This window comes from Wasmannia auropunctata, unplaced genomic scaffold, assembly GCF_000956235.1.
Source record: "Wasmannia auropunctata unplaced genomic scaffold, wasmannia.A_1.0 LD335976.1, whole genome shotgun sequence".
NCBI lineage: Eukaryota > Metazoa > Arthropoda > Insecta > Hymenoptera > Formicidae > Wasmannia > Wasmannia auropunctata.
The window spans coordinates 179326-250942 of record NW_012026914.1 but is presented as its reverse complement, the minus strand read 5'-3'; the positions used below and the strand labels follow the sequence as shown (position 1 = coordinate 250942).

At 37.7% G+C, this 71617-nt stretch overlaps 6 protein-coding genes and 1 long non-coding RNA gene across 8 annotated transcripts in view; 3 read left to right on the top strand and 4 right to left on the bottom strand.

Moving 5' to 3' along the window:
• Window positions 1-1316, top strand: part of LOC105454776 — a 6628-nt gene extending 5312 nt beyond the window's left edge. Inside the window, exon 2 of the mRNA XM_011697653.1 lies at window positions 1-1316. This exon is cut by the window's left edge and continues 76 nt beyond it. Coding sequence (XP_011695955.1) covers window positions 1-1316 — 1316 coding nt within the window.
• A 24778-nt stretch (window positions 1317-26094) lies between these two features.
• Window positions 26095-36175, top strand: LOC105454685. The gene is made up of 3 exons (XR_975016.1): window positions 26095-26421; window positions 28747-28823; window positions 36087-36175. It is a non-coding gene; the product is annotated as an uncharacterized LOC105454685 (long non-coding RNA).
• LOC105454686 (dynein beta chain, ciliary-like) lies at window positions 31576-59413 on the bottom strand. Its single transcript, XM_011697496.1, has 65 exons — window positions 59204-59413; window positions 58676-58909; window positions 58461-58568; window positions 58047-58266; window positions 57599-57751; window positions 57158-57369; window positions 56521-56754; window positions 55991-56194; window positions 55693-55884; window positions 55402-55611; window positions 54777-55051; window positions 54593-54711; window positions 54128-54445; window positions 53923-54034; window positions 53573-53773; window positions 53064-53292; window positions 52652-52747; window positions 52044-52384; window positions 51758-51914; window positions 51353-51585; window positions 50878-51167; window positions 50545-50693; window positions 50153-50398; window positions 49864-50088; window positions 49499-49700; window positions 49257-49423; window positions 48603-49015; window positions 47902-48172; window positions 47087-47349; window positions 46712-47022; window positions 46227-46342; window positions 45921-46132; window positions 45597-45800; window positions 45164-45235; window positions 44754-44969; window positions 44401-44638; window positions 44082-44274; window positions 43428-43605; window positions 43058-43186; window positions 42746-42965; window positions 42502-42663; window positions 42199-42348; window positions 41779-41940; window positions 41266-41502; window positions 40813-41034; window positions 40202-40453; window positions 39975-40101; window positions 39772-39905; window positions 39290-39527; window positions 38953-39140; window positions 38687-38856; window positions 38179-38399; window positions 37719-37995; window positions 37364-37639; window positions 36628-37033; window positions 35896-36212; window positions 35616-35748; window positions 35155-35436; window positions 34669-34875; window positions 33992-34325; window positions 33715-33890; window positions 33170-33280; window positions 32923-33096; window positions 32527-32675; window positions 31576-32290 (listed from the first exon to the last, which is right to left on the bottom strand). Exons 1-65 carry the CDS (start codon window positions 59342-59344, stop codon window positions 31996-31998), a joined length of 13704 nt encoding a protein of 4567 aa, XP_011695798.1. The 5' UTR covers window positions 59345-59413; the 3' UTR covers window positions 31576-31995.
• A 39-nt stretch (window positions 59414-59452) lies between these two features.
• LOC105454687 (serine protease snake-like) lies at window positions 59453-64755 on the bottom strand. The gene is made up of 6 exons (XM_011697497.1): window positions 64230-64755; window positions 63779-63909; window positions 62258-62458; window positions 61036-61322; window positions 60459-60754; window positions 59453-60053 (listed from the first exon to the last, which is right to left on the bottom strand). The coding sequence occupies exons 2-6, from the start codon at window positions 63873-63875 to the stop codon at window positions 59756-59758; spliced, it is 1179 nt and encodes a 392-aa protein (XP_011695799.1). The 5' UTR covers window positions 63876-63909; window positions 64230-64755; the 3' UTR covers window positions 59453-59755.
• A 271-nt stretch (window positions 64756-65026) lies between these two features.
• Window positions 65027-66408, bottom strand: LOC105454688 (MIP18 family protein CG30152). Of its 2 annotated transcripts, XM_011697500.1 has the most exons (4): window positions 66260-66408; window positions 66062-66188; window positions 65596-65859; window positions 65027-65501 (listed from the first exon to the last, which is right to left on the bottom strand). In XM_011697500.1, the coding sequence occupies exons 2-4, from the start codon at window positions 66138-66140 to the stop codon at window positions 65401-65403; spliced, it is 444 nt and encodes a 147-aa protein (XP_011695802.1). In that variant the 5' UTR covers window positions 66141-66188; window positions 66260-66408; the 3' UTR covers window positions 65027-65400. The 2 variants fall into 2 exon arrangements, with proteins under 2 accessions (XP_011695802.1, XP_011695801.1); XM_011697499.1 differs by having other exon boundaries at window positions 66062-66408.
• A 104-nt stretch (window positions 66409-66512) lies between these two features.
• On the top strand, window positions 66513-69348 carry LOC105454689 (2-oxoglutarate and iron-dependent oxygenase domain-containing protein 3-like). The gene is made up of 5 exons (XM_011697501.1): window positions 66513-66788; window positions 67038-67475; window positions 67741-67894; window positions 67987-68113; window positions 68189-69348. Exons 1-5 carry the CDS (start codon window positions 66685-66687, stop codon window positions 68335-68337), a joined length of 972 nt encoding a protein of 323 aa, XP_011695803.1. The 5' UTR covers window positions 66513-66684; the 3' UTR covers window positions 68338-69348.
• A 604-nt stretch (window positions 69349-69952) lies between these two features.
• The window catches only part of LOC105454684 (fatty acid synthase), a 16822-nt gene continuing 15157 nt past the window's right edge, over window positions 69953-71617 (bottom strand). Inside the window, exons 8-10 of the mRNA XM_011697495.1 lie at window positions 71240-71617; window positions 70595-70831; window positions 69953-70288 (exon numbers count right to left, since the gene is read on the bottom strand). The exon at window positions 71240-71617 is cut by the window's right edge and continues 557 nt beyond it. Of these exons, the coding sequence (XP_011695797.1) occupies window positions 70187-70288; window positions 70595-70831; window positions 71240-71617 (717 nt within the window). The 3' untranslated portion in view covers window positions 69953-70186. The remainder of the gene's footprint in view (window positions 70289-70594; window positions 70832-71239) is intronic.

Below are 71617 nucleotides of genomic sequence, written 5' to 3'. Positions count from 1 at the left end.
ACGGTTCGCTCCTCCGCCGACGGAAGCGCTTCAAACTGCACAAGCCGGACAAGGAGCTGCTCAAGTCCGAGCTGCAGGCACTCGCCTCGGCGATGCCGCCGCCGTTACCACCTCCGCCACCGCCGCCACCGCCGCAGCCGCAGCCGCAGCCGCAGCCGCACCCGGACCCGGTCACATCGACCGGCGGGATCGTCGACGCGAGCGCGACATGCCCTGGCAATGGTCTCAGCCTGGCGAATCTCCATCGTCTGCGAGACGACTTGCTCCGATGGGAAATACAGGAGAGGCGAATGATGGTTGCCACCGTTTCGAATCACGGCGATTTCACCGGTGCAGCCGGCTTTGGCCGATTCGACAGTGCCACTGGCCTGCCGGCTGGACCGACTGCGCCGGAAGCTGTCACCGCCGGCTACTATCTACTGTCACCCGAAGTGAGACAGAGACTCGCAGGCGGTGCTACCGCCGACGCGGGTGGTAACGAAATTTTGAGGACATACGAGGCCGCCGCGTTGTTGCATTCCGCCGCTTCCTGGAACTTTCCTGGGTTTCCGGCAATCTCGCCGTCGTACGCGGTGTCGCAGCTGCCGTATATCCAGCAGACCACCGCTAGCAGGCAGGCCATCCATCCGACGCGGGAGATGCGGGACGAACGCCGTCTGTCGAGCGATCGCGCTCTGGAGAACGGAACGGTGATCAACGCTACCGCCGGCAGAGAAAGCGAGACGGTTTTCACGGGTGAGAATTCTTACGAGATCACGGGCTATAATCGCGACAAACTCGCCGAGGAGGAACCGCTCTCGTCGTCCTCATCCTCGTCCTCGTCGTCTAGAATAAATCTCTATCGAAACGCCGCCTTGATCACCACCTCGTCACCACCAACGTCGCCCACCTCGCCGAATTCGCTCGTGTCCTGCAAGTCGTCCTATCGCCACTTGTCGCCAATCTCGAACTTGGCAGTGGAAGTCGAGCGAACTCAGTTGCCCTCCAATCGCGAAGACCAGGTCATTTTGACCGCGACGAATATGGAGAAGAGGGTTAAAAAACCGTTCACTATCGAGAACATCATCGCGCCTGACGACTGCAATAACGAGGGTAGTGCTGGCGATGGTGCTGGTGCTGGTGGTGGTGCTGGTGGTGGTAGTGGTGGTAGTGGCAGTGTCGGTGTTGGTACTAGTGATGAGGAAGCCTCGAGGTTGACCGACGAACCGATCGCGAAAAAATCCTCGCTTCTCGTGCCGAGACCGCTCTACGCCGGGTACTCGATGTCGATCGCAACCACGGGTGTTCAGAGGCCGTCTTACGGCACCGCCACTTGAACTCGATCTTCGTTGTCTCGATCAATTCGTTATCGAAGGAGTAAGCAAACGACGCGACAATTCATGATTCGCGTCTCGAAGATGTTTAAAGGATGTTGTCTTAAAGATACCGAGCGTGCTTTCGACACCTCTATCACGTCCCCTGGATATATTTGTGCCGTTTGCGTAAACATTTTCATTTATCAGATATCCTTCGGGAAATGAGAAAAACAAAAATAGTCCGTGTCACCATTACCCAAGCTATACCCAAATCGGAGTACAGCATTTGTATAAACGCACAAAGTAGAAAGATTCCCCGCGGTTAACGTTAGAAACGAAGAATTTCGATCAGATTCTGTTAGATAAGCGAAGGTGTAACGTATTTACGAGAATGCGTCCGCAAAAAGAGATCCTACTTACCACTAACGTCTCAAAATCGACACTCTTATTCGATCGACAACGCGAAAATTTAACGAAATTCAAACGAGATGATTGCAGGCGCATTTTGAGTTCAACTGCGACGCGATTGATTGAACATAATTGCTGCAGCAATCTCTTGTCCAATTCACCGCGAATCGACACGTGACGCAAACATATACATAGGGAGACATCGTATAGATAATCGATAATTAGTTCCTCGTTTCGTAAAGACTGTCCTTTTATCGAGAGATCTTTACTTGCCGATATTGGTTTTCGTCTCGTGCGCCGCGAGAGTCGCTTGGTCTTTAAACTTATGAAGTAAACTGTCCGCGAGCAGTCTAGTTAGCTAGAGTCATTCGTAATTTACGGCTATCGTCCGAGCGTAAATGTGATCGATTATTGTCACTTGCGGTACCCTGAATCGGCGACAGCACGCGGCGCGCGGTGCGCGGCGTTGTGCAAGACACAAAGACAACAATTATCGCTCGAACGAAGTCGCATCGCGACTTTCATCCATGTAATTAACTAATTAGACGATCTCTAAACGATTAGGCGCAGGCGCAGGCGCGAGCACAGCTACACTGATGTTAGATTTAGCACATAAAATTAACAATACAAAGCTATGTTTGAAATTTATATATAAATATGAATTTCAAAGTTGGTTTTGTGCTGTGCTATTTAATTGGAATATTTTATACAAAAGGAAGAAAAGGTGCCGATTTTAATTATTATCACCAATTCAAGAAATCTTACAAAGTTCTTGCATATTTTGAGAATATTTATATGGAAAACACTACGTACATTACTTATTTTTTATAATAAACCAAGAAGCCACGACAAATAACAAATATTCATTGCTATATATTTATTTATTCATCTATCTTTTTGTAAAAATGTAAATATATTTATAGGTTAATATAACTAACTTATTAATAATTAAATTTTAAGCAAATCAACCGTTGCCGGTTTGAAAAGTAGATTAAGATTTTCATTGTAAATTATTTTTATAACATGAAACTCTATCAAAAATATTCTCTTCTCTTTAAACAAAATTCTTAAAAAATTTATATATATTTTACTTTCATGAAATTGACACGGTAAGGTACTTGATTCCTTTTCTATAGAAAATGTCCAATTAATAGTTTCGATATTAAATCTGTAAAATTTGAAATTGCATCGTTATCCAGATTTTCGTGGAATGCCACCAAATGCGTTCCCTTGCGTAATGTACCGTCGACTAAATTATAAGCATGCATTTCTTAAAACAAGAAGCTGCTCGTTGCATTCGTGCATTGTCGCATCCACCTATATTCTGTACTCGTACTCGCTCGAGCAAAAGCGATTTGTAAATGTAGAAACGATTCGTAGCGAAATAAATTATTGTATATACGTAGAATAACGAGATACGAGAGTGTTTTTCATTCTTACCCTCTATATTTTACCCTTTGCTTTATTGATGAAGAGTTGTCGCTTTTATTCAATATCATTCATATGATCGGAGTATGAACTTTAATCTAGCTTAAATGAATTTCATTTATAATATATTATTCTCAATTTCTCAACTCATAATTTTCCCATGTTACTTACTTAAATGTATTAATTTCTTTTTTAAATATTATTATTTCAGGAAACTTATATTTTGAGAGAAACAAAATTGGTTTATACCTATCTCTCCGGAAATGTTGCAAATTTGGCGAACTTCTTAAGATTCTTTAGAACTTCAAAACTTCTTGTATCGCAACATATTTCAAACTGTGTGTGTATCTAAAACTAAAAGAAAGATTTTTCCCTATTGCAAAATGTGATCGTTTCGGCTTGGAATGACTCAGTTGGAAGTAACATTGTGTGTTATATTACTCGTTATATACTTGAAATATGTTACCGATATAAGTCATGTTTGGTGGGCGCTCGCCGGGAACACATGGACGGAGAGGCGTGTGTTTGTCAATTAAGTGGAAAAACGTGTTGATTTCACGCATGGCTCGGGATTACGGGCACAATGGAGATTGTTTAAAAGCGCTTTGTTGTCGGGAATGGGAAGCGCGGACCACCATGCCGCGTCGAACCGTGGCCGCGACCCATCCCGACTTTTTTTTTCTTTAATGTACCGGTTGCCTTTCTGCGCTCTCTTTCCATGGGAGTCCGTGTAGCGTGCGTAATAAAAAGGATTATCCGTAATTTCTGCCTCTAATGGAGACGGGGAAGATTTAATAAGGACTACCTCAGCGAGTCACGCTCGTTGGTGGGTCTCGTTGCGTCCTGCGATACATTTAACAATAATGGAAGACCAAAAAAGTACCAAAGAGCGAAATTCTTGGCATATCAGTGCATTCTTCTACCGTGTCGCAAATGATTACTAAATATAGAAATGTTTTACATATTTATATTTATGTTTTTTGTGTACGTCTCTTAGATGGATGAATTCAATTGAATAAAATTTCGAAACTTTTGTCAAAGATTTGACATAAATTTTCGTTGATATAGGTAAACACATACATATACATATAATTGTATACTTATATCATTCTTTGCATGTAATATAAAGAATGATATAAATAAATATATAATTGATAATAAATTCATCAATATTGTAGGTGCGCTATTTTCCATATATTATACTTTGAGTTGACAAATATCTAAATAGCTTAAATATTCTAGAAAAATTCTCAAACGATTAACTTTTAGATCAAATTGCAACGAAACTTATCCTGACATGAGAAGAATCGGGTATAATATCCATCTCGTGTTTCGATTCCAAAATACCTAACCAGACTGAAAGTAAAATAAGCCGATATCGAAAATGTACGACTATACGAGGGAGATCGCGACTGGCGACCGTTATAAGCGGCTAAATAATGGAGACTCGATAGAGCGCCATTATTACTTTCCATTGAGAACGATTTATGGATAAAGCAGTCGCGATAATATTCAACGGCAGCGCATCGACCTCGTATGATCAATCGTTACGCTCTACAAGTACGCGAATCGATTATCGTTAATAAAGCTCGTTAAAGGCAGTACTCGGCAAACAAGTCGATAGGTATAGCCTCTCGCCTAGAGGTCACCTGGACTAGCGGTAGTTCGGTTTACGTCAACTAGCAGTTCGATATTTAGCGTGCACTGACCGTGTACACGCTGTAAAATATTTAGATAAGAACATCGTGCGATAGTGTGAACATGACATCTACTTCTTCAACCTGCTTTTCAGGCAAGATTAAATTATAGGAATAATAAAAAAGTTCAAGTTTTAACTGTTTTAACTCTCTCATTCAATAGTTATAAATATTAATTATTGAATATATACCTATATATATATATATATATATATGCATATACATATATATGTGTGTGTATGTTTGAAGGTTTCTTCAATGCTTGCTTCTCTTATTCACAGAGAGATGAAAATATGTTAGATAGATTGAAAAAAAATCGTATATACATCGAAACGCATGCCGCGGGAGAATCGAAAAATGACTGAAAGTCAATCAATTATCCGATTAGATTAGTAGTAGACCCGCGTTCACGTTCGAGTCATTATTTGTGCCATTATAATGTGGCCCAAAAGCAAGGACTTAACAAGGCTTCGAGCAAATTCATACGAAGAAAAACAACGAAGCAGTACGGCAGCGTATGTGCCGACCGCAAAACAGAAAGAGACAAACGGAATTATCTTTCTACCTTTAATTCTCTCGATCGTTGGCTTCATTCTTTTTCATTTCTTACTCCTCCTACCTTGCAACCTGTTCGTCTTTTATTGAAAGCAACGTATTACGTGTGATTCAGTGATAATACTTGATATAATGTGATAATACAATACATTGTGCACAAATTGGCGAAGTCTATTCTACTTGCCTAAATTAGACAAATATTCCAGTCGAGAATGAGAAGTAAAATAAAGGCTGTTTCAAACGACATTTTAGTAATGGTTTTTTAGTCAATATTTCACAATCGGATAAAATCAGATGCAAACGCTCGTTGGAAGATATCGATTTTTCGAATTTCTTGTATGTAATTGCTAATATAACCACAAATAGTTAATAATATTGCAAGAGATTTGCAAAAAAAAAATATATATGTATATATTTTCAAGGACATACATTGATATCGGATTGATATTTTCGCAATCTTTTCGCGCGCGCTGATATTGACCTCAAAATTATTTGATATCGTCTGAAACAGCCTTAAACTGCTGCGTGCCCAAATTCCATGACCGATGTACACATATATTGGATCCGCATTGTACGCGAAGAGTTCGTTGCGCTTTCGTTTGCGAATAAACAAAAGGCGCAACGGAAGCGACAGAAACCTCAAATGATTCGACGAAGAAGGAGAATTTGGCTAATTTCGCCGCGGCACGCCACGGCCACCTTCTTCATCTTTTGTACAGTATAACGCGAGTATCCTCGCGAGTACATTCTCTCGCGGGGTTTCTTCCACCTCGAACGCACAAGAAAATTTCCCTCGTAAACCATGACACGTTTATTTCTATTCAGATTTGACGTACTTGATTCGACTCATTTTTACGTTTCAAATATTATTATAATAATTTTCAAATGCCTCTCAAATTTTTTAATTTACCATTTTTCTATATCGTTGCGTGATGAAGGGAGAAGCAAAAATGTTAAAATTTTTCAATAATAAGTATATGACAAGTGATAAATAATTTAGAATGAAATTGATGCCGATTGAATCGCATATTATAAAAAACTTTAGAACATATATATACCTTCAATATTTTTCATTGGTTAACATAACATCTTAAATAGTAACTTTGTATTTTATTATGTACGTGAGTCACGTTGGGATACGTTAAATCACATCGAGGCTCCGGTAGGCGACCACCACGTTCGATGCGATAAAATTGGCTTCCGGAGTCTCCTCGTTTGATGATTCCCCCGTCAGACGGTTTGCCAAAGTCGACGTCTGGGAAATGAGTAGGAAACAGCGAGGAGAGCTCCCGCTGCGGGGTTTTCGGTGAGGTGTGCATCGAGGCATTGGGCGAGGAAGCCGCCTCTAGGCCGCGCTTCGGCCGGAAAGATGTGCGAGAGAGCCTCGGAGGTAGAAGACAAAGATGAAAAGATGAAAGGCATCCCGCCTTCAGCCACCGCCAGCGCGGCGCGTTGCTTCTGCCGCCTTCTTCGTTGCTGCTTCTCGCGCTGACGCGGTGTCTGGTCATCAACACCTGAATCCCAAGAGCGTTTCTCCTCTCTCGGTTTCTCGCGCGCTATTCCCCTCCTTCTCTCTCTCTCTCTCTCTCTCTCGCTCGCTCGCTCTCTCTCTTTCTCCTCTTTCGCTTCTCTTTGTTCCTCGGCTTCACGTTCGCGCCCATTTCGTTCCCTCGGCCGCCGCGCCGCCGCGTCTAGCCTTAAGGTACTCCAGGGCCAGTTTCTCTCTACCTCTATTCGGGCCTCCTTCGCCCCCTCGACATCCTCGAAACACTCCATCTCTCACATACACACACCTACATATTCGATGTATACACGCACGTCCCGCTCTCCTTCTCTCTCCCCCTCACTCTTTCTTTCTCTCTCTTTCTTTCTGTAACTAACGCGGCGTAATCTAGGCCCGACTGATGGATGGAATTCCTCACCGAGAGGTGCCTCCGCCGCAAAATCGAACCAGAAAAAATTGCCGACGGACCGAATGCTTTAACGCCGCTTTTGTTGTCCGCTCCGCTCCGCGCCGCGTTCCGATCCAAGCTAAAAGGGCTAACCGCTTCGGCGCTCGCGGCCAAATTTCGCGACGAATTCGAAACGGTGCGATGCGGTGCGATGTGGTGCGGGGTGTAAAGAGGGACGGGCGAGAGATCGTGGTAAAAGTCGAAGTAAAAATCGATACCGAGCCGCGCGATCGTGTCGCGTCAATGAAAACTAAGATGAAGAAAGACACCCGTTGAATGGTAACGTTGAAGAAGTAATGGCTTTTTTGATACACGCATATTCGGGGGTGCGCAAGTATGTGTGTATACGTGAGAGAGAGAGAGAGAGAGAGAGAGAGAGAGAGAGAGAGAGAGCTCGCAACGCCGAAGCAAACGCGCCCGAAGGCACACCTGTGACCATGCAGAGCCACGCTGTCTGGAAGTCTCGGTCGCCCATTCTCGTTTCAGCGTGGCCCCTTTTACCGAAGCTCACCCGAAAAAAGGACCGACAGATAGGCGAGAGAACCTCGGAGCGGCTCGAAGGAGAGAGGGTTTATTAATATTGTGGGATCGCCGCTCTCGCTCCGGCCCCCGTGGAGAGTGTCTACACGAGAGTAGCATATTTTATATCGCCGAAACACGTCGAGTGTTGACTCGGCTCGACTATGTGAATAATATCAGCGCGTCGTATCTGCGTTAACTACTGCACAGTTCACAATGAGAGTTAGATCGTTTGTGTTGAAGTATGGTGGACTCGAAATATTTGTGACCTTTGACGCGACGTAAGAATGTAACATATCAATATTATATTATGAAATTTTATATATTTATAAAATTTAAAATACAAATATAATAAACTATTGTTACTGCAGTTGATGCAGTTATTTATATCGCGTAATGTATCTTTTCTCTTTCTATTGTAGTTTTACTTGTATTTTTTATTTTAATTTTGCTACTTAAATTTTATAATTCATTTTTATCGTTAATTGTCCATGTTTAACAAAAATTCTTATTTGCTCTCACATTAGATTCCTTGCTATTTCTTTTAATTTTAATTAACTTTCGAACAAATATTATATTGTGGTTTTTAAATTTAATTCGAGATAAAATTTCAGTTAATTAATTATTACTCGTACGTCAGTGAAGTTTCATTGAATTGTGTAAATGATTCGTATTTTAAGTTGCAATCTCGTAATATTTTGAGAAATAAAGTATAAGTATATTTAAATATAAACATATTTTGCACATCATTCATATGCTTCCATTCATAATGTTTTATTTAAACAAGAAAACTATAGGTTCGTCACTTGCGTAATACTTACATTTCATCTAGGGCACAGGTCTTTAATCTTTAATGCGATTCACCCTTCGATCCTTTCTCTATTCACACTTGCTTCACACATGCTTACACGACGTTTTGTATGTATAGAGCAAGCTTTATTGTACGTATACATATAGATAGAATGTCATGCTACCAGAACAATTTCAAAAAGCAACTTTGTTTATCATGAATCTACTACGCTGTCATGTGTATCTAACAATAAGTACTTGTGCAATCGATTATAAGAATAAAATTTTGCAATACCTATATATATACATGTCTCACACGCAAAACTCGTAATTTTACTTTTAATAATTAAACAATTTTTCTAACAAAGACTAGTATTTGATTCTTCTTTAGCGAAATTATTAAAGAATATTTTAAAATATCATAAATTTTTATTATGCTATATATTAAATATTTTTTAACATGTGATTAAAATTTCAAAATGGTATTAATTAAAGAGTAAGTTTTATACCTATAATCTATTGGCTTTAAAATTTAATTTTGAAAATTAAAAAGATCTTTCTATATAAATATGTATGTGTGTGTGTGTGTGTGTGTGTGTGTGTGTGTGTAAAGATTTTTCTTCAATAATTTGTAAATCTCCAATTACCAGTAAGTGTGGCTGTGTGACAGTTTGTATTAAAAGATCACAATATGACTATAATTTTCCCAATTATTTATATTCATACGTCATAAATATGAATGCCGTGTTACAGTTATTAAATTAATAACCATACAGAAAAAATTTCTTCAAGAAACTATGTTGAAAATTTTTTTATAGTTAAAATTTACCGGTACTTAAATCTATATACATTACACATGGGTACTTATTACCGGGTTGGAAATAGATTTTATTTTTCTTTGGTTGGCTCACGCGTTATTGCCATCCAAACTTGCGGCTCGCTACTAGTTTCTTTCATCATCCTGCGAGATTGAACTGCTTTTGGCTTGATTTCTGTGGTGTATATCGCGAATGCGTCATTCGTAGAGCGCAGTAAGCGCACCGAGCGAAAGGTCAGGATAGGTAGATAGGACATCGAAGCGTATACGGAGGCGGGAGCACGAGAGCCGCTCGCGGTTTGGTTGGCTGAATGCGAATTGCGAATCGTGCCAGATGTCGGAAGGAAGAAAGGCGGCGCGCGCTCGCACTCGCACTCGCGAACGCGGTTGGATTATCTAGGAAAAGTCTCGCTTGCTCACTCTTTCACTTGTCGTCGTAAAGTCGACAATGTTGCTCTCGTACCGATTGTTATCGGCTTACCCAGAGGAGCATTGAGCGCCACACGCGCGCGCGTTTGTTTGGGGTTTGCGGAATCACTCTGGTCCCTACTTGCTCCCGCACCCCCTTCTCGCGACGGTCCGTAGAAGGGCTGCTCGGGGTTGAAACGATTACGCCCTACACATGTTCGGGGTTAATGGTACGCGAATATTACATTCGCATTTGAAACACTCCCGACAATAAGGGTGAAGAGAGAGAGAGAGAGAGAGAGAGAGAGAGAGAGAGAGAGAGCACCGTAGTGGTTTGGCACTGGTATGGGAAATCTCGGCCGGCGACGGGGAATAGAAGATGGGGGATGAGGGATGAGAGATGAGGAAACGACGGAGTCGACTATGTGATCTATCGCGCGCGCTGGAACCGCTGGAACTTAACGAGCCGATACATTACGTCGTACAATATCTTATAATAGGGACGAGAAGATGGCAACCCCACTGCGTCGCTTCGCGTCGCGTCGCGTCGCGTCGCGTCGACGTCCTCGGTTTATCTTGTCGTGTCCCGCGATACATTGCAACGTGATAACGAAGGAAAACTTGATCGCATGACGTTCGTACAGGTAACTGACACATTTGTATCGAACGGAAAATGACGTTTTCTGGACGTTCCTCGGATAAAGTGCGTTGTATGGGAATTTAGAAATGTTTTTCTCAGTCATATATTTAAAATTATAAATATAAAAAGATGAAAAAAGAATCGATTGAACAAGAAATTTAAAAAATCTAACAAAATTCGTATATAGAACAAATTGATTATCGCCTTAGTCAGCGATGTACAACCTTGTTACAGCCATCGCGGTGTCGATTCCGCTAAGAACGTAACTGAGAGCGGCGGAATAATTACGAGGTAGCAGCGCGAGAACCCGGAACGGAACGCGTCCTCGCGGTATTTCCGCGGCATTTCCTTACGTATATTATATATAGGTAGCGCAGCAGCGAGCGTAACGATCCCGATAACAGCGCTCGTTAATCGTCCCATCCATCGTGCTTTAATTATACATCCGTGACGGATGTTCCTTCGCAAGTAGGCCCGCCGGGCTCGGCCGAGGCTATAAACTCCAATGCTATAAACTAATATTTCGCAGCGCCGCGCATCGTTTCCTGGACGATTTCCTGTGCCTTTCCCTTGCCAATGAGCGTACTCCGCGAAAGAGCGCTCTTCCTGGCCGTCGTGGAACGAAATTACCGTAACAACGTGGTCGACGTAGGCGGAGACGATCTCGGTAAGCGAATAGTAGCCTACTTTAACCGCTTATTTTTTTTCCGTTCCACTCGTACGCGAGCGAACGGCGAGACGAATTCGACGAATCTGCAGCTTACGACAAAGCAGTTTCGAATCAAATTTTAGAGAACTGACAATTTTAGAATGTATACGTTAACGCGAGGATTCATGAAAGAATCGCTGTATTACATGTTTTAGATATTAATCCCGAAAAGGAATTGAACTTATTATTGGACTTGGCTTTTTGTCCTAAATCAATAATCATGTGTTTCCAGAGGAAATTCACTTTATATTATAATTATTCAGAGAAAACGGTCGTATACGGATAATTGTCGAGAATTTAAGATTGTCTAATGCAATTTGTGTAATTTAAAAAACTTCCTTAAGATATTCTTTCCGCTCGGTTCGAAATACACAGGATCCTTTTGTCTGGCGGCATCTTGGCGAGCGCGAGACGCGATTCGAGACGCGAGACGCGAGGCGCTAGACACGAGGGTGCGAGAGTACGATATGTTTTGCCAGCGCGTTCACCATCGTGTCGAATCAGCAGCGAGGGCTGGAATCGACAATACAACAGCATGCAGGGCGATATATACGGCGCGCGTGTATTACGGTAGGGAGAAACGGAGTCCATTATATTCGAATTACGAGCGCGCTTCGGGGTGACATTGTACGGATTGCACTTCGCGTCTGTCTCTCCCCTTTCAACGTAAGGGAAACAAGGGGGCACGTACACCTCTCGCGTCGCCCTCGGAACGCCCGTAACAAATCGGCCAATGAATCGAGCGGTTATATTTAAAATAAATCGTCCGTAGCCCGCTATTCGTCATCGATCGCCCGCAACGGTTTACGTCGCGTCGGCGAAAATGATCGAGGGACGTTTCGTCGTTCTGGCGTTTGTTAACATTTGTTAACGTATCGAGGAACGAGAGGAGCACAATTTGTGATTCAGAAATCGGCTCTTATTGTTAGATGTAGTGTAAATAATGACAAAATAACGATACACGGGATACACCAAATGTAATATTGTTTTTATTACAAACCTATTCAAAATCCGCGGACAGCGAAATTATTTTCCAATTAGTTTGTTTCTGATGGCAATATCACCGGGTGCAGTCAATCGCAAATTCCTTTCAAAATTAATTTAGTATCACATTACGCAATATGAAACAAGCGATAAGGACATCTTCTTCGATCGCGATCGCACACACGGTCGTATTTCGATTGAAACTGACATTTCGCTTATCGCTTGACGATATATTTATAGAAATACTATATGTGAAGAATCAATACAGAATAAGAGTTAACTGAAAAGTTGGAGCGTCTCAATTAATACTTTTCCAATCATTAAACATCATGAATGTTTAAAGCCTGCACAGCTGTCTTCTTTTTTATGTTTATGCTTGCATGCATTTTGCACTCAAATTGTTTTAATTATTTTCATTGTCCTTTCAGTGTTCCGCAATTGTCCACAATTAATTTGTGTGTGAATCAACAATATTTAAGATAATCTTTAAAAAAGGGAATAAATATAGAAAGTAAATTTTAAACTGATTTGTTTCGATGCATCTCGGATAGAAATAGATAGATTTATCGTGATATTTCTAGAACTTATTACGTACCCCTTGATTATTAATTTATTGATTATATAATTTATTTGGATCTTTCATGCATGCAGAAGATCACATTTATTGCATCTAGTAAGTAATTCGCTATATTGAAGGACTTGCACGTACACCCTGCATATGCGACGGCGACGGCGGTGGTGGTGGTGGTGGTGGCGGTGGTGGCGGTGGCGGCGGCGGCATTAGCGAAACGTACATACGAGCTTGCAAACCGCGACGGAAACCTACAGCGTACACAAAGAGCGCATTAGCCCTGGCCATAAAATAAAATAGCTAGCACCCATTCCTCTATTCTCTCCGTTCACGGGGCTATGGGGAATCCAGCGTGAAGCGCGCGCGAGCGCGCGCACGCTCGCTCGCGTTCACGCTCGTTCCCTAATGCGCCGACTTATTTACGCACACGCGTACACGCACACACATCGTATCGAAATCTATGAGCACGAGCACGAGCAACCGTAAACGAGTTATGTAACGTGTGTTCTCCTGCCGTGCGCGCGTTGCGCGTTGCACGTTGCACGGCAATGTACATACGTATGTACAACCGAGAGCCGGCCATTATTACCAGGCCGCGTCGGGCCGCTCCGCAACCGCTCCGCTCCGCTCCGCCGTACCGCGAAAGATGACGACGGCCATTTTGCGCGGGCAATGTCCGTGACGACGCGTACTCGGCCGCGTCGGTTGGTTAAAAGAGAAACAATTAACTTCCCACCCGGGCTTCGTATTCTTTCAATTTCCCGTCGGGTTGCCCGCCACCGCTACCGCCACCGCCACCGCCACCGCCGCCGTACCGTCGTCGTCGTCGTCGTCGTCGTCGTTCATCTTTCGTCTTTTGAGTTCGAAATCGAACGAGCGAGTGAGAGATCTCGTGGTTCGCACCGTACAAGGGAGCGATACGCGTCGCGGCGCTTCTATATCGCGCGCGTACTACTTTTCTTTTTTATTCCGGGGTTTCGTGAAAAAAGCGCGGACACACCGCGCGACGACGCGGCAACGAGAACGATGACGAAGGCGCAGAGAGAGGAAAGAAAAATCTTGAGTCATCGTAACCCCGAGAGAGGAACCGGTCTCTCGCTCCGGCACCGGCATCTTTTATTATTATATTTCTTCGGGCATTGTTATTAATTCTTCACGGCGGGGGCGCGGCTAAGAGCGTAAGCTTGTCACGTTCGAGGACCCGTGACCCACCCCCGGTCGGCCGAGAAAGCGCTGTGTTTGCAGAATTCATTGAATCATTGCCATTCCGCGTGGCACGCGCGCCGCGCGGTCACCGCGCTTCGCTCCGTCCCTCGGTCGAGGGGGAGAGCAATTTTTCAACGGGTAATCCCTCGTTCCGCGGAGCGATCGCGAGTTCTCAAAAACTGTCGGAGGAGGGGCGTGGATCCAAAGTAATTGCCGCGCGCTGCTGCCTTTCGATAATTCATTCCTATAGTAATTACGATAAATCAGCTCGGATACGCCTGGTAAAATGGGAGACGAGGCCCGAACGAAATCTCGGTCGCGCCGCGCGTTACCGACGCGAGACTGGAACGAAAGATAGTTTGTCGTGACTTCCCACGCGATTACGTCCGGTCGACACGCTACTCCGTTTTTTTTTCTTTTTTTTCAAAGGATTTCATGAACCTACCGCGAGCGCGCGCGCGCGTTATACCATTTCGCGTCTTTAATCGTCATTCATAGAAAAATCCGAAGTTTTAGTACGTGCGTTTTATATCGCGAGAAAACAATTATCACGTTTGATAACTGTTTCATCGAGATGCCACAGTATAATATCTTGATATATCCGTGGAAAGTGTTACTATTCGTATAGATATTTTCGGACGCCTTTTGAGAAATAATTTGCTTGTTGTTTCAACGAGATTATTCAATTAATGTACAGATTTTTCTTTTTCAATCTAATTTATGTTATTAATAATACTTTAACTTTTCATATTGATTTCAATCTTATTCTTCACTGTAAATACCTATATAATTCCAACGTATCGTTAATTGAGTAAAAGCTTTCAAGATGTATTTGCGAAAACACAATTGACATTTTCTCAACATATGATTAGTGAAATACATTGATAAAATTTGACTGATCCTTACACGTGTTAGAAAACGTATCCCGTATACCTAATGTAGAAATCCAAAATGTAGATATCCGTGTTGACATGCATAAATGACACAACTCTTGTAGATGGCGAGTCGCTTAAAATTTTACTTGGTATTACTTTATAAGATGACTCGGAAACAAATGTCCTCGCTTCGCTCTTAGTCGCACGATTCAATGTTATTGTATTGTATCAACGACGGCAGCATATAATACTATGAAATTATATGACCATCTAATAGCAAAGCGTCTCAAGACGACTGAGTCGAGAGTCGCGTTGAGAGGCTCGTTCTTCGAAAGAACGCATGGAAAAGAAGTAATCATAGACGCGACGGGAGAATCGGGTAAAGTGCGTGCGCAAGGAACAATGGCCGCCGAGATGGAGGTACTCTCCAAGCACGTTAATTTGTGCGTTTTATATGCGTGGTGAATGACATATCTCGCGGTGAAACAAGCGGATCGTGGCATCCTGCATTCGAATAATTGCAACTTAAGCTCGACCTAAGCGCGCGCACGCGAGATTGTCGCCATTTGTCCTTTCGTCGAGTTCTTCCGTCGTGAAAGAGCCGACTTGTAATAAAGAAGCTTCGTATATATCTATTTGTTGCTTCTGTTGAATGTTGTACTACAAAGTCCGAGTTTTTGAAGCGTAATTTATATTCAAAGGCGCAGTAACGGACGGATGCGCGAGCTTACACTTTGTCACGTCATATTTTACAGAGTGTTACTAAAATATTGAGACAAATTCAAGTAAGTTGTCCACGTCAAACTAATTGTAAGACAAAATTGATTCGAGTCAACATATTTCATCATGGATGCATCGTAGCTTTCGCGAGAATGTGTAAGTAAAAAGTAAGTGCAGGAATATGAAATTTGAAAGGTACAAAACTAATTTTTGATGTAATCGGATATATGTATATATGAGATAAATTTTGCATTACATCCGCACATTGATATTTTGAATTGTTAATTGCAGAAAATAATGTCGTCTATATCTCGATATATTTTAGAAAAATGTAATCTTTTGTATTATATTCTAATGTACTCTCTCATCAAATTTGTAAAATGTAACTCGTATGAAAGTGTTTGTGATCAATTACCGATCGTTGTTCGTTATTTTCGTTACTATAGTCAAGTTTATAGTACTGCATGGTAGCAATACGATAACGCAATTCGTTTTTGGAAGAGGCGCTGTTGAAATGACAAAGGCGGAAAGGTAGAAAGGCAAAAAGGCAGACGGACAGACGGGCAGGAAGGAAGGAAGGAAGGAATAAAGAGAAAGAGGCTTCAAGGGCCGCGCTTACGAGGATCAAAGATTACTCCGGTCGGATCGACATTGTTGCGAGCGAGAACGCCCGACTCGGTATAAAAAAGAAAGGGAGAAGAGAAAACACCTAGAGTCCGGCATTATAACGAGGCTTATTATTTACGCTGATCATTATTTTGACGGCGCTGATCGGCCACCGTCCATCACTTTCGTTCCTCCTCTCGTTCTCCCCGCCATTCTCTTTTCTTTCAAGATCCCGCTTCACCGCAGATCCCTCTTCTCGTCTTCTACCACCACAGCCGCTCTTTTATTATCCTAAAACTCTTCGTAAGTGTCACGGCCAAGACCGATATCATAAATTCGCTGCCGCTCGAAAGAATCACCGTAAAACGAGCCTCTCTCGACTAGGCAGAGTACCGAGTTATTAATTAATTGCAAGTCCGCTCAAGGAACGTTCATTTTCGCTGCTCACCCTCGTGGAATCGTCAGCCCGCGCCGATGAGATTGTTAGGCCTTTCATAGATTATGATCGCTAAATTGACTACCGCGCGCGTAGAAGCCAACGTTAAACTTGTTATATGTATAATTGTTGTCTCATTCTTACATATTATTTCAAGTCAAATTTTGAAATAGTGATTATCCATTTATCCGATCAAACGGTAAAAAACGGTTTCTACTTCTCACATACAGGATGTTGAGAAAAAGTTTAACGTAGGAATTTTGCAATACATGTGCACCATTTTATGAAACGGGAACGTGAAATGAAAACAGGAAGAAGAGCACTCGTCTTTAGCAAACAGCAAGATAGGAATGAATGCTAGGTGCAACTAAAGAACCGCGTCTTACTGTCCTTTATATTATCAAAAAGAGTAAAGAAACTTGCATGCAAAATACGAAAATGCGACTAGTTTGCGACAAGTTTTCTGTCTCTCACAAAATGCCGCGAAAGCTATATATGAAAATGTAAAAAGGTGAAAACATGAAGAATCTGTATATAGGTGCCTTTAGGGCTCGTCGACAAGAAGTAAAAACGCGCGAGCAGTTTTTTATTCTCCGAGGCGTGGTCGCCGTGATTGCGCGTTCATTTGTCAGAACATAAACGGTAAATCGGGTTAGCAGCCGCTCTTTTGATTCGGGCTCCGCGTTTTTCACGTTATGCCGTCGCGTCTTGCCGACAAAATTAACGAGTCGCGTTTCAAAATATGTGAACAAATACATATGTGCAAACGCAGGCATGATTTGTCTCGATATCACTTTGTAACATGAAATATGAGATGGAACGATAAGGAAAAAATAGTATTACTAAAATGGAATTTGTTTTATCGCGAAATATAAGTATCGATTAAAGATGACGATAACGATTGTGACGTATGAGGTAGAAACTAAGAAAAAAATACTATTAATAGTAACGATAATAACGGAGGTAATTACCATTACGCGGGATCCATTACGAACCCTTAGGATCAGCGGATCGCGTGCGTCCCAGCGCTATCTGATCGTTACAAATACAAATAACGGCGTAATAGGTATTGCGTGTGTGCATTGATAACGTTCCTATATAAACGAGTACTTGTTAGTACAGCCGAGCGAGCTGTAATACGACAAGTGAGGAAAAATTCGCGCGCGAGCTATCTTCTTTATATACTTCTCTTTCACTCCATCCAAATTGTGAAAAAATCCAAGGGAAAGAAATCGTCGGAGATTACGAAAATTTTTCACACACATTCAAACACAAAAAGAGCAGAATTTTATATAATTATCATGTGTGAAAGGAAGGAGGTGTCTAAGCAATAAGAGCAAATTGCCGATTATTCTTTCGTTGATCATATTCGGGGCAATAAAGACTCGTCTATAATATGCTTTATCCGGCTATATTTGTCGGCCTGCAGTATAAACATAATTAAAGTGTTAGGCTTTTCCATTCGTACCTCTTATTATTACAAACAAGGATAGCGAATAATAAAATAAATAATCCATGAATTTGATTTCTGTCTATGATGCGGTTTCGGTATACGCTTTTCCGCATAGTGTTCGCATCGAACATTAATATAAGATTACAAATAATGTATTTGACAGCCCAGCCGAAACGTCATTCTATGATGTATGATTATATGTATAATAGGTATACGTATGAGCAATGCAATAAACAACGAATTCTAATTTGGCTGTGAATAAGATAAGCCGCGTTCGTAAAACATAAAATTCATCGGAATCATTTTGCTATTGGAATCGAAAATATCGACGAAATTATATAGATTTTTATCGAAAAGACACGTCGCATCTAATATCGCACCTAATATCGCATGGAAAAAGGCAGAAGATAAAACGTGATGATCCTCAAATGGGTTTCTGCGGGCTAGATGGATTCGTCGTAATAGATATCTCGTAAATAAAGTTCTCGAACGGGGCACTATTAGACGTATATAGCACGTAATCGCGGCGCGATCGGAACCAGGTCTCATTATACGCACGGGTATTGAGTCGGGCTACTTAAGTGAGGGAAGGAAGGAGAAGAGGATAGGTGGTGGTGGTGGTGCGATCATTGGCCACGGGGTGAAGGCGAGCAGAGAGGATCGAAGGGTATACGTTTACGACATGCGTTGCCACAGCCCGTGCCGAGGAGGATGAATCCTAAGCAATTTCTCGCTGGTCGGAGCTCTTTGATGCTTTGAACTCTCACCGCGCTGACCGATCCTCGCGCTGTAATCACGCGGAGCTTTGCCACGCCCCGAAAAACACCTCGGACCCCGTGTTTCTCTCTCCTTTTCTTCTTCGCACCCCTCGGCCCCTCGGCTCTCGCGCGCCCGCGCCGCGCTCACGCGCTACCACCTTCCCCCTCTCTTTTCACCGTTTCTCTCTCCTGCACCATACCACTCTGCTCTGCCTACCTCTTCTATCACCTTGACTCATCCCTCTCCTACCTTGCCCCCCTTGTGTCCGCTCACCGGCGTCCTCGCTCTCTTACGGACTCGTAATCTTAGCCGAAGAATCTGATTATTCTAAACTCTCGATCGGCAGGATTTACCGTCTCGATCCTATCGCGATGTTGCGAGAAACGTGCCGCTGCCTCTCGCGGATACGGATATTATCGTCGTTTCTATCGCATCGAACAAAATTCTGCAGTCACTTTTGCAACCGATGCTTTACGAATTTTCGACCAATTTTCATTTTACAGATGTATCGGCAACTAATGCGCGAACGTGAAAGTGAAAACGACGAAATAACGTTATATAGAAGGTAATTTGAGGAATATACATATATAGAAGATCCAATCACAGGTAATTGTGTTCATCAATTATTAGTATAAACGTTACAACGCGATATTTTCCAGTAATATAATTTATATATTGTTACGCTTCCACCAAAATTTTCTGACATCTCTATTTAACGATAGTAAGAATTAATAAATTTATAACTTATATATTCTGAAACTCAATTGTTGAATATTTCAAAAGATGTTAGAAATGCAGATAGATTTAATTAGTAACATTGACGATTTCAATTATGTAGATAATATCCATGTTGCTCGTAGCTATATCGACAGAACATTAATATTATTGAGGTTTGAAAGATTTGAAAGATAATTAGCAAGGATGTAACAATATATATAATAGTTGATGTACAGAATATTAAAATTATATATCTATGACGGATGTATCAATATGCTATAGAGTTTATACAGCAGAATATTTATACAGAGATATATAAATTTCGATTGATTTATTAATAACAATATACTATACACATATCTAACAATTCATCTCGTTCAATCATTCAATCGTTTTACTGCAGCAATTGTAAAAAATATCGATATATAGAAACAGATATATTGAAATTTTACTGCAATATATCAGATGCCTACGTTGATATATCAATTTATACCGAGATTATGTCATCGATTTGCATGAACTCAACCGCTATAGGGGACGGCGAAAAAATGGTATTACGAACAAGGGCACATTACCGACAAACGCAGCGCTTCCCTTGCGCACCGAACTATATCCGGTGGTATCGAGAAGTCTCACCATTACACCCTATTACGTACGCCACTGATCGTGCCACGGGATCGTTGATCCACCACTCCTCTTCTTCGCACTCGTCCCCGATGATCGGAGCTTGCCTCGCAGTTGCGCGGCGGTTGCTAAGAAGAGGAGCCACAGAGGAGGAGAGAAAAGAGCCCCTTGGAGAGAAACCGCGGTATTCTGGCCCCGGCCAGGCGTGAGGTTGCGCTCTCTCTTTAAACCGCACTATATAATACATCGGAAGAATGGCGAGCGCGAGCAAGAGCGAGAGCGAGAGGAACTCGTGCAACGGACGGAGGTTTCTAACGTCTCGTCTCATCTCGCTCGATCGTACGCGGTGCGCGGCGAGCGACGGCGCGGCTAGCTCGTTTCACGCCTTTGCCTTTGCCTTTGCCTCGCCTCCGCCGCGCCATCCTTCCCCATTCCTGGCCGAGCGCGATGCCCCGAGGGAGGTGGATGTTGCCGAAGGTGGTATTAATTGGCAAGGAGCTCGGTCGCTTATGATTAGCCCGCGCAGCCGCCGCAGCCGTCGATCGTCGATCCACCCTCGGGAACCGACCTAGTGTCTACTTACGTCCATATATACATACATATCGGTTAACCACTTACTACCGTCGCGGAAATAACGCGCATCGCGGCCAACGTAGCGGTATTAGCGGCATTAGCAATGTGCGAGTTGAGACTCGGGATATCATCGAGAGATATAGCGGCTGCTTCGGGATCGGACGCTAATACAGCTGGGCAGGTAGTACATGCCAAGGCGAGATAATTACAGAGCGCGTCTCGACCGCCAAGTCAAACAACCTAAAACATCAACCTGCTCCGGGCCATAGGCGCCCGAATCCGTGGACGCAATATTTTCTGTTTGGGGCGATATATGCGTTATACGTTTACATATGTACGTATGATGAGAAAAAGAGAAAACATATATAGCCGCGCGCGCGCGCGCGCGTTAACGTAAAAAGGCATTCGTAAAGCAGGTAACCGCGCGGACTCTCTTGGCGGGATAGCAGCCGGAGCCTTTCATTCCAAGTCCGAGATCCGAGGGCGAGCTAATCGATTTGAAATTGGGCCCGTGACGGTCTTCTTTGGCGTACCTCGTGCTCGTTCAATTTATTTGGTGGCTCCGACCACCCCGGCGTAGCTGGGGCCTCCGCATTGTTCGTAACGGACACCGAACAACAGTGCCCCGCACTTTTTTTACACGGCATCGAAGACGAATCACCGCCGTCACGGTACTCGCGCGTACCGAAATATCTTTTGTCGTTCGCAAAATTGAAAACGTCCGTAAACTGACGTAAGCGACGTCGACTGCGCAACACTCTTTCTCTTTCTCTCTCCCTCTCTGTCTCCACCCTCTGCTCCCCCATCCCGCTCTCCTTTCCCTCAGCAAACTACATTTTATGAAATTAATCGCAGTTTGTCTTTTCCCTTTTTTTCTTCGTGTTTCGGAAGAAAGATATTTTTTTTGTCTCTCTCTCTTTTTTTTATGTGGAAAAGAGAAAGAGATACAAAAAGGAGGAGAAAGAGTGGCGGAGGGAAGAAGGGGAGAGAGAGGTCGTTCCTCGGGTCGACCACAATCGGCCAAATTAGTCGGGTTTCCACGGGGTGTGGCTTGGGTTAGTTACGCTTTAGGTGTCGGATGGGTTGGAGAAACAATTTGTTTGTTCTGTTAGCGGCGCGCCACGCTAATGACACGTTACGTCAGCAACGCGATCGAGAGGGACAAAGTACGGACCCGAGTATCCCGAGTAATCCGAGTAGCCCTGAGAGTCGTTCTCGGGAACAAGAATTAATTGCGTTAATCTCGTGTTTTACGAGCGACCTGGTACGTATCACCGTCGGTCGTGTATAGATATCGTATACGGACGGACGATGGAGAAGATGCGCGCGCGAGCGCGCCTGAAATTCTCAAAGATATTTTAAGGATTCCGAGAGCGTCGTAAAACTCTTCGCTCCACCGCCGGCAAAAGATCGAACGTTGGCGAAGAAGAAGAAGGAGAAGACGAAGAAGAAGAAGAAGAAGAAGAAGAAGAAGAAGAAGAAGAAGAAGAAGAAGAAAGGCGCCCGCGAAAGTGATGGCCGGTCGTTAAAGATCGGCTCTCTCGCGCGTGATGCCGCTTCGCCCGGTTGCGAGAGTGGACGGAACGGACGGCTGTCTTACATTTATATCTTGTAATCGGGGTTTACACACATGTCACGTCGAGCTCACCACACAAATCCATATAATATCAATGTCACAACGAAACAACCCGCATTGTCGTTCGAGCGTTATTTTTTTTTTTTGCGTTTAATCAGTGTAACGCAATTATACGCGCATGGAGTCTCGCTCCGTTATACTTGTACAATTAGTTTCTTATTGTGTGTGATGACGTAGGCTGTTGCGTTAAAAAAATGAAAGGAGCAGGTGAAGGACACCCCTATGAAGGATGACATAAAACTGTTACGTTTTAGTTTAGATAGTCCTAGATGTAAGAAAGCCCTGACGTGACATCGATATCACCGCGTAACGCGAATCGATCTTATATATACATTTGTTCGTCACGATCGACATTCATAGGCGGGAAACGAGAAACAACTGCGTATTTCGCTACCGAACGTAAAACGATAACGTTACGTTGCACCTGCGGTGTTTCCACGGAGGGATGTCCCTCCTCCGTGTCGCAAAAGTTTTTAGCTAACATCCAAGTGATCCGCGCGAGTTTGTACTATATGTACGCGAAATTCCGTATGCGGTAACTTTATTTATACAGGGAATGCGCCGCGTGCGTTCGTATTCACTGGACGCTAACAATAAATAGAAGCGTAGTCCGAATGCCAGAAGAAGAGGCGGTAACCTACCATTATCGTGTGCTCCGACGTCCTCGCGTCGTAGCGTTTAGTCACGCGAACCTTCGCTCCCTTGCAGCCCCTCGGAGGGGTGAAGCGGCTGGGAGGGCGCAGGGAAAAAGCGAAAACGACGTACGAAAGTAATAACGCGCGCCAATTAGTTACGAGAGAAGTAGACAAAAACGCGATGTTCGTTTCGTCGCTCGTTCGATTCGTTCCTCCCTCGTTGTCCCTCTGTCCCTCGAGCTCGCTCGGCCGACTTGCACGGCGGAATGGTACTCGCGCGACGGACGTTTCACTTTTCGAGAGCGATTGATTTCCAGCAAAATTAGCAAAGACCAAGGGCGCGAGATCGAAGTGGACGAGAGCTCGATGGCGAGGGAGAGGGAAGGGGGAGAGAAAGAGAAAGAGAGGGAGAAAAGGATAAAGCAAGCGAGGGGAGAGAGAGAGAGAGAGAGAGAGAGAGAAGGGAGAGAGGAAGGTGGAAAAAGACGGAGCTAACTCGTAGGTTCGGGGCGGAGCACGTCCCTCGCCGGAGCACAAAGCGGCCTGAGGTATAAATTGGTTTGTTTGCCGCGGAGATGAAAGGGGCCGCTAAATGCTATCTTTAAGGTGTCGGATCAACGCAAATGTGGCTGAGTTACTCGTAATTATAGGATACTCGGAGCTCGGACCTACGCTCGGAGCTCGTCCGTTCGCTCTCCGCCGCGCCGCTCGCTCGGCCGCCTGCCTGCCTGTCCGCCTGCTCCCCCCTGCATCCCCCGCCTGTTCACCCTGGGTTCGCTAGCTCGCCTGTCTGGTCTTTCCCCAGGCTGCCTCGTTGCCGCGGCTCACACTGGCGCGCTTCTCGGTGGACCGCTCCGATTCACTCTCCTCGCATCGCTTTCGATTCACACGATCCGAACCGCGCGATTAGGCACCAATTAGAACAAATCTTCGGCTGCTTGTGTTCGCGATCGAGAACGCATATTTGATCTTATAATAACGCCTGCAGAGCGGCACGTACACATTTCTCGCCTTCCGTACTATTCACATTTAACTTTTTAAGTTTGTAATTCGTCGTGCAAATATGCATTTTTCAATACATTTTCGAATACAATGTAAAAAACGAAAATGTTCTTTACAAGCCAAATGGAGACGGGGAGTGAAGAAAAGGGGAGGAAAAGAAAGAGAACGTTGTTAGTTTAAAAGTCTGCAGGTTTCACGATCGGCCTTCTCAGAAGGGTGACCTAATTATCCTCTCGCGCGCGCGTCGCGCTTTTGAAATTTTTTAAAAATAAATAAATTGTCTTTTATCGTACAATCGTACTATCGGAATTGTTCGAAAAAACGATAGATGTCGGATCATCCGAGTGTAATATGCATCAGGTTTATCGTAAAACCTCGCACGGAACTTTGGCACTCTAGGTAGTTATTAGCCAATGAGAAACGGACCGTTCGTTGCGGTAGCGCGTCGCGTCTCTCTGGAGCTAGAAAATACTGCTCTCACGCAGCGGTTCTCTTTTTCTCTCGACTCACTCACGTTACATTATCGTTATTTCCGCGAAGGTAACAGCGCGAGAACCCTACGCCATTGACGATGCTCTTTATCTCACTGTTTCCGACGAGAGAGATGCTTCTCTCCTGCACGGAGAATCTCGAAGGAGACGAGCGCCGAGCGTATACCGTGCGCGGGGCTGCGCGAGGAGAGAGAAGCGGCCGACATATTATAGTACAAAATAATAATTCATAAATTATACGCGCCACGTCCGTTTAGTGCGGTGGCTCTCCGCGGCTTAAGTATACAGCTCACTGCACGCGAACGAGACGGGGACGAGACGGGGGCTGCAGAGAGTGGCAGACGAGAAGGGAGCGGGCGCGGCGGGACGGAATGGGGTGAGATGGGACGCATACGGGACGAAATGGGACGAAGGCTGGAAAATAGGCGCAAGAACTAATCTGCGTTCGAGCGGTAGATAGCAGTCAATCAGAGCCGCGAATCAATTGTATCGGAGCGCGGCGCGGCGCGGCGCGGCGCGGCGGTACGATAATCGGAGCGACACATCGACATGCAAGAGCAACGACTTACATGACGTGCGAGCGGCCGCGCGCGCGCACGGCGGCTTTCATCCCGTGTAACGCCGTAACCGGTAGCGTGCCCGTTGCCCATGTGTAATTTGCATTAATTATCTTCAAACCTCTCCGCACGCCGTTTGCCGTGAGCACACGATGAGGCTCCGAGATACGGAAAACGATGTATCGCGTATGCAAATAAAGAGGAGAGGAGATGAAATACGAGTCGAAATGCGAGATGCGTTTCGAGAGGCGAAAAGTGAAAACGCGGAACATCGAGATAGAGACGACAATGGAAATAATTTCCTGAAATATTGAATATTTTACGTTCCTGTCTCTGTATCGCCGCCGCGCGGTTTCCTTCGCAAGACTCTTGTAATATATTTACTATATACTAAAACTGTAATTATCTGGGATATTTTAACGATCGAGAGAATTATTATTCGAAAGATTTACTTGATTCCAAATATTCGAATAATCTAAATCTCAAACATCTATAAAGTAAACATTGAAAAATCGAGGCTGCGAATTCAAATCGGAGATTGTTTTAATTTGAATATGAGTTTACACGTAAGTAAATGGTTCAATATTTATAGTAGATCGTTTGTGATATATGTAATATGTAATAATTATCTAGCTATTATTTATTCACATATTGTCCTACACAGTAATATTCATCTTTTGTATAGTGAGATCAATGAGAAAAGAGAGATATGTTTTATGTTTCCCGATCTCGTGGATTAAATTTCAGTATTACGAGCATAAGTGCACGAGAAACCGCATGCCTCTTTCGCGTCGGGGCTCCGCGTTCTTACGTATATATAAAACGCGTTAAACTACGTGTCCGTCTGGATACACGTTAAGGACATAAACGTGTATCGATTATCGTTCCAACGTACATATACACGCGGTTCTTCGTCCCGCGATCGTCCATGTTGCTTCGAATGTTACGTACCTATCGTGCGCGCGTTACGTGCGCTCTATGGTAAGATGAAGAAGAAGCACAAAGGAGAAAGAGAGAGAAGAGGTTAACTCACCCGCGTGCTGTTGGTTGTGTAGTAGCGTCGAGTCGAGTTAGGTTGTGAGTGAGACGAGACGAGACGAGACGAGACGAGACGGGACGTGGCGAGGCGAGACGAGACGAGGCGAGGCGAGGCGACTCATCACGCTTGTTTTCCGCCTGCCCGCGATTAGCGAGAGTCATCCTGGGAGGCCCGTTCGTCTTTCGCACCTTTCGCGTATCCTTTCGAAACGGTTTCTTCGCACCTCCGCGTCAGCGAACAAGGCGCGGAAGGGGTGGGGAGGCGAACTTGGACGAGAAGGAAAATTTGCGAGCGACCGACAAGAACGGAAAAATCATTCGGTAAGTCAGCGCCCGCGGGCGGCACCGTTCGTGTATTTGTGCGAATTTTCGTTTCCTTTAAAGAAATATACATAAACGACGCGGTTTATTTCGTTTTGAGATACACATACAGCCGCACGCTTTACCCGTCCGATTTCGATTCTTTTAATTGTGTTTTAATAGTACTACTGCAAGGATGTAGTACATACGTACGCACTATTCGATGTAAAGTACCTAGCAATAACTTGAAATCGAGAAAAATCGACATTCTTCGTACTTGATCGTCACATTTCGTGTATATTCGGAAGAATCGGAAGCTAGTTTGAATATTGCCGGAGCAAAATACGCGGCGCGCGGGCGGCGAAAGTGATGCGTAGACTCCCTAGAATCTAGAATATATTCTAGGGAATCTAGTGGTGCGTGGGGGTGTGATAATGGTGTGGGAAAAGTGTTTATGTCGCGAGTTCGCGACAGTCGCGCGAGGCTTTGTTTACAAATATTTCAATCCAAATATAGTCGAGTGACGCGACAACACGCGTCAGCGATAGCCATTCAAGAAACGTATTCGCGTAAATATTTAGTGTTCGCGACGCTCCATGCTCCGACGAGACATGACAAAAGTGGAAATCGCGATTTCGCGCATTTACATTTTAAGTATATTAACCTCTATAGTCATATATGTATGTGCTCAAGGTGAGTTGATCTCGATGGACGTAAGTCATATCGAACAAATTTGAAAGTCGGCAACCTTTAATTCACAATGCGCATTTTATTGTTAGTACAATAAATGCATTGTAAAGTGCACCGATCTTGTATTTAATTTTATTTGGATAAGGAGAGTCGGACATTAGAATCACCTGTGATGACGAATCCTCCTTCGAAAGTTGTGTGTGACTTTCTTGCGATTAAAAGACAATCAAATGATGAAACAACTTTAGTTGAGAGATTAAAAGCAACATTCGCGTCGTTCTAATTGCTCTCTTTCAGGTCGACATTACGTCCATCCTTACGTTCGATTCGTCGTGCACGTGCGTTAATTGGCTGTCTACCGGCGAACTAATAACACTTCTTAAGGAAAAAGAAACGATTCGTCATGCCTTGAGAAATTTTTTGACACATGTAATATCGCTCGTAATAACGGAGTTCGTAATTAGAATAGCGCGTTACTTTCCATTCTTGATTGAAAGTGTAATTAATTATATATTAATATTCATGGATCCCATGCACGCTTCGTATATCTTTGTTTTACATATCGCTCAATCTTTATTTGATTCTGCGTTAAGCACGTTAATTACAACTGCTTAATATAATGAGCAAACTGCAATAAAATTAAATGACAGGCACGAGCAAAATAATTAGCGGTGAACACACATGCGACACAGAAACGCGTGCGCGAAACTTGTCTGTATATCCTTTTGTTGTACGTGTCCACATCCATAAATTACGAGTAACTGTTTAAAATTTATTTATTGTTTGGACGAATAACTGTTACATCCTTCAGATTCTTAACTCTGATATTTGTTCAACTATTTTGACGAGAGAATTTGCATTAAGCTAAAAATATCTTGTTTACACGTGAACGTTTCTGTTGTAACTATTTTTACTTGTATTTCTATTTTTTCAAATAATTATTGAGGTTATTTTAAACTATGTTATTTTATTTTATACTACTTGTTAGATTAGACTAGATTAGAACTTGCTTTCAACATTTATTAAATTACTAATTTTAAACTGAATTTTTACCTATAGGTATATATTTTTTAAATATATATTCATACTCATAGATTTTTGTAACATATTGGTTGTTCATAAAATAATAATCGTGATTATGAACATTGCTTAAGATACATCCTTGTTCTATTTCCATAACTTTAAAGAACGAGAAACAAAAATTATTACGTTGTTTCTTGTAAATAATACTCTACTAATTATACGTATTTCTCACTTAAGAAGCATGAATTTATTTTCATATTTCTTCCTTTTCGCAGTGCTTTTACATTAACATTCGTACTTGCATTCACACATTTATCTTTTAATTCTTTATTACATGCTATGTACTTAATTTCAACGTGATTTATTGTAGAAAGAAATTTATGTGAAAAATAAGAGATACACATCACGAATATCTACAAATTACCTACCATCTAAAACTAAAATGAGAAAAAAAAACGCGTTTTTTCAACTATAAAATTCAACGTGTGTTCTTTTAAATGATACGAAACGAATATCTCCCGAAAATGTTTAGGTATCAGTAGTAAAGCGTGATTTAATTGTTTATTATGTTTGTTAAAGGCAGCATAATGCAATAAACGGTTAAATAATGATACAATCGATTATGTTTTTCAGCGCCAATGATCGTCGGGTGTGACGTATAGCAATGTATAGGCATCGTTCCGACGGACACAGCCGACCGACGGAGGAACGTAAGTTACTTTGTTTTCACTTGTGCAGTAATTCTGCTGTTGTTCATAATTTGAATTTTGACGATATCTATGTTTATAAAAAAAAATTAAGTCTGTTTTATGCGTCATTATTTTATGCTTTTTAACGTAGATTATATTTTTGTGAATTATTTTTAATAATTTAGATAAGTTACATTAAAATCGGTTGATTAATACTTATTGAATTATTTTTTACCGCTGATTTTTGTAATATTTTCTATATATTATTACAAAACGAAAACGACACATTTTATTTGTCGTTTATCTTACAGTTACATATTTGCATATGCAAAGTTAAATTTCTTATAATCTTATGATACAAATTTCTATGGAAAAAGGCAATTATTGTGTACTAATGCGTAAAGATATCTTTCTACTGAATTACGCTTTTCTGACATATTGATATCGCTTCATGTCACAATACGCAAGTTTCTCATTATGTAAAACTTTCCGTGCTGTGACTTTAATTTTGATGGGTAGAATGGTCTTTATTTCGCTGGAAAGTTTCTATTTCACAACTTGATTAGTCTTTATTCTTGACTCCTTAATTACAAGCCGTATATTTATGGGCCCATCTTATTGCATGTAAATCCCATTTTAAATGATCTGTAATTTACGAATAAAATTCACAATATCTACAATTTTCTGTCTATTATTATATATGTCAAATCGTTGTGAATAATTGCGAAAAGATTCTTTACTAAATTTATACCAAATTTTTAATTTATATTATATTTTATTAATAATAACATATATATATATATATATATATACACATGTGTAACTAAATATTTTACCTGATTTTTTTATTTCTCAATTTTTTTCTCATTGTCTTTAAATTATAATTTTAAATCATATGCATTTATACATGGCAATTTAATAAAAATGTATTACAAGTAATATACATGTAGTTACTTAATCACCGCGGTTGATTATGATAATATCAACTTGCGATTATTTATTATCAGTTATTGATAATCAATGAATTTGGATGCTTTTATAGTTTGCTTATATATTCTGTTAAAAATGATATTTTTCTTTCTCAAGACTGAGGCATTATTATATTTCGAATTTAACAAAAATATTTATACTTTATGATATGTATAAGGCTATATGATTGCTTTGAATTTTATTGCGAAATCATAGATCATTTAAAGTTTAAAGTAGACTTAACGTTGGCGAGAAATGATGCATTCAAATGTATCCGAGTAACAATCGCGCGATGTTTGATTCGTTCGGCGCGACTCAAATGCGGTTTTTTCGAAGCCTCGTGTTCACTTTGCCTTCGCCGGTAGGTCCCCTATAAATACCAGAAACGCGCGTTTGCCCCGAAGGCGTTTTCGGCTGAAGAGTCCGAACAGAGCAACCGTAAAGGTCCTGGAACGTTAATTTATGGTCGACCGCCGCAATACTGGTAATCTAATTAGTTTAATGACCAAAAAATATTTCCCGAGTCTTTCTTAATCCGAGACAGGTAGCACCGACTCAGCGAACGCGTTCAATGTCAAAGCTTATCCGCGAAAGTATGTGCCTCGTGAAAGTTCTTTCGGCTTAATTTTAAACGGGCGACAAGGAAACTCAGTTTGATACGATTCATGTATCATTTCGACAGCTTGTTAACGACAATATTTTGCAATACGCCAGTAAAGAAAGTTTTTAACCCTAGAGTATTTTTTAGATAATTTTATCGAATGTTAATGACGATTCTGTTCTAGGAAAGTATCGCGGTATTTCAATATTTCAGCAAAGCATTCTTTCCAACTTTCATACTATATGTATACAGTGTGCTATTTCTGACAGTGTTCAAATTAAAAAAAAAAGAATATTAAAAATTATTGACACAAATTTTTAATTTAATAGCATTTTACATGATACTCGGTAATAATATTTTATTTTTAAATTTTACAAGTTGATTATATATAAACATTATAACTAAAGGTAGAAAAGTTTCTCACAGACAAATAAAGCTCTACGCTTTGAGCTTTGAAGCCATAAACCACGTAAATGCGTGGAGAATTCTAGGAAGATTGATGTAAAAGTGACGTATATAAATTTTGCTTATACTTATCACTAACAATTAATCGTTGGAATAAATAATAGATACGCCGTGGCGCGGCGCGGCGCGGCGCGGTGCAGCGTCGTTAGGCGGATACAGTTGAGCGGATCGTTTGAAAGAGCATACATACACGATCGTGAGTCAAGTGCGGTAACAATGTCGCGCGACAGTAAGGCCTCCCTTGATGCTTTACCGGTTGTTTCGTTATTGTCATTTAACCGGCTTACTCGCGCGGGTTGTTTCGCAAGGCGTTTTTGCTCGCGTGTCCGAAATTCCGCGCACCCTGCAACGTCGCGAAGACCGAGCGGCACGCGAAACCAGATGCGTCATCGCGAAACGGATAATTACGTCGCATTCGATAAAGGGTGACCACTTCCTCGAAACCTCCAATCATATTGTCGTCGCGTATCGTGGACTTGTCAAACCGACCGGCTGATGTAATACGCGCCACCACGAGAGTCGTCGTACGTGTCGGTGCGCGCGTAAAGAAAGCACCGGATGTGCGAGAGCACGTCCCCGACGTTCTTCCTACTGTCGTCGATACGCACTCGCCACGTTGTCACATTTTGTCGATCCTCTCAATTGGCGACTCCTTTTGGAGTAGCAGCGCACCTGCGAAGAGGCCTGCGAGCCGCGCGTCAAGTTCCTTCCGTTGCGAGCCGGCGCGGCGCGGCGTGCGACACACGAGCTACTTCCACTTGCAGGGACGCTTGAGACCGTTTTACTCTTTGGCAGCGCGATTACAAAGAGAACGCGTTACAATGGCGCCATATATGCCAATCGTGTTCAATTCATACCGAATACGCGTGTTATAATTATCACCGCTTCGACTCGCCCGCACAGAAGGAGAGATGGCCTGACGTAATTGCGAAGGCTATTAACGACCGGCCGGGAAACCGTGCGCACGTTGCGCGCGTGTTGCTATTACGACTCGCCGAGAGAGAGAGAGAGAGAGAGAGAGAGAGAGAGGCATAAAAAAAAGGTAAAAAAGAAACTATTACGAGAGCGCGAATAAATTGCGTGTGAAGGTGCGCCGTCGCTTCGCGCGTCGCTTCGGACGTCGTGAACGACGTGGACGTCGTCGTGAGGAGAGCTCAATTAAATCTGTAGGAGAATCGCGACGCCGGCTAAGGTCCACTTGGTCGGCTTGTCACGGGTCTTCAAATTGAACGTCCAGATGTACGTAGGGCCGCGCGTTCTCGTCCTGTAGATCGGACATTCGTACACGTTCTTCGTCTCCTGCTTGTCCTGCGTGATCGCCTTCACGAACACGACCGGCATCAGAAAGAGTAGCTCCTTCAGTCGCGAATCCGCGATGATACCGCTCGCGACCTCCCATCGCGCACCCTCCATGTATAAACCGTTGACGTAGGCGCCCTCGCGCGGCGGCACCCTAATCAGTAAAGCTCGTGTTATCGCCTTTATCTTCGCAGTTAACCCTTTGAGAGGACACATCGAATTTTCCCACGAAAATTTATTACATTAGCAACATATTGGCAACCTGTTGTTCCGATCACTTTTATATTACGTGAAAACAATTTACGTTTTTATATGTGATTTTGTACATTCGAAAAATGCCTGTCCCTAAAGGGTTAATTTCATGTCACCAAGTGCCGCCGAGTATCTTACGTAAGTTCCTCCTTCTGCTTTCTGGTTACGTCGCAATGCAGGCACATTTTGTCCAGGGGCCACTCGTTTTTACGAGCGGTTTGCTGCATGATGGCAGTAAGTAAGGACTGCGGATTGAAAAAACCACCCAGCCAGATCGACGATGGTAACTGCCGAAAGATGTGCACCGCGCAGAAATTAGATTGACCACAGTCGAAAGAAGGGAAGTCACATTTTAACGCAAAGTAAATGACAAACGTTTGCCAAGTCACTTTCTTCGATACTTGAAGCGTGACAAAATTTAAATTCTCTTTCCCACGCTTGCGAGCAAAATATATAACGCTGACTTAATCTAATTTCTTTTTGTAATATTTTATCTTCTCGCATATCGCGAATTGTCATTTTTCCTTTACTTACATTAAAATCTGCCGTCCAATTTGATAGTTCGGTAATTCGATTGAGCAGATCCGCGACCCAACTCGACAATCCGAGGGTGGAGGGATAGGCGCATTTGGTCCAGGATGGTGGCACAGAATCCATGAACAAGTGATTTTGCAGATCCTCCATATCCGCGCTAATCGTGAGCTCGCCCTAAAATGGATTTGAGATTAGATTTACCGCATTTTACAAATTCGGCAAATTTTCATCACGGTACTCTCTGCACCTTTAAACCAAGATCTAGTTCTTCCAGAGATCTTTTCAGTTCCTTGCACAGCACGTTCATGTGTTCGCATTCTTGGAGAGCAACTATTACGAAAGGAGTACGATCTTCCGTCTATAGGGAGAATCAAGTTGTCTATTGGTTATTTTATTTATTACCGTAAAAAATTAAGTTTAATGTCAACGTTGTGTCTTGTGATGATATAAAGATAAAGAAAACGGAATTAAAATTCGTGCGTTTAAAGTGGCAATAAACCAAGTCGAGGATATGAAACGTTACGACTGATATCACAAAGATCACAAACAGAATTATATACATGGGAATAATCGCGATATATTTCAATGATATATAATCGATAGATATAATTTCTTTGCGTAATTTTATAATAGTTTGAGTATGTAATTGTTAACAATTGCTGCTTAGGTTTGTTATTCGAAGAATATTTTAATATCATGCTTACTCCAAAAGTTCTTTTTCTCAGCTTTAAAATTTAGTAATTTAGATAATTTTCATAACGGTTATCTGAATATTTAATAATAGCCATTAACCTTGCTCATCAACTCTTGTATATCAAACTCTTCAGGAAGCTTGTCCAATGTATCCTCTATTATAGTTTTCACCTTGTCCTCTTTCGATAATATTCCGGCTGCGGCGTCGATGCTATCCCGTGGTTGCATCCCCCAGATTGTTTTAAATAAGTTCTCCGCTGTGCTTGTGAGAAATCCTGCATAAACAAGTTTGAGCGAAATTTGTTGCGTTTTAATGCGAATATCAATTAAGAAAAAATGACGGATTAACGATCAAACTATTATTGAGAAATTTTACCGATCTCCGCGTTCGGGTGAAGCCCGTACAGGATGGGGCTCTCCGGCGGCAAATAATCTTCCACATACCGATGATAGCCCGTGTAATCGGTACTGGGTGGCACCAGGAAACCCGGAGCTAAATATAATTCACCTTCAACCAACTCTGGTTGCAGGTACTCTAAGAGATATGTTCGACATAGTCTTCTGTCCCAATCGTCGGTTATATGACCGCCGTACATGATTTCGCCAAATAAATAGCGTAAATTTTCCCAAGGTATCTTAGTATTGCCCTCGAGATAATTCAACAGTACCGATGCACTGATGGTCAAGTCGCCGACATTGAAGGGATATAACTATGTATTAGGAATGTGTTAACAAGATATTAGGTATAATAGATAGTAATAAAAAACCGTGGAATGTAAATATTTATCGAGAGGCGCGATGATCTTGACATATGTGTATAACTTGACGTATGTTTTTATATAATCAAAATTTTCTATTTTCTTTGCTTTATCATTTTTACGTATATTAAATCGATATATTCAAATCAAATTTATGTTACAGTTGGAACTTTTAAAATTTCCTGTAAATTAATACGGCACATAAAAACGTAGAATTTTAATCGCAAATTATAGATTATCTGAAACAAGCTTAAAAACGTCAAATTGGCGAATTTGTAACATTTAAAATACTGACCCTATTCCATCCTTGTGCCCCGAATTTTCTACGCTCTGCCATTGCAGCGTGATAATAACATAGGGTGAAGAGAATAGTTTTGAACTCGGTCTCCTTCGCGCAAGATTCCAATGTATCCTGGCTAAAATTGTCCAAGGCTTTGTGAATGTTGGCGCGCATTCCCGTTGGTGGTTCGTTGGTGATTTTTATGGCTGATTCTAGTATACCCTTCCATTTTGATTGTACCAAAATAATATACAAAACGATTGGAAATGTTAGGCAAATGCTTTGGAAATGATTAAGAAAATTTTATAAAATCCTTGTAAGAGAAACGCTCTCGGAAAAGTGTAACACAGGCTCAGATTTATGTAATTTAGAATTTACGTAATAGTGTAAATTTTACATTTTTTTATTATTATTTTGAATAAATTATTAATATTGTAGAAAAAAAAATTGATCGCCTTTCGGACAATCTCATCTCGTGTATTTGGAAGGTTTTGCTTTTACTTGTGGTATTATTGACGTGTGAGGGTCTTGGTTTGGTTCTGCACTAATATAAAGTCGATAATCTTTGTGTGGTTCTTTCGAAAGTTGTTCTATCTTCTTTTCCAGATTTGGCAACCAGTTCTTCACTAGATGAATGTTCTGAAGTATAACCCAGTGGCCCTCGCGCGCTGAGACTTCTATCGTCTCCTCCGCGATAGGTTCTTGACCTTGTCCTAATGATATATTGTGAAAATTTTGCGCGTTGAATGTGAAGCCGAGCTGTTTACCGAGTTTCTCGACATCCTACATGAAATCATTATTCCATTTTTTTATTTGTCATTAATTGCGTCGGGATACATTTTGAAGAATGTTTAAAATTGTGTAAAGTTGCATCAGGCGACATTTAATCCACTCTATAAAACTGAGTACTTGAATATACAATTAATTAGTCAAATCTACATTTAAAGATGCAGAAAACGTACTTTTAATGGATCGACACCTGGAGACAAAATGAAAAATACCGGCGTGCTTGCATTCGTTTCTTCGTATGTTTTTTCAAAAAGTTGCATTCGAAACTGCATAAATTTTGATCCCAATTTCTCTTCCACAAAGTACCTATGTTTGTTAAAGGGTTAACAGTTAAAGAGATTAGAGGGGAATGAGAAAGTAAATCGAAAAGCTGGATATATTTCGTATTTATATTAATATAGCACCGGTATTTTCATTTAAAAAGATAATTTATTTAAAAATCTAGCAAATTACCGTATAGCGTAAACCATTCGATCTAGTCTCACGCATCTCAGTATGCAAAGTTTTTGAAAGGCCGTTTTATTTTTCCATTCCTGAGGGAATTTTTCTCTCTCAGGTGTTTCCGATTCGACGAATGTTCTCCATCTTTTCGCGGCTCCATCTATATCGCGGTCTAAATTGCGAAAATTTTCCATTCCGCTCAGATACTTGATGCCACCCCAGCTAACATTACTCAGAAAATCCACCGGACTCGTGAGATCCGGTATATAAGGGAATCGCAAGAGAAAATCCATTTCCAATTGATCTACCTCTTTCGTTTGCATCAGAATCTAAATCATAATATTTATTTAATACATCCATATTATGTATAACATAAATAATTGATAAATATATTGGATAACTCCATAAATAATTTTTTTTTCCTAGAATACGTATGTATACAGCTTCTTAATAAAGATTTGTAAAAACTAGAAATACAGAAAAATGATTTCAAAGCGTTAAAGTGATACATAATATAAAGATAATTTAAGAGATTGGGCCAGAGAAATTATTTAGAAAAAAATATAATCAAAAAGATACACAAGATATGTATATATTATATTCATGAGAAAAATTAACGCAGCAAGTGTTTTCCGTATCGTAATTATGTGCTTTCGCAAAAGAAACAGGATAAGCACCTTTTTCTAAATAATCTTCTAAATAATTCCGTTGTCTATTTATATTATTTTTAAGGTTGTTTAGTACCTGAAGAGTTAGCTGGCATAAAAATATGAGCTTGTCACTCTCGAACAGTCCTCTACTGGTATATGTAAAAATCAAATACGTAACGCTATCGATCAAATTGGCGACGCGTTTACCGAGGGCGTCTACTGGCTCCGCAAATTTAATGGCATTTTGAAAGACCGTGTTGAATGCCTTGAGAGAAAACTGATACAACATGTTGATCTTGTTGAGATCGTTAAGGATGAAGTAGAGGAGGCTGGCTCTGGACGCTACCGGCCGGTAGGACTCTCGCGCCTCGTCTATCTTTGCGGCAGTCATCTTCGCCTCGATTGCCTTTGCCTCGATCTCACTGGCGGTCTTCTTCGTAGTTTCGAGATTCTCCACAAGAGCGACGTCACTCAGAATATCGGGACCCGCCGTCGCCAATCTTAATGATAAAAGTAAGTTTATGTAAAAATGTTTAATCAAAAGATCCATTTATTCTTTCCATTTCTTCCTTCGTGCTAGACTAATAAAACGAATGAAACAAGCAAACCAACTTTTTTATCAAGTTGAATTGCGAATAAGACAATTCAAATAAATTAAACAGTGCAGAATGATTGTGTTATTGAATTAAGAATGATTTGATTCTTGAACAAGATGATATTTCTTTAGAAAACCGATCGGAATAGTGAAGAAGAAACTTTTTTTTACGTTATCTCTATCTTTCTAACGCATGCTCGTTTCTTTTTTTTTTTTTTTTTTTTTTATTACATACCTATGCAACAGATCATCTTCCAACACTTTTAGCGTGATCTTGAACGTGTTCTGTTGAGTCGTGAGCTCGGCTTTGCTCGACTCCAACTCCGGACGCTCCGCTTTCACGACGGCACCTAATAGCTGCTCCTCCAAACCGTCTTTCGTAACCGTAAAATTGATGAGTGTAGTCTGAGCTTGCATCTCCGGCTTATAGTGAGGATTCGCTAGTTTTGTTTGTAAGATCAGACGAAAGCGTGGGTCATAATCCACTTCTTTGTCTCCCACCTTGATGGCCCTTTGTTAGCGTCGATTTTATTACAAGATCAATTTGGTCGAGTAGTTTTTACTGACGAGAGAAATGAATGCCAACGTACCTTCCCTTCTTTATTAAAACCTGGCCGAGGATTGGCTCTAGAACGGCATCGACCATTTCCGTGATACTTTCTAGCAGTACTATATCTCCATTAGCAATAGCGTGTTCGATTTTGTCGAGATAATTCTTTTGAGTTAAACGTAGCACTACCAAATTCTCCCCGTATTTATTCTTGATCCATTTGATCCCTTGTAATTGCGGATCAATTATTAGTGGCCATCTGGACGAATTTGTGAGTATCGTGGCATTTTCCGAAGACATTCTGTCCGTAGGTAAACCTATGTAAGGATACATTTAGTTGTTAATTAAAAATCAATCGAAAAGATTTAGTCGGATTTTCTTTTGTTTCTTTTATTCGCGGGAAATCGATTTGTTGATCATATTCGTACTCTACTGTGGAATATTCTATATCTAGGAATCGATATTATGCTTATTATGATAGAGATTTTCGCGCTTTTTACCTTCATTATTCCACTGAGCAATTTTTGCATCGTCAGTCATTAAAGACAATGGATCTAGGTCTGGCGTGTATGGTATTGGCACTTGCAGATTATTGAGAAACGGTAACCAGTATAAATTGATAAGATCCATTCTATATTTCTTCGTAAAACATCCCATATAAGAAATGAATGCCGTGACAAACAATACATTGCCCGGTAAAGTAATTCCAGATTTTTTTAACCTGTTTGGCCGTATCATAATTTGCGTTTAGGAACTCGTACAACATGTATCATTGATATTATCTCCAAGTTACGACATTAAAATAAAATTAATTGAATAAACATAAGTAGATTCGAATAAATTACATAATTAATACCTATGGACCAATGAAATCAATTATTATGGAAAGGGCATGCGTCATAAATTTTTATAATTAAATTGATGTTTGTTTAATTGAGCGTTGCTTTCGTTTATTCAAATAATTTTCTTTCCTAATTTACAGTTTTGTATAAAAACAAAGCTACGTACAGTTGTACAGTCTCAGCCCAACGAATATTCTCGGATGCCAGCCCGTTTATCAATCGATTTGCTAGATCTATAGTGAACGCAGTCGCATCCGCTTCGTCTTGACATCTTTGTTTCTCAGCTAAAGCTACGTTCATTTTTTCGCCCAGAACATCCAATACTTTTTGAAGCTCCTGTGCGCGCAAAAAACATCATTTTATTTTGATAAAGAAAAACGCAGAAAAATGGAAAAAAGAGACAAAGATTAGTCATTGCTGAAGCGAGCTTACCGCTAAACGGCTCCTCAAAGAATTCAATTTTTCCATAGCAACTTTGAATTCGACATTTGCCTGAATGAGCGCTGCTCTCAAAGGTTTTACATTCTCATTGATGTAATGAAACACCATGATATTTTTCACCCAGCTGCAAAGTCCCGCTGCCGCTTGCGATTTTGAATATATAACATCCGGATCAAAATCTAATCATATGCGTATTATTTTAACATACTTTTTATCAAACATATTACACATATAGTTTTTATACATACTTATATACAGAAGATATATTTACCACATTTTAATTGACAAAATATTTGCGCTAGTGTTGATGATTTAACGATAAGATTACCTTTCTCACTGATGTACGGCTGAATCGCTTTTACAACTTCCGGATGTATGTTCTCTTTATCATAATTACGCAATTCTGACATAAATGCATCAATAGATCCCATTATAACTCTGCAAGCCTTCCAAGTTCTATCTTTCGGAATTTTTCCTTTCGGCGAAAATAGAATGAGCACGGCCTGAGCGACCATAAGCACGGCATCCGGCGGAGTTCCGAAAGACTTCAATTCGGTTAAGTTGTTCTGTAATGATGTAAAAATTATTTGTTCCATTCAGCTGAAATATATTTCAATTTAGAATAAAGAAAAATAATAATAATAATTTATGTGATAATTTGGCATATTTTTAAAATTTGTCTTATGCTATTATGTCATAATTTTACAATAATAATTTTATTTTTTCCCCTTGAATTTTATGTCATGTAATTTGGTAAATTTTGTATTTTTCACTGTTTAATTATGATATAAAGTTCGCAAGTTCGTTAACCTTGTTCAAAGTATCGAGCGCAGCTTCGGCCCGTTTCACCGCTGGCTCCGCACGGGCCAAGTCTTCATCACAACGTTTTTGATTTGCAAATATTACCTCCTTGATTTCCGCCACTTTTGCTTCTTCCTCAGTTACTGAAATTCCGTCGTGTTATTTCAGTATTATAATATATTATTCGTAATTGTCCAATGTTGTTATCTTACCGATAGCTTTTTCTGCTTCCGCTTTTACATTTTCCGCGCGTACTTCCGTCAATATCTTATCAGTTATCTCACTCTTTTTCTTCAGTTCGATCTCTTGAGCCATCAGAATAATTTTTAATTTGTCGGCCTACTTTGCAAAAAAGTAATTTAGAGGATTTTATTGCTATATATTCGATTATTTTTATAATAAATGTTTAATTTGGCGTTAATCTTTTGATTTATCTCACTTGAATGGCGCACGATTCGAGTTTCACCAATCCATCAGTGAGACGCGAGATCATTGCTTCCAAATCGTGTGATTTTTCTGTTAACAACTTGGAATATAAAGAAATCTGCTCAAGAAATGACTTGGGTGTCGTGTAGTTGTACCTTCTTTCGTTTTGCAAATATATCGCCGACATATCATTAACGCTTGTGTGAACGAAAGACATGAAGAGCGGCACGGAAGTTCGATATTCAGCCGGTAATTCTTTTAACTCCTGGTTAATAAAGATTAAAGAGTATTGCAGATTAAAACTTTCCTAGGAATACAACGTAGAATAAGATTTCACTTTGGCATTATAGAAATAGTCTGCAATGAATTATAGCAATGTGTTATCTTGAACATGTGTTTAGCGAATTTCAAAATATTTCTAAAATTGCATATTATATTAGATTTTTTAAATTTTAACAAACAAATTAGTAACGACAATTAATTAATAACAAATATATCTTTTATACATATATATGTCTTACTTAAGATCTTTAACTAATTAATTTTGATAAATTTGTAATTGTTGAGAGAGAGATAGATAGAGAGAGAGAGAGAGAGAGAGAGAAAGAGTTTATGGAAACGTACCTCTAGAAATCTTGTCGACACGGATTCCAACGCTTTCTGCGGCCAATCTTGAAACCAGTCGATTGCAGTGCAATTTACTATTGCGGGGAATTTCCTGGCCCTTTTTCGAAGGGTCGCTCCTACCGGTGAGAAGCACAAAACACATCTCAATTGCCGTCGTACGCGTTCGATAAAAAATTTCCAGCAATTCTCTTTCGTATCAATTAATCCAGTTTGCTTAATCTATATAATGATTGACGAACAATATTAATACACAGTCTGTCTCTAAATATTTAAAAAATTTTCGGATTTAACTTAGAAAATAATGTAAAATAGGATAAAATAATAATTTTTTTTCTGTGTGACTTTAGGTACGCACAAATAATATCTAAATTAATCTCATATAATCCCATTTCCGCATTTTATCTGACTTGAAATTATTCTGATAACAAAATAGCAATACGTGCATTTTACCTCGTTGCGCACGGCGCTAATGACGTTGTCCACTCCGTCATCGGCAAACAGTTCCGTAATTTCCCCCGTCGCTAACATATCGTTCACCACGACCAAAAATTTTTCTTCCACGACTTGAGAATCGCTCATTAAAAATGTAATACCGATACCTTTCACGCCGGCTTTTAAGTATAACACAGCCAAGTCAGCTTTCAGTTCATTTAAGGAATAATCTTTGCGCAATTGTATTTGAAATACCTGTTGTACACATCAAAATTTAATTTAAATTTAACAAACTTTTTTAGATTTTCAGTAGATTTGTTAGGAATATTTTTTAACAATTTGTACAGAAAATAATTTACTATATTCCTTTATATTTATATATTTTTTATTTATCATTTACACTTGATTAATTAAAATTGCGACTTATGTCAATCTCTGTGATATATATCTGTCATATATCTTTTTAGAAAGTTAGTTAAAAACATTTAAGCATTATACTTATGACACCTGAGATAAAGACAGTTTACTTACTTCCAATGAGGAGACGAAAGAAGCCAAACGCGATAAAGATTGTTTGCCGCTACCACCTACACCCACTAAAAGCGCATTGCCCCTCGGTGCCTCTAAAATTCTGTTGATACGACACACGTGGTAAATAGCGTCCTCGAACAATACTAGATTCATCGCCGACACCTATATTACGAAGGAATAATACAAAGCCGTGTTACACAGGGTTGATCAATAATCAGTATACTTGTAGAGACACGTAGTCGGAACTAAGTAATTAAACCGGGAAATTGTTTTTCAATTAGCAAATATGGTGTTCATTATACACGTAAATATGATAGTGTTATGCCCTATCAGAATTGAGACATAATTATTTAAAAAAGAATCAAGAAGATATTCATTAAGTATATTATATGAGATGATGGTATATGATCGAGATAATACCAGCTCATTATAATTGAGCAAAGCTTCATCGAGTAATTTTACAAGTTGCGTCCAATTTTTTACAGGCGCATATTTGGATTCGCCAATTCCTTCCGCGAAATGGCAATATATCAACGGCTGCTCCAAACTGATTTCAGTTTCGTTCAGCTCCTGAGATAATTGAAATAATTAATCGGTATAAGTATATGTATAAATAAACGTATATAAGTATGCAATATCGGAATAAAACTAGTTAAGATTCCAAAGTCTGTTCTGTTTGTGACCACGATTTTAAGTAAGCTCTTCTCTTCCTGTTAAACGTACGGGTATATTTTTGCGAAGCGCAGTGAGCAGCAGCTGATCGAATATTCTTTGGTCTTCGAAATTCACCAATTTATCACGATACACTCGCATCGCTTCATGAGCATAAAGCCTGATTACGTGACTCGGAAGTGGTAAAACGTTGCCACGGGCAAAAAGCATCCCCTGTTTGTAACATTAGAACAGGATTATCGCCATTATTATACGGAAAATCACGTTGTCGATCGATATTCTTCGTAACTCTAACCTGAAATATGTTCGTTAAATCGCGTAAATTGAAAACATAATGAAACTTGATGACCGTCGGTAGAAAAGTTGTGGCGATTTTATCATGAAGATATAATGCGGTGTCTATCAGAGGATCCACGAATTTTTGTACCGCTGGATTAAACTTTTGCTGCGGATCAGCCACATGTTGCTTGAGAATCTGACTGTATATCATTACGAGCGCCTCTTTTCGCGGGAAACTGAGATCAAGCATTAAATTTGTTTAATACAATGGCGAATACTTTCGCGCACGCGTATGTGTATGTAACTGAATAAAAGAAATATAATTTACCTAACTGCGAACACACCAAAGTGTCTCTGTAAACGCGGATCTATGGTGAAACTGCCTGCAGTAGGATTCATACAAGATACATACTGCGTATTGTGAATTTCCTTCAAAGTTAATTTTATCCTGTCATACCTACATTATATTTATAGGAAGATTTCTTATTATTTTTTTCTCGTTATTTTTATGTATTCTACATGATAGTGACAAGAAATTCAAGTTGTGACAAATTAATAATAATTTAAATTTTAGCTGTATAGAATATTTAATTATTATAATAATGCTTAATGAAGATAAATGTTTAAATTAATGCTTTAACAGAGAATAATTTGCCACACGCTTTGCACATCTCACCCTCACATATCGAAGTTATTACCAGTGATTGTAATCCATATGCTGTCTAATGAGAGTATGAGGTTGTACGGTTCCATAAGTGTCCACTTCCGGCATATTCATGTCGTCTATGAAATACACCAAGAGTTTCGTGCCTGGTGGACCATAATTACGTCCCGCTTTCTTTTCCAAATGTTTCTCGAGTACTTTTTGCAACATATCTTTTCAACGAAAATGAAATCAATATAGTTTGTCGTTAAGGTGAAAGCTATGGCGATTATAACGTGGTATACGATTTGCAACCATTTGCGAAGAACTGACGGTTTATCAGAAATAAAATGTTTTTTTCATATATAAATTTAGATTATGTGTGTGAATGTGTGTGCGTGCGCGCGCAAACACACAATACATTTATAAATAAGTAAAGTACATTTATGCCTTGCTATCAAAAAAATTGCATTATTTCCGATAAAAAAATATATTATATATTATAATATTAACACATTTAAAGTTAACACTTCAAAAATTTTCTAATTTATCTAATTTTCCATAGGTGTAATAGTAATTTTTCAAAAATAAAATAATTTTCAATAATTCTGTAATAATAATATAAGTTATCATTTTTGAAATATGCAAAATTTATGAAAGTTAACTATCAAATGTAGTTTTAGAAATTTGACTTATCTCGCTTATTCACCTGATGTAGTATAAAAGTTAAAAGGAACATTTGCAATGTTATAATTGTCTGGCAAACTTGCCAATTTATCGGCCATAATGACGCTTTTTCCGGATCCCGCTCCACCTACTAACATGATCGGAACACGCTTCTTTATAAATAAATCCATGAAAAAACGTAAACACACTGTTTCTCCAGTTGGCACCAAAGCGGACTGTATTAAATATTAAATATTTCATATATGTATCTAACATTTTCTTCTTATTACTTATCTTACTCCTTGAAGTGGGCATTTTACGTTTCTATTTTGAAATATACTCTAATAAAATTGATAGAAAACCTGAAGCGGAATATCTGAATCCAATTGAAATGAGACAACTTTTTCGGTCCAAGGTATTAATTTTTTCGTTTCTGGTTCTATGAAGTAACTAAACACGGTTCCGCTCGATGGAAACTTGATAGTTCTGAATTCATTTTGCCACCATTTACTAAATTCGTTCCGCCAATCAATCAACTGATCTCGAAACATCGCAGAACCAAACGCCCAGATGCAGGCGAATGCAAAATATAATTCATACCTAAAGTATAAACGTATAAACGAGCTTTGTAAAATATATCTTACCATTTATCATTATAAAAGATTTTGCAAAGAATATTAGAATAAAAAAATTTTATTTATTGATATCACATTACCATTCTTTCGGACAATCCAGTGGTACGTTTTCTTTAGTTAGGAAGCAATCGAGTAGATGACAAAGCATTTCTAAATGACATATTTCTGGTAAAGGTGTGATCTTTTTGAATTTTGATTTTGTCACTTCCAGTAGAGGTGGAATGTACTTCTCGAAGAGAATCGACAAGTTAGCACGTTCCGAATGATCTCTCGTTTCTATCCAGCTTGCTACGAATCTGCAGGCAAATTTCTCGATTCAAATTCGAAAAATTGATATTTATATTTTTAAACAACATAATAAATGTATTAGATTAAAAATTGCGTCAATAAAAAATGGTTTCGAAGCTCAATTATAGTTAAGTTTTTATTTTTTATTCCAAAATATTCTTTATCATATTTTAATATATGTATGAACGTATTTATTGCTTACGGGCTCCAGCCTAAATCTTGTGGATTGATATATAAAATTCCTGCTCTAGATACTGTTGCTGGCGTAGCTGTTCTGAAATAAAAACATAAATATTTAAAATGCAAAGCAGTAAATGTAAGCAGTGTTATTTTTGTTGCAAACAAAATTTTTTGCCATAAACATATTTTATATTAACACTACTCATTAAAACAAAACTAATATTAATTTTTGTTTCCTTTTTTTTTTTTTAATATAACCAAATGATTTCAATCGATTCCTTGAATAAGCTTTCTTTCTCTGATCAAGTGGCTTTCAAAATACCAAATAATCAGACGATGATAACAAATTTTAAACTACTTAAATTTTCATTAAGATGCTAGCAAATTGTAAGTCTAAAATTATAAAAAATAGTTGACTACTAATTGTGTAGTTGAATACTAATTGTGTAAATTACCTTAAATTCGAAATTTCGAAGAGAAGGCGCATGTGTTTCGTTAACGCAATTCTTTCATTACTTGCTAATGTTAAAACCTTGTTATCGTCCATCACGGTATTCAGGGATTCGATCCACATCGGGTCGATGTCACCGTCGAATACGATCCACTTTGGACCTTCGTCGGCCATATTGGCTTGTTCCCTCATTATGATGGAGAACAACCTGCAAAAGTAGCAATAAGAATAGAAAGTCGTGGCAAGCCTATTACGAAGCGTGGGCTAATGTGAGCGCGTAGGGCGTTTGATCGCGCGCTGAAAATTGACGGGTGTGCTATCTTCCAACCCGTCTTTCCATTCCCTCGTTGCCGGATTAATGACACCAAATAACTCGTCGTTGGTCACCGCCTTTGGGTTGAGATCGTTGTAGTGCGGTTTGCGCTTTTGATTTGAGTACGTTCGGTTAAGCGTTTTCCAGACTTCGGTCTTACCGGTCCCGGCGAGGCCAACGATAAAGACCGAGTGTCGAACGTGAAACAACTCCTCCAATTGTACCACCTGAAGCGAACCCCAATGGAGAAACTCTTTCTCTCTCTTTTTCGTTTTGCTCGCCAATTAACCATTCAAGGTGAACATTACGTGTATAATGTACCTTGAGAATAAACCCGTCCTCTGGTTGTAACTTTAAATCAAGAGCCGCAGCTTTGATCATTATTTCAAAATCTAGATCTCTTTTTCGCGGTACATCCAATGCGGGAAATAAATCTCCTGAGTAGTGAAATAAAAATTATATCGATGCATCTAATAAAATTATAGGTATATAATCTGTCTCAAAATTTATCACGCTACTTTTTGCGTATACATTTCTTAATTTTATTTGTTTATTCATAATTTTACCGTACTAAAAATCAGAGAAACGACCAATTACAATCTTGGAAAATAAAAATGAAGAGTTTATAATCAAATAGAGGAAGATATTTTTAATGTTCATCTTGTTATTCATATTCGATAACTGACGAAACTTGCTGTGACAGCATAAAATATGAAGCACTAATGAAGCACTTTTTTCTCCATGTGATTTTTTTTTTTCAACGTATCTCATCTAGTCAATTTTAGTAACATTAATCTACCTCTTACCTATTAATCCCATGAACACGGGCACATCGTCAGTCACGATTTTTGGCATATTAAAATCCCTTAGCGCTCTCATTAGCACTTGCTCCTCCGGCCTTTGCCTATCATCACGTTTCAGCTTTCCGGCAACGACCAAAACGGACTTGATGGCTCTCAAACCCCAATCGTAGTGGTCTTGTTTGGATAAAAGCTCTCGGCATAGCGAGTATAGGGTAATAAACTTTCTCGCCAGTAATCTTGCTTCTTGGAAGCCCTCGGCCACTAACATAATCTCGCAAATTAGTCCAAAATCGGGCACCACCATAGCGCAGGGTCTGTCGAATTATTCCAGATTAGTTACGCGATATTAATTTTCAATAATCCATATGACTCGTTTACCGAAATAGTGTTTTCAAGTTTTCGGGTAATTCCGTTCGACCGGCGTAACCAGGATTCATCGTTATGAATATGCCAACTGTATCCACGATATTAAGCTCTTCCCCCAAAAATAAGAACTTTTTCTTTCGATTTTTTACTCCGTCTAGAACACATTTTATTTGCACAGCCACGACCGATAATACCTCGACGGAAATCCTGTTGAATTCGTCGAAGCAACCCCATGCTCCAGTTTGCGCTAACCCTTTGTATATGTTGCCGCACGACTAGATATTCGAGCGAGAGACCATAAATTTGTGAATTTTACACTTTATTTAAAATATAATAAATATAATAGAGATAATAGGTACCAATTATTTGTTATGCATTAAACAAAAATATTATACTTAAATATTGTATGGTCTAATATTGTAATATCTTGGCGTTTTCTTTCCTCATAGGTTAATTCACAAAAACATAGACATTAATGTCACAAGAATTTAAAAAAATATGTACAGGATGATATAAGACACAAAATAATAAAATTCGATTTTTCTTATAACTTACTTATGTTTCGTTGAATATGTCACGTAATACGAAAACTTAAAAGCATTTTATTTAAAAAAAACATACGATTATAATGAAAGATTGTATCACTTTGTATGATATAAGTAGCTGATTGTAAGAAAAGTAGATTTACTTCACAAGAACATTCGGCAAGACGAAATCTTTTTCGAAACTAAACGTTTCACGTCTAAGAATCTCATATAAAAAACGGAAGAGAGGGAGAGAGGAGAGAGAGAGAGAGAGAGAGAGAGAGAGAGAGGAAAGGAATGTACTTTATAATCCATTTGTTCGGAACAGTTGAAGACATAAACCATTTGTCCAAGAGCTCTACCGAGGTCCTTGGTCGTCTCGGTTTTCCCCGTCCCCGCAGGCCCAGCCGGTGCTCCGCCCATTATCAGATGCAACGATTGCGTCAACGTAATGTAGCATCTGTCCGTCAACGGCGTAATTACCAACCGTGGCACGTTACCCAGGTACTCGTAAGCGTATATGAAACACGCGTCGCAAATGTTGGCGAAGCAATCTCCTGATTTGTCGTCCCACCTACGAGGCGAAACAATCTCTTTCAATTCTCTTTTTTCCTGCACCTGCGCGAGAAGATTAGTGTCTACCTACGGCATCGGAACAGGAATGAAATACCGGGATGGAAATTCAATACAACTGTATTATGATCATATTATTTTCAAAACTAATTTATCGATACATTAACTCATGCCGGTGTTCTCTATATTCGTAAGTTTTATTGTACGTTTTTTGGCTAATTAGAGAAAAGGTTCTTATATAAGTGGGCATTTTTTTTATTAGATATTTGAGAACCATTAATAAACTCGAATATAGAACACGCTATTGATAGGAATTTTCGAAACATTTTCTTTTGAAAGCTTATCAATACGTCGCATACGGTTTTGCATTTCTAAATAATTTCTAAAGAGATTATTACACGACTTATTTATGTTGACTTCTGAGTAATCACCTGTGTTTTAACTGCGACTGCCATGCAAAGCTAGAGGAGCTTTCTGCTTTGATAGATATTAATTTTCCGACAACGTCACGCGCATGCACATCGATGGTACAGATAGTCATAATCTTTTGCCGATCGTTTTCGTTCAATTCGCCGCGCAAGATTGTAATCAGAGTATTTAGTTGGCTGATCTGTTTTTTCTGATAATCCTTGAGTGCATTCTCGAATCCCTCCTCGAGTCTCGCGAATGCCATATTCACTTCGGAAGTCCACCAGATTTGCGTGCCGCACAAAGCTGGCTGCGCCTCGTAATCTAGAATCCAAAGATCACGAGGCTTCTCGTCGTACGAGGCGACAGCCTGACTGAAACGATATCTCACGCTTTTTCTCATTGCATCCGTGACGCGATTCAACCAAATCTCAACCTGTGAATCAGAGGCGATCATCTCGATTACACAAAGTAATTGAATAACCGGAGCAGCGTAGCGTACGTATTGCTACAAAGTCTAATTGTAAGCATGAGAAAGAATATAGAGCATACCAAACATACGTTTATCATTATTATTTAACAAAACATACTAATCAGTCATGACTAGTGTGGCTCAATGTTATAGATGTTATTATTAAGTTTCGTTTTTAAAATTAATTAACTGACAATACGAGTACCTTCCCCGTGCAGTCACATGTTCCATGCATGGCCATTTCTTCGCCATCCTTTGCTATCATCCTGTTGGCGTGTTTCGTTGGTTTTTCTTCTTCAATTTTCCACTGGAGCTTGGCCAACGAGTCGTACAATTTGGACAAATGCTTGCATACCATTTCGGGATTGTTTCCTGTTGCAATAAAATGTATAGACATTCACAAAATGAATGTCTTCTTTCGTGAGAAAGAAAGAGAGAAGGTCTTACCATTGCTTAGTATGTCCAATAGGTCTGCAGACGAGATGAAATAAAAACGTGGATAAGCTAGTCTTTTTGTCTCCAGATAATCGGACAGAGCTTTCTCGCAAATATTTAATTGTCTCTCCAATTCTTCGAGCCGATCCAAAAGTTTCGGTTTGTTCGTTGATTTTACTATGTTCAAATTGCTCAACATTTCTTTCAACAAATCCTTGACAGAAAATCCGAAAATAGATAATAATATAATCATGAAATTATATAAATTATTAAAATTAAACCAAAAAATACGTAAAATTGTTCTATTCTACTTTTAATACAATTTCTTTGCTACAAAAAATGCTTAATATTATGTTTGTCAGATTTCTCAAAATTACTTTAAAATCCTTGTCTATCTTCTCGAAACGCTTTGATTCTTCTGGTAATTGGCTTCTTATGTCTTCCGATCCGATGAAAATGCTCTCGAGATGCATCCAAGCTCGCTGAACTCGAAACCAGGCATTGATCGTAGCATCTGCATTGTTAAGCTTTTGCTGCCAATCCATCACTTCATCGAGGAAGTAGGCAACGTATTTGGAATCCAACATGTTTTGCAATTGTACCTGCGATAACAATCTTTCCTGTTTTTCTTCAGAATCGAATCAGAAATCCGGATGAGACACGTACCTGATTTTCTTCCAACATCTCGATTGTTTCCTCACTTATATTTAAGATACTGAGTTTAGTACGTTCATGCGCCTCTTTATTGAACTCAAGAATATCCCATATGTTGTGCAATTCTTTGAGGACTTTCTCCATACTCATTTCTTTAACTGCCTTATCCACCATGTCCTTAACTTCCTCCTCGAATTTGTGAAGCTCTAATTTTAATAAATCTTCCAACGTGGTTTTATCGTCCATAGTGAATTTCACCTGTGGTTCATTATATATAGCATTTATAATTTTTGTTATTAATTAAATTAAGCATTATTATTTCCCACTAATTTCTAATATTAAAATTTTTAAATTGTTGATGAATTTATGAAACGAGTATTTCTAAGTATTGTAATTATTCGCACCCGGGTCTTAGCCATAACTTCTTGCCAATGTCTATCTTTGATAGCGGGATTTTGTAGTTCTGAAACTGCTCTTAACGATGACATCATATTTCTCACTTGCGCTTCTATACGAGCATATAAATCCCAAGCTCGTGCCTCTTTATCTAATTCTAAAATAATATGAAACACCTTAATTTTTTTATAGATTGTATAACATATTTGATAAATATTAAAATATTGTGTATTCATACACATATTGAGAAAATTGACATTTTGATTTTGAGGAAACACTAGAAACTTCATTATTATCAATGTACTATAATTAAATGTATCAATTATCAATTTAAAACTTACGTCTCAATTCTCGAATCAACTTTTTACATTCTTGTTCCATTCCCTCGACATCTATCTTCTTCCAGAACGTCGTTTTCCATTCATCTAAACTCGATGTAATGATATTAACATAATCCCAAAGATTTTTTAGAAGCTTTAATTCTCTTCTAGCGAGTTTGATTTGTTTAAATTCTGTCGTCTGCTGTTCGAATATATTCGCTTGATCATGCAATGCCTTTAATTCTTCCTCAAATCTCAGAATTTCTTCGTTTATCTTGTCTAATTTCTCGTATACATTCGTACAATCGAAACTATTGATTGATTAATTGTAATTGATTATTAAAACTACATAAACTGTATTGAAGTAGTTAGCAAATCGAAAATCTGTGCAAGCAAATTCAAACATTTTTTTTAAAAGGACATAGATTCTCGTATATCAATTTTTAATTACTTTATTTCTTTTATTCAAATGAGAATATTATTGCGACTGCTTTACCTGAATACAATGTTCTTGCGGAATTGTACTAAATATTGCTGTTGCCTGGAATCATAATAATTGAGACGTTTTTTCAACAAGTCGATTTGGTGTGCCATTAGAGGATTCACAAGCTGTTTCACTTGTGCCGCCCATTTTTTGACTGTTGCCCATTGCTCCGGCAATTCCATTAGCCAGTTATACGTTTCTTCGCCGAATTTCACTTGGTATTGTTTAAGAAGGTCTATAGTCGCCTGTGAGCAAATAAATAAATTGTTATTAGATGTTCTGTTTTATATAAATTATTACGAGAGAGAGAGAGAAATATATATATACACAGTGTGTAGGTATATTTATAATTTATATTAATATTGAAAACTAGAGTTATATACTACTCTTTTTATGTATATTTCCTACTTATATTACCTTGATAGGCTCCCACATATTGTCGATCTGATATTGTCGATCCCGTACCTCCTTTAAGTAATATATAGTGTTGAGCAGATCCTCATAATCATCTGGTGCGATTGGCTGAGTAAACTTCTTTAAAGCATTCGTCAAGAATTCGCTAAGATTTTTGAGTCTGCGATATATAAAATAATGAAAATTCAGTTAATTCAATATTATGCAATATAAATTAATTCACAAAATTTAAGAAGAAATATAAAAGGCACGTATAATTACATAAGTTTATATAACAACGAATACATACTCGTTATTGACATGATCAACCAGATGTGTCTTGAATAAATTAGTCCACTTGCATATCGTGTTCAGTAGAGCTTGTTTCAAGGCTCTTATGTCTAACTGCAGCCAACGCAAGAAAACTTTTTCATTCTCAAACTCGTCGCATTTTTTATAAAGTTCCATAAAGTAATCAATTTCTCTTTTGAAATCAATTAATCCTGGCTTCCTCTCTTTTAAATGTTCCGACAAATTCTCTTGCATTATTATATCTTTTTCTTTATCCGTGAGTGCGCGGCCAAAACGTAAAAACAAGTTTAAATATTGTTGTCTATCGTCAAGCCAAAGCCAAGAAAATGATTCAAAAATCTGCAATTCGAGAAATGCTGGTTTTTGTAGAGCATAAATGTGGATAAGCCACTAATTACGTAAATATCTGTTATTTAAATAGAAGCATGCAACGCCAGAAAAGTGATTTGGAAGCGTTTATCAAAACACTTGTTCTTCTATTGGTTTAGGATAATGAAAATTCTCACACACATACGTCCATGTTATGGCTTTCACATACAAGCAAAATATATTTATGATCAAAGTTTATGATTAAAAGATAACTACAAAATTGCTTTAAGATCTTACAACGATATATTCCTGTGCTTGCACCAAACCTAGTTTGATCCGATTACACGTTTCCTCGAGCATGAAAACGATATTTTCTTCTTCTGCTAAATCGGCCTTAAAATATTATATTGCGGTTAATGACGGAAGACTCATAATATTATGTGTGTGCGTGTGCACACGCGTGTATGTACGTACGAACAGTGATTTAAGAAAAAAAATAAAACGTTGTTAAAAACATTGTTTATAAATTAGCTGAAAAAAACATTTGTCCGTATTTCTGCAGCGCAATTTGCTAATTCCTTCTTCTTAATTAATTGTTTTGACATAATAAAATAATTAAGAAAAAATTTTATTTTTCAACATGCAATGTATGGTCACAATGCAATAATAAATGCGCCTATTATTGAGCACCCTATATACAACGACGTACTCCGTAGTGCTTTCGTTCTGTTGCAATGTCGGGATCTATGCGTGGTATTAAAGTTCCCATTCTCATAATATCAAGCAGCAAGCCCTCAAAAAATGTATAAAAACCCTCGGGATCATCCAAATCTAGCGCAGGACGAAAGACAATGTGGGCTATCTCGAGTGACAGATTAATTTTGAAAAGAGGTGACACGTTACTTTCCGGATCGGTCTCATCGAGTAGGTAACATATGCTACGGCATAGATACATATCGCGTGAAAAACAGTTTCATTATTAATTAGTGACATCTACAAAGTGATAATCAGAAAAAATTTTAAAAGCATGTTAATCCTTAATATTTAGTTTTTACACATTAATTTTCAGCATTTCCAAAATTTGAAAATTTTGTAGAAGAAATATTTTGACTATATAAATAATCGATATCGTAATATGCAAAAATGTAGTAATACTAATAATCAAGAATTAGCAGACAATGTATTAACCTTATGTAAATGTTTGATGAAACTCAATACCTAGTAGAAGCGGCTTGAATCAAAGCTTTTGATATCAAATTGTCAACATAAACGAGATAAGGCTTCCATTTGATCATATTCTGAGCGATTTCCTCATCCGTTAATGTTATTTTGGTTATCGCTATCATTCGTTCATCCTTGTCAGCTTTTTCATTTTCCACACCATCGCCCGCGATTATTCTTTCCTTCTCGTCTTCAACTCTGACGATAATAATAAAAAGGTAATAAAAATTTTATAAGTACAACAAATTCTAAATTTGTTAATGTTTTATTGCGGTTTACGAATAATATATTAAACAAGTATAAGTTATTCTAATATTCTAATATTGAGAATTAAGATTGGTTCACACCTCAATCTGCTTGGTAAAGTTCGCGTTTCCTCTACACCATTTGTTCTTTCTACGAGTTCTTCAAATTCTACAGGTTCTTCAAATTCTTGTTTTCTCGTATCTATTCGTGCGTCTGTAAGTAATATGTCTTAATTTTATTTTGATCAAATTATGAAATTTAAAAAAAAATCTGAAAAATTATTTTTCGTCATTTATGAAAGATTACTTTTATCCAATTCAATCTCGTCTTTCTCATACACTGAATCGGGCAGCAAATCGAACAGAAGTTTATAATTTTCGTCCAAAACTCGATTTAATTCTCTAGTGATGTGCTCAATCTGATAATATCTCTTCTGAAAATTCTCGTTGCGTTCATCCACGGCAAGCAAATTCTCATCTTTAAAATCCTTGCGCTCTAATATCGGTAACATCGCCCACGCGTTGATCATTCGCATCAACGTATTGATGTTCTCTTGAGCATAAAAAATTCGTGCATGTAACTTTCGCACTGGACTCAGTAAATTACTTATATACTCCGGCACTTCTGTGAAACAAATCCTCGATGACATTATATTGTATTACGAATGAAAAATTGATTTCATTTGTCTCTATATAATGTCTATACTTTTGTTATTAGTATTAATATAACGTCTAAATATTTTTATATATAATATATAATTAAGAATTTCACCTGGAGAATTCCAATTATAATTTTCTTGGCCCATGCGAATTAATTGGTCCACTTTTTCAATTTCGTGCTTTACTAATTCAAATTCCACAGGTAAACTGTAATTTCTTATCCAATTGTACCTACCATTTGAACAAACGTATGCAGATTAAACTATTTCTCATCACTTAATGACGTATTTACTCACCATTGCACGAGCAAATTGAGATTGTAGGTAGTCTCAAAAAAATATTGCGTTCTGTAATACAGTTGAATTGCTTCCTCGGGTAGATCTGTTCTTTTCATAGTGATCATAAAGCGTATTTCTCGCAGTAGAGCAGTCAGTTCCGGATCGAAGTTTACTTCGAGTAGTTTGTTTTCGTGTATCGTTAACAAACTTTTTAACAAATGAACGTTGCTGATATCAATTACCTTATTGGCCCAATTCGTGAATATTTTATGCTCCATCGCGTCCATGAGCGACTTATGAAAACACAATGTGCTTTTATGAACACAATTCAAATATTGGACGAATACATTAGAAAATAGATTAGATAAATGCCTTAAAATTTATTTCAAATAATTATTTTTGAACGAACACATTGTATTATAAATATATATAGATAACAATAATTATAAGCGAGTAACAAGTGATACTTGATGTGTTCTATATTTCATAAAATTAAGTAGATATTACAATAAGTGTTACGGTATATTACAGAATGAGTATCCATATAAGCAAATATAAAAATATTAAAATTTTGACTAATTGTAAGTGAAATGAAACAACGAAATTCAACGTCACTTTTTCTTTGGGCTTTGTGAAATGTTACCTGCATTTGATCGTACTTTGGTTTGGTTTCACGTGCTATTCTGAGGTTTACCAAAGGATGGTCGACTAATTTCGCACATTGCATTGGATAGTCTATCCGTTGTCGTAATTGCGTCAACGTACATAATGCACCAGCGACATGCGGAAAATACTGATCGGTTTCAATCCATTCGTCCTCTTTATAATCTTTGAAGGTGTTGTCAAATACGATCTGGAAAAAGTAAATAGAGTCTGTCTAAAGGCCATCATCTATCATCTATGGCATATTATGTTTATTAATATTGTAGCGCACTTTAATATCATCGAAATGATCGTGAATTCTTTGAAGCAATCTCTCGTAATTGTGCCATAATTGTGCCATGATGATTGGTCGATTGGCCATCGAGCCTAGAATCCATATTACCTTAAATATGATTTCAGTATTATGACATTCAGAAAATGCTTGATCAAATATATTTGCCAGCTCTCTGTCAAATTCTTCCACCTACGGTAAAAAAGTCAACATTTTTTATATTGTGGCGATAATCTTATGTTGTGTGAAAAGCAATATTTATACACGATATGTTGCGATGCACGATTATTGCACTTACTTTTGCTAAAAAAGAAATAACATGATCTGTGAATCGTATCTCTTCTGGCATTAGAATATCGTATTCTAATTCGGAAAATTCATTGTAGATTTTAACAAATTTATCATGAATGTCATATATTTTGGAACACAATGTTTTCTTTTTTAAACTTGCAAATTCCATTCTTTCAAGCTTAAAATATTCTTGAGCGGTTTCAAATAACATCTGACAAATAATATATATAATTAATTATCTTTATTTATAGAATTATTTCAATTATTTTGTGTTTAAAATAATAACTATGTATGTTTTTACATTATATATAAAAATGCAAATTTTTATTGTTTCATATTCATTAAAATTTTTAAATTTTCCTGTATGTGAATATATACATTATATTTCAAAACTATTTAAAATTTTAGACTTTAATTAGCGCGCGAGATAACTTATTTACGCAAAAAAATTAATAAGAACAATAGACGCGAGTCCGAATAGTCCAATCATATAATAGCTTAATCAATTAATATTTATTTTTAAAATGAGATACGGACTTTGATCTCTTCCAAACGTTTTTGAAAATTTGTTATTCTTCCAAGCACCAATTCATCATCAAAATTCCATGGAATCAGTTCGGTCGGGTGCTTAAAGTAATTATCTAATTTACTTCGAAATGTTTCAAACGTTTCTGTATAATAGGTCAAAATATTTGTTACACTCATTAAATGTTTTAGACTGTCCTCGATATCAGCAGTGAATAAAGTACTCTGATCCAAATATTTGGCAGCCTGTAAAGCTTTTGATTAGTGATACAATACACATTTATATGTATGCTGAAGAGAAGAAGGTACATTTATATATACTCATTAATGTCTAATATTTTAATTAAAAATACATGATATTTGGGCACTAATGGCTTAGATAAATATTAAAGTACATTTGCACAATTTTTTAAAAACTATATTACAACAAAAAACTTCTAATCTTCTTTCAAAGTAAAGATGATTAAGATATATTTATTTTTCCATATATATATATATATATATATGTGTGTAAACACACACACACACACATATTACATATACATTCTCAAAAAATATAAATTAACTGTTGGTCGTCGTGAAGAGAATACTTTGATTACTTGAGTATCTCAATATATAGATACTTATTGCTTATTTTTTTCTTACGTACCTCGGTAATTAACAGATTAGATATTTCGGACAGTAGAGTGATTATTCGCGTTGGAGTGCAATAATATTTCGAATTTGACCATATCAGGCACACGCAGTGTAACAGTGGTTTCAATTTCGGCTGTATATCTTTGAATTCCATATTTTGCATATCTTCGAAGTGAGGTTCCAACGCTTTTAAGTAGGCGCATACGTCGCGTGCTTCGATCACCGCTTAAGATATGAGTAAAAAATTTTTTGAATATTACGTAATTTTGTTAGTATGTTGATTTTTGAACATTTATTTGAAAATAATCAGCAAATTAATCACTCTTTTTCTTTAGAATAATTCATTAGAATAATGTAGCGATATATTACAGTTAAAAAATGAAACGTCTAATCGACATAATTAATTAATACTCTTTGTAGTATATCGTTCGCGCTAACGCTAGCAAGATCTAACCAGCGATAACGTCCTTCAACAGAGCCTTGAAACACGGTGAATAAGGGCTCTTGGTTAATTCTAGAATAGACGCCATCTTTTTTACTCGTAGGTCTCTCATTTGGCTGTGAATAGATTCGACGTTTATAAGTCGTTGACGCCAGAAATCGATTTCTATAAATACATTGTTGATGGTTAACGCTTCTTCAATTCTCAATTTAATTAAATTTACAATTAGTTGGAAAACAGTGACTTGGAATAAAAAAAATATTAAATATATTTTTACTTTTCTTTTATGTCCTTTTGTGCATGAACATATAAAAATATACAAATTATATTATAATAAGTAATGTACACGCGCGCGCGCGCGCGCGTGTGTGTGTGTGTGTGTGTGTGTGTGAGTAAAATAAATTTCGTATGATGTTTAGAACGTCAAAAAAATTTGATTTTAATTTTGTGATTTAAATACCCGCGCTCGGTAGCAACTGGTTATCATTTCTTGGGCTTTCCTCGTTTAACGTATCACCGATTTGCGAACACCATTTCGTTATGATAGTTTCTATATTGGTATTTAAAGGAAGATCGACTTCGACACCTCCGCTCTGCTGCGCTTTCCATTCCGCCTCGAATATCTGCTCGATGCCCATTGGCATTGGCAGTAAGGTTTGTCCCATCATTTTACCTTTGACCTGAAAGACATTTTTCGTTGATACTTTCAGCGGCTGATATTTTTATTTCAACTGTTTTATAAACATTCAACTGTTTTATAAAGATAAAAAGAGAATGAAGAACAATAATATTTATTTGGAGAGCAATAATACCTGTTCCATGCATAGATATTATATCTTGTGTGTTATAAGTTAAAGAGTTAAACTTCTTATACCTGACATATCATGTTACGAAGATCGTAAACGTGCTTTTTCATGTCCTCGCCGATAACGCGCGGCCAGCCTTTGTGGTTCTTCGGATTCGATAATATTGGTACATAAGCCTAAAGAAGACAGAAGTTCGTGCATAAGGGGGAAGAAGGTGAGTTAGTCTCTTTTCTTTGGACGAGCGATATAAGCGATATTTAATTCGAATATGCAATCGCGCTACCTCTTCAACCAAGACGGATAGTTCTTCGATAGGTTTCGAAGCCATGTCACCGGGTATAATGACGTTCCTATAATTTTCTTTCGTGATCTCGACAGGATTCTTTTTTATAAAATACGATGCCTTTATCCAACCTGTCGGTGGTATCTTGAGAAATGGCACCAACACGCCAGCTGGATTTAGTTGTATTATCAGAATCATCTCCGACGATGTATTGAAGAATTTTATAACCGTGTCCTGACATTTCCATAATAGAAATAAAATAAAGTATCTGTTAAATGATTACTTATCTAAGAAAAATTAATTTTGGATGAATTGCTTTTACGCAAAGATAGAAAATTTCAATTTAGAAACCGAGCCAAGACAAATCTTCTATAGAATGAAAATATTGCATTTTGCCTTTTTATATATGCTTTTTTAAAATTATTTACATAAAAAAAACAGACTGCAAGGAAAATGACATAATTTGGACAGTATAAGTCACATGAAAACTCGTAGATTAAGGTTAAGATTTAGAGGAAAATATTACACCTTATATTCCTCGTTTGTTAACATCTTTATCCATTTGTCGAGTTTAATTTTTCTCGAAAGCACCAAATATTTATAAAGGAATTCAATACGCTCGTCGTCCTCCTTTTCCTCATCTTTCTTATCAGCCATGATTTTTTCCATTTACGAAAAAAATTCGTTAGCTTCAACGCTATTCAACTGAAGGGTTTGAACATTGCCGATTTTTGACAGAGTTTTTCTCGAAATAAGAAAGGGAAAGAAGAACAAGCGTGAATATTCATGTTTTATTGAAGCACGTATACATTCAGAATGACATTATTCGAGAGTAGAGTAACATGTATAAAAGTATAAAATTCGCAAAAGCGCATTGTAAGATAGGAATTGAAAGAATAAATGCTGCGTAGACCGAATACACGAATAGCTTCAGACTAGATTATTGTAATAACCATACGTAATAACAGCACAAGTCGTTTAGAGTATTTAAATATATCGCGTCACGTTACTCATGCTGACAATTAGTAGCTGGGTCACTGAACGGAGAGTCTCGAATCAAAATGATAAGATACGATCCATCTACCGTTCGTTAATCGTTTCCGGCCAGACTTCCTTCTCGATCCATTCCAAGAAAGAATATACCGCTGTGTAAACTCCCGGTATAGGGCCCCCGCAATTTTGCCCAAAAGCCGTGATTCCCACAATGCTGTGACTAGATCCGGTGAACATCAATAAGGGTCCGCCGCTATCTCCCTGACAGGCGTCTGCCCTTCTCGTAACATTGCTGTCCAATATGCACAGCATATTCTCGTCCAAACCGCGGGGTAACTTGCCGAAACCGTCAAACGATTTGGCGCACGATTCCCTGTCTACGAGACTGGAAAAGTTAAAGCATAATTTGAATTTAAAAGTCGTAATAGTAGAGCGTGTTGTCTCTTATATATATATATAATATATTATGTGAAAATATATTTGTAACAGGTATGCGCAAGAATGTATTTTGTCAATCGCCAAAATTTTGCAGGACTTGTTAACTTTGACTGCGTCATACAGATTGTATTTCTTTTCCCAATTTGTAAATAATTTCAGAAAGAGTTTCAATTTTATCATATTCCGAATGTAATAATGCTTATACCGGAAGATAAAATCGCAAAAATATTCAAATCAAAGTTAAATAAGAAATTCGATTTTTAGTAAAAGAATTTCAGTAAAAACACATATTTGATATTTCCCAAAGAGTTATTGCTTTAAAAAATGATGCTTCAATTGTATTCTCTCTTACTTGAGACCCGGGGTCTTCATCAATTTGGTACTGCCGTCCTCGTCGAAGCTGGTAGCGCCCCAGCCAATCACGATAAACGTTATGTTCGATTGTACATTCATGGAGTCTAAAGATTTCGTTTGGATACAGATCGGCCGTACGTTACTCGCCATGCGTACAGGCGTACTTAGTTTCAAAATAGCTACGTCGTTGTAATTCACGCTGCGCTTGTACTCCGGATGCGGTATTACGTTACTTATGGGAATTCGTTGTGCATCGTCCCCAACGCTCTTCAGATCTTCGCTGCCGATTCTCACCTGGGAGCAAAAAAAGATTTGTAATCTTTAAACGTTAGACAAAGTGTTTGACTCCACGAAGACAAACGCTCTCTCATTCATGTAACGATAAATCGGTGAATCGACCGTATTGAAAAATAGATAATGGAGTGATAAATAAAACTTATAATTTATCGTTTATCTATATTCAACTTAATTTCAACTTGAGTGTCTTAGTAGTCTTTTGCTCGAATCGATCTGACGCAGAATATTTGGATGGTCAGTGAATCGCGACCTTGAACTTGGAGCTCGCTGTTACTTGCCTCTATCGGTACTTTCTCCTGTATATTACTGACGCAGTGAGCAGCAGTCAGTACGTATTGCGAAGAAATTAACGTGCCACCACAGTTGTACTTGATAGCTTCCGAATCGTCGTCGTCTTCGTCCTTGTCTTCGTTCTCATATCCCAGAGCAACCATGTATGGGAATTCCCCGGCCTCGCTTTGCGTGCCGCCGTATATGTTAAACTGCACCTGAGCCTTAACGGCCTTAACCGTGTCCCTTTTCGCCTTACCGTTGGACTCGATCTCATTTTCATATTGGCGACATGCTAAAAGAAATTCAGGCGCGAATGTAAAGTTCATCTTTTGCATTCTACAGGATCATACAATCGATCGACTGGTTAACGCGGAACCCGGACTTGTCCGAAGTCGGATCTACGGCCGTAACCGTGACCGTAAAGCCATGACGATTATTACATCACCATGCGCATCTCCACCTCAAGGCCATTCATTATTTAAACGAGATTCTCGGAAACGATCATGCAACGCGCGCGTGTTAACGACATATATTAAAAACAGTGATAAACACGATAAACATTAAAACAACTTTGTCGCTGACATTTATACGAATGCGTTTGTATAAATAACATTTTGGGAACATATAATATATTATTGCTACATAATAACAAAGCGTTAAGCATAGGTATATGGACTTTGTCGTAATATTTCGTCTTCTTAAAAGCACGGATTTTGTCTATTTCGTGGACTATTTCGTCTTCTTTTAGATGAAGAAAAGAAGAGCCATTATCAAAAATGATAGCAATTATAAGTTGAAAAACCTGTTTTTGAATAAAGAATGTTAGTCGACAACGTAGATGCGGAATGTAATCACTTGTCGTCGATCGGCTTTTTCATCGCTTGACTCCTTTACTTTAGTATTTCGAACTAAAAAAACATCTCACGGTCGAGTGGCACAGTAATTTGTAAAGCCAAATGATTGATTTTAGTTTACGAAAACGCGTAAATGTAAAAGTTGATCAGTTGTGACATTATAAAAAACGAGTTAATTTAAGTGAAATTTAAAAGAATAATTAATAACGCGTAACTCAATCAGCACGAAATCGCGCTGCATCTAACAATAAGAAATTAAATTTCATTGCAATTATTTTTCTATTTTTGGATCATCATTGAAATGGCTGTTGTATTTAAAAAAAAAGAAAGAAAGAAAGAAACATTTCATTGACCAAAATGATATTATACATACCTAGCTCTGCTGGTCGAAGTCCTATTTTGTCCGTAATATTGAACTGACAACAAACGATTTCCGTGAAATCCTGGAAGCCGCAACGACCCATCGAATCCGAGCTTCTTCTACCTTCTTTCACCTCTTGCAGTCTGGATGGACATTCGTGTATCTTTTTGCATACACCTGCCTCGCCGTCCTCCGTCTTGCAGTAACTGCCTTCTGCATCGAACAAAACGAGGTTACTTCAATTTTAGATTATATTTTGCTCGTATTGTTTCGCAAAGAATCGCAGGGGAAGCCCGCGAGGAAAAGTCTAGTTCAGGTCGTTGAAACTAATCTATGTATGACCCGCACTTTTACTCATGCGTTAACGACACTTTGACCTATAACGTTTATTTTTTCTCGTGAGATTACACGCGATTTTTCAATGATAGCGTTCATTCGCGCAGTACAGAATAATGTTTGTCTAAACTAGAAGGAGAATAAAAACAGAGAGAGTATATACTTCTCTCTCTCTCTCTCTCTCTCTCTCATCATATAGAAATCTAGCTCCCTTTACCCCATTAAATTATTATTTAGTTAAACAAGTTAATCTCTGAAATTCAGATTTAAATTTTACTTCGAAAAAATATGAAATTATATATTGAAAGATAATATTTAATACATATAATAATATTTATAATCTTTTTAAACTACGAACAAATTTCATACGATTTAATGAAAATACTTTTCTCATGGGCAATCATAGTTACGTATAACTCGATATCAATAGACCAACAACATAATATTGAAAAATTACGGATATGCGACAACTTTTGTTTGAATTAATTACATATGCAAATATTGCGTCACTATGCGATACTAGTAGTGGTAAAAGCGTCACCGTATTCGGTAGCCGCGGGGAAAAACAGTCACGTCACATGTTTAATCGCAAACGTTGTCCGCGATTTTAATCGTAATATTAATTGGAATGAGGAAATATTTTAAAAATTTTTGTAGAATAACATAAAATGTAAACATAAATTCTCATAAATTAATTGTATCCTATGACAAAATTAAGATTGAATTAATGAATGACGTCTTTGACATGTATTATATTAGAAAGCAAAGCAAAGAAAAACTGTCGATAAGTACTGAATGTATAAAAACTAAATTAATATCCAATTTGATATTTCGGTATTGCGCATATCAATGTTATAATCGGAAAGTCTGTGTTATCATATAACGTCGGGATTGTCAGGAATGAATCATACCATTTTCATGATAAAGAATGAGTTAAGGATAAAGTAAATAAGCGTGTGTATAATTGCGATAACGATTCACCCTGAGCTCTGTTTTGTGATGTTTTATCAGTTATCTAGTCATAACTTCGGAAGCAGATCAATAGCAGTTATATATTTTGTCAATCAAAGATCGCTTCAATCGGATTGTTCATAGTACTTTTTATAATGCATTAAAAGCGCAACTATTAAATTTATCTGTTAACCATAAAACTCATGAGTTGTTTTTATCACATTTTAAATAATACCGTAATAATACCGTAAAGTTCCTCTTGCAGTGGTAAACCATGTGTAAAAAACTTGAACAATAGGACGATCAGAATCGAGAAAGAAAAGTTCGAGCCCATCTTGAGCATACGATGATTTATAATGTTGTACACTTTGACTTTGCTAAAAAATAAGATATTTATATATATATATATATATATATATTTATTATAATTTATATGTATATCATATCATTTTGAAACAGTTACTCCATTTATGTTCACATATATAATGTGAATATATTTAGATATTCATATTAAGATGTGAATATTAAAGTGTATAACTGAAAAATTCACTGCATTTAAAAGAGATTCAGAAGAAAAGATGTAAATTATGTGTATAAATGTAATAAATTTAAGTTTTAAATGTCAATATATTATTATCTTCATATTTTTTAACAATAATAATTAATAGATTTTTATAGAATAATTTTTGATTTGTACCTCGAGTGATTCTCTCTCACTCTCTAAATAGTTCACTTATTCTCAAAGATATGCGATATTTTTTTACAGAAACTTGAAAAAAAAAACACTTGTGCTCCACGCTGCTCGCAGCCCGAGACTGCTCGAGGCTCGACTGAACTCGACTGACGACTGACGCCACGCGATGCGAATGAGATCTGGTATAGTCATCACAGAAGCGGTAGAAATGTGTAGAAAACAGTGACGCCCGCACGGGAACTTTGATTACTATCATATATTGCGCGCAATACTACATAAATCACGCGACGTTCCGCGAATATTGCGCCTGTGGCTTACCTAATTCGTAATTATTTCACTGTTTCACTGTATATTGTGTTTATGTATAGATATATGTTACGCGCATGTGAAGTATCCGTGCATCACGCGTGATGCACTCATTCGAGCATTCGTCTGTGACACATTATTTTGAAGTGTCAGAATGAGATTTTTAAGTACTTGGCGTGTCTATATATTAATTTACATAAAATTATTTGATATAAATTAATATATATTGCATCTTCTCTTTTCGAATGCTCGTAAAATAAAATTTTCCTTAAATTCTTTAAGAATTATTATTCTACTTTACGATTTTTTTAAATATTTTTGACACTTTATTCATATTATACATTAGCTATTATATACACTTAAATTAATAAAAAAAAATCAAAAAAGGCTACTTATTGTTATAAGAGTTAAAGAAAAACGTGAAGAATATTACAATGAAATAAATTTAAATTTTTTCATTTTACTTGTCTAATTTAACGTCATTCTAATCGAGATTTGTTCATATGTGTATCTGCCGACGGCGCCGACAAAATTTTTATTACTCTTCTCTACGTTATATAAAATATATAAAATATATAATTTTATATTTCGAGGACCGTAATGTAATAGATTGCGCTCTTTAGCTTTTTATCTCTATAAAATGCATGATTACGATTATCAAGTACCAAAAATTTAATTTACAATGATATTTCTATATAATATTTCTATTGGAAGCGTTTCATTACATTATTCCCAAGAGTTGGACTTAATTATATGCCAGTATAAACAATCCACATATTACTTATCTACATAATATATATGTACTAAATTATAATAAAATTATATTTCGGAAAAATATCCGATATAGCACATGCTTTATCGTGAAAGGCTAATAATCCTCTTCTAGTATACATTTCTCCACCAGTTCCCGTAAGTTTGGATTTTCCATCGCAGCCGCTATACGTTCCTTATCATTAATTTGTTTATTAACTGGAATTTAATGCACATAATTAAAAATAAGCTTAATATACATGTCTCAGTAACACTACTGAAAAACTGAATAAGATACAAGGAGCATACGTACTTTCCTGTTCAGTAGAATGTGCACCTTTCTTGATATAGATATCCAACTTAAATGAAGCCGATAAATGACGTTCCAATTTAATGCGGATGCACAGTCCTATGAGGGTGGCCAACGAACAGTGAGGCACTGTAGGATTAAACTCCACACGAATCACAGAAACTCCTCCAGGTGTGCTGTGACAAACTTTTATGCAATCTTCGTAAACAACGTCCAATTGCTCCAAGGTCTGTGGTTTCTCAGGATCTTTGATCGTCCTTAATACATCTGAAAAGCAACGAAAGATTGACGATAAATCGATCAAATTCTGAATAATTCTTAAGTAATTAATATTTGATCGTTTTAATAAATGTAGGCAACAAGTGATTTGCAATGTCGCACCCTCTCTCTCTCTCTCTCTCTCTCTCTGACATCGGACACTATCGGAAAGGTTGCGCGATACAATACACAAATAGAGCGCAAAACTTGCCGTAAACGGATTCTTTTAACTCGATATCCGTCCTTAACGTTTGATTCTTCGCCGTCAACAGATCCTCTGCCGTTCCCATGACTGTTTCCGGCAATATACCATCCTTTATTTTTCCGCCAATTGATAACTTTCGGAAAAAGGATAGCATGTTTATTAACGATAATAACAAGAAAAACATAACAGCATGATGTGAATTACGTCATCTGCATTCGCGAAGACGAGCGGCGGAACGAGAATAATGCAACATTCGGCATACGCGTGGTTTCCGTGCGTTACATCTGATCTGATTAGTGCGATTACGTCGTTTATGAGTTACGTATGTTTATACAATACATCCGAAGGGCAGTGTCGCCAAGTCATACCGACGATTTTCTCCTAATTTTAAAATCCTACAAAAGTCTCTAGTCTTCTCTAGTTATACATACGTGTGTGAAATTCCCTAAACAGTTGGAGTGTGGTAACTTTTCAGGTTGAAATGGTTGAACGATTGAAAGCGTCATCTCTAGATATTCGAGTATTTTGACACTTCTATTTGACTGTTTGACATGTGTGAGAAATTGGAGTAAACGTAAAATTCAAAGATAAACAACAGTGATTGTACATACAGTATCAGTGTATACACGATGACGACGCAAGAGGTGAAGAGAACAAAGAAAAAAAGCGCACAAAAAGAAAGTGTGACTCAAGAGGAAAAAAAGGTGGAAAAACCGAATAAACTCGTTCAGTCGTGAGTATAAGATTAATTTCTTATATTTCACATTAATATGTTTACATTACCGAATTTATCTTTCCTATTTTAGCATTTGATATGTCCAAAAATAATAATGATCAAATGCGTAATATATCCAAATAGAGGAAAGTAAATACACTACTCGATCTGCTTCTCCCCTCTGCTGTCATTGAAACTTCACTTATCTAATTTATAAGAGTAAAATAATATCCATAAATCTAACAGCCTCTAATTTTTATCTTGTAGAAAATATGGACCTATTGTATCTTTTCCATATCAAAGAGTATGGTCAAGATGTGTTCTGATACTTGGAGTCTTGCTAATAGTTTGGTATAATAATAGACATGGCAAAGAAGTATATCTGGCAAAGCAGAAAGACGTGCTGGTAAGTCGTACACAGAACGTTGACTGCTCTATGGATTATAGAGACGAGTTAGAAAAATACCCAGGCTGCGTACCAGAAAAATGTGGCAGAGCTGTAACTGACAAACTCGTCTCGACAACAGAGGCAGATGTTTTACTGAAACTAGCAAAAAGTGGATTAGATCTGGCTGGATCTGACGGTGGCGCGAGTATTCTGGATCTTCATTCAGGCGCTCTTAGCAAGGGACAGGGTTTCATCAATATTTATAAACAACCAGAGGCAAAGAAAATATTCAACAGCGTGGATTCGGCAATCTACAAGTATGATTTTACTTATATATAAATATTTATTTTTAAACCTAGAGCAAAGTATCCTTTGATGTTCCAAATTAGACAAAACGCATATAAATTGATATAAATAAAAATTATCTACAGTCTTTTATAGATAGACTAGATAAATGATAGATAAATGTAAAAACATTTCTAGCTGTCAGATTTTTTAGTGTCTAAAATACATGTATGCATATTATTAAAATTTATTTTGTATATATTTACCTGATATATTACGTTCTTTCTTAACTTATAGGGTAGTGAAAACGAAAATACAACATGCGGTGGCGCATAATTTTGGAATAGATATAAATAAAATCTATTTAACCAAACCTACTTTTTTCTCGCGAATGACTAATAAACCCGCAAAAACTATACATGATGAATACTGGCATCCACATATCGATAAGGTACGTTTGTCTGACGACGTTATATAGCGTAACCTTTAACAAAGTTTTGTTTTGTATAATGTAAAATTAAAACATAAAATTATGTATTTCAGGAAACATATGAATCATTCCATTACACATCATTGCTATATTTAAATGATTTTAGTAAAGATTTTGAAGGCGGTCGATTTATATATATGGACAAAAACGATGTCAATACCACAGTGGAACCGAGAAAAGGTAAAAAAGCGTTTAATAATTAATTATAAATTAAATTTATTGTAAAAAGATGAGACAATTTAGCAATACTTTCAGGTAGAGTATCAATTTTTACATCAGGAAGTGAAAATTTACATCTAGTTGAAAAAGTGAAATCTGGTACTCGTTATGCCTTGACCGTGTCTTTCACCTGTGACAAGAATGCCGCGATATCCGATTTACGTTTTACTGATACGTTAAATTAAGATTATTTTTATTTCATCAACAATGTCTAATTTTGCAGTTATTTAAATTGATTGATATTTACTTAAAGAAAATATCATAAGAATTATAAGAGTATAAATCACGTGTAAGAGCTGGATATTTTTATTTATAAATTTTTTTGTTAAATGGCACAATTGAACAGTATTATAATAGCATAAAGAAAAACAAGTGAAGTATTGCTTGTACGAATTTATTTTTAAAAATGTATTTCATTAAGTAATAAAGAAATTTAGAATGTTAATAACTAAGTGTCAGAAAGAGAATTGATCGTGGTGTGTTTCAAATAATTAAGATGAGTAGACGCCAACACAATACAAAATGGATCGTGGTGCTTAATAATAATATTTTTATATATGAATCTTTTACAATTCTGAAGTAATATTTTGTTATTTATAAGTTATTTATAAGTGATAAGTTATTTTCGCAGGGTTTAAAAATATGTTCAAGAGAGTAGCAAATTATTAGATTGCTTTGGCAATTGTGTTATTACATAATATTCAGTTTGGAGCATAGACTTATAAGTCTATGATTTGGAATTGCGTTTTAAAGGACTGACGATGCAGCGCACAGTTTGCATTGTAAGATTAACATATAAAAATATTATTATGAAGCATCAAGATTTGTGTTGGCATTTACTTATCTTAATTATTAAAATTTTAATATATTAAACATAAATTTGTGTTATTATCTATATGATTTACTTTCTCGATTTTTAAGCATATAATTATTTTTACGTGTAATAACCTGTTATATGTGTATAACATACATATAAGCAAGAAAGAAACAAAAGATAATATACAGTTAAGTCATATTAGAGTTAAGTTTGTGAAAAATACATTTTTTCGTTGTATTGAACTTGTATATGTTAATGAAATGAAACACGTATGTGTTACATACTATGAGAAAATATTGTGATAGTTGAGATAATGTCTATCAAGAATATTTTAGTAATAAGAATTTAATAAAAACGATAAAAAGATCTTAACCAATAATTAAGAAATTTATTTCAATATATTTTATTGGCCGCTTATTATTTCATTACTGAATTATATAATGAAAGACTCTAATTAAAACTCTTAAGCTAAGAATAACATGTTCAGCCTACATAAAACAAAAAAAGAATATGTTTTACTTAAGAGGAAGAAAATAATCAAAGAAAATCAATTTTTAATATACACACAATAATTATATTATATATACACATAAATAAATAGCAATGCTATGTTCACTAATATAAATTAAATAATGGTCATTTAATTTGCCCAGAATCATAACAAATATTCTTATAGGTAACCCTAAAACTAGTTCTTAAATTTAAAAATTACAAAGATTTTTGTATTTTATTTAAATAAATGGTAATATATACGGATGCACACACATTATACTATACTTATAAGAAACTATATTTTTATTTTTTCTATTTCTTATTTTATTCCAACTGTTTATAAAGTAAAAATAATTTTAATTTACACCTATATATATATATATATATATAGGTATATATATGTATGTATATTGAAATATACAATGAGATATACACGAGAAAGATCTTTATGCAAATTAAGCACTAATCATGTCAATCTTCACAACTCACAATTTTTCAGTTAAACTGCAGCAGTATAATTATATCATATTTGCGATTTTGAAATAAGATATTTACATGTACAATGTTTCTACAACTTTTCTATATTATGAAAAATACATAATAAGTTTATCAGCAATGCGGCGCGCGCGTGCGCGCGCGTGCGTGCGTGTATGTATGTGTGCGTGCCGCGTAATTACTCTCAAATATAATAAAACTTAAAATACGAATATTCTTTCGCAAGCTTTCTACACTTGTAAGAGACTGGCGATCCTCTTTGCACTTTCTCCCAATAATATTGTTCTGTGATTACCATGTACCTCTTCTATTCTGACGGGTTGCGTGCAAATCTGAAAAGAAAAAAAAAAATTAAACTATGCAACTTTTTGAAGATAAACTATTAAATTTTATGTAATAGTGAGAGGGATTCAAATAAAACTTTTCGATTCATCAATTTTTCATTTTTGAATATAGCTATTATGATACAATGATTCAACAAATATATTTGATTAAAATTATATTAAAGTTCATTTAACTTTGAATCTACAATTAATTTGCAATGCTACAAAAAGAAAAGCTTAATTATTGAAAACTTAATTTTTGAATATTGGACGTTTAACAAAAAAAGAGGGAACAAAGAAAATAAAAATTCTTACATTTGATAAACCATAATCCTTTTCTAAAGGCAGGAAGTTTTCTGTAGCCTTAATTAGTGTAACCGGTCCTTTAATCTTTTGATTTGGATTATACATTACACAAGCCGCTAATTTTTTGAATAAAAGATATCCGGCAATCTTTAGATCGTCCTGTGTAAACGGCGTATTACCTATCACTTCTATCATCTTGTCGAACATCTCCACATCTGATTTACTGTGTTTCAAAACATTGTACGCCTGAAATAAAACGTAGTACATTTTAAAACAAGTATCCAAATTTATATAATTTACCTCAATTATTAATGCTTAGATCATTCGATTTATAAATTATATTACGTTGTTAAACTTAATTAAATTTTAAAAAATATACTAGAGAGAGAAAAAGAGAGATGTTAAATAATTATTTTGAATTAATTCCAAAAGGATAAAAAAGCACTATTTGTTTACATAAACATTAAATGTCCGCTCGTTATGTACGTATTATACATATTGTGAACAAATGTTAATTTTAATAGTCTCACTTGTTTGTATAAGACACAATATGTGCTTTAAACGATTCTCATTTTACTTGTACTTTTCTTTGTCTCTTTACTAAAATAAAATAAGATAAATAGAAAACCGGACAGGATACTCTGTGATACTTACTTGAATGAAATTGATGCTCTTGTTAAATTGTATGCTAAAATATGCCAGTGCTTTCATACAACTGTCGGAAGTAATATTTTTCAATTCATCTACTTTGCCAATCACAGCACATTGCTGTCGCAGGAATTCCAGTGAACCATCGATTAGACTCAGAATCACTTTTTCCCCAGCGGATTCCAATTGCAGAGTCATCTCGATGGCGACGGCAGTTCCAAACGAGTATGCTGCCAAGTGATATGGTCCCTTTTTCTGAACTTTTCTAATAGTATTCAGATAAAATTCAGCCAACTCCGATATCGTTTCGTGAGGCGCCTGCTCAATACACTGCAGGCCCCAAAATGGCCTGTCAAGTTCACTGGCCACATACTCTAACGGTTT

Bases quoted from the DNA above. Each gene is read 5' to 3' on its own strand.
- LOC105454686 (XM_011697496.1), bottom strand. From the start codon at position 59,344: ATGGAAAAAATCATGGCTGATAAGAAAGATGAGGAAAAGGAGGACGAC. The intron at 42,664-42,745 runs GTTAGAGTTACG...TGTTACAAACAG, and splicing joins ATTTAACGAACATATTTCAG to GGGATGCTTTTTGCCCGTGG. The intron at 33,281-33,714 runs GTTAATGGCTAT...TTCTCCCTATAG, and splicing joins TACAAGAGTTGATGAGCAAG to ACGGAAGATCGTACTCCTTT.
- LOC105454689 (XM_011697501.1), top strand. From the start codon at position 66,685: ATGACGACGCAAGAGGTGAAGAGAACAAAGAAAAAAAGCGCACAAAAA. The intron at 67,476-67,740 runs GTATGATTTTAC...CTTAACTTATAG, and splicing joins GTGGATTCGGCAATCTACAA to GGTAGTGAAAACGAAAATAC. The intron at 67,895-67,986 runs GTACGTTTGTCT...TATGTATTTCAG, and splicing joins GGCATCCACATATCGATAAG to GAAACATATGAATCATTCCA.
- LOC105454687 (XM_011697497.1), bottom strand. From the start codon at position 63,875: ATGCTCAAGATGGGCTCGAACTTTTCTTTCTCGATTCTGATCGTCCTA. The intron at 61,323-62,257 runs GTATGTATAATA...AATTTCTTTTAG, and splicing joins ACTTCGACCAGCAGAGCTAG to CATGTCGCCAATATGAAAAT. The intron at 60,054-60,458 runs GTAAGAGAGAAT...TAACTTTTCCAG, and splicing joins ATGAAGACCCCGGGTCTCAA to TCTCGTAGACAGGGAATCGT.
- LOC105454688 (XM_011697499.1), bottom strand. From the start codon at position 66,239: ATGTTTTTCTTGTTATTATCGTTAATAAACATGCTATCCTTTTTCCGA. The intron at 65,860-66,061 runs GCAAGTTTTGCG...GTTGCTTTTCAG, and splicing joins GTTAAAAGAATCCGTTTACG to ATGTATTAAGGACGATCAAA. The intron at 65,502-65,595 runs GTACGTATGCTC...ATTAAATTCCAG, and splicing joins ACATTCTACTGAACAGGAAA to TTAATAAACAAATTAATGAT.